This window comes from Gopherus flavomarginatus, chromosome 2, assembly GCF_025201925.1.
Source record: "Gopherus flavomarginatus isolate rGopFla2 chromosome 2, rGopFla2.mat.asm, whole genome shotgun sequence".
Taxonomy (NCBI): domain Eukaryota; kingdom Metazoa; phylum Chordata; order Testudines; family Testudinidae; genus Gopherus; species Gopherus flavomarginatus.
This window is the reverse complement of record NC_066618.1, coordinates 149,301,315-149,373,403: the sequence shown is the minus strand read 5'-3', so window position 1 is coordinate 149,373,403 and position 72,089 is coordinate 149,301,315.

Below are 72,089 nucleotides of genomic sequence, written 5' to 3'. Positions count from 1 at the left end.
AGCTTAGATCTGATAGGCTGCCACCAATCAGGATTCTGAGTACCTGATAAACTCTGGTCTCCCCAAACCTTCCCTGGGGACCCCAAGACCCAAATTCCTTGAGTCTCACAACAAAAGGAAATAAACCATTCCCTCCCCCCTCTTTACCTCCTCCCTGGGTACACTAGGAGATCACCGTGATTCAATTCCTTGAATCACCACACACAGAGAGGAATGATACCTTCCCCCAGAGGCAATCCAGATTCAAGCTCCATGAATCTAAAACAAAGGGATTCCACCCTTCCCCCCCTTCTCCTTCCCTGTTAAGTACAGACTCAACTCCCTTGAGCCTCAACAAGGGGGAAAAAAAAATCAGGCAGGTCTTAAAAGCAAAACTTTTAATAAAAAGAAAGAAAAAATAAAAGGTCTATCTCTGCAATTTAGATGGTAAAAAGTTACAGGATTTTTCAGCTTATAGACAATAGAATGAAATCTTTCTCCAGCAGAAATACAATTTAAAGTACTTTCACCCAAATGCACATTAAAACTCTACCAGCCAGGTACACAGTTGCAAATACAGAAAAACAATTAAAAAGACTAAACTGTCTTTCTACTTTTGTACTTACAAAATTGGAACAGAAAATTAGAGAGCCTGTAGGTATGTGTGGTCACTCTCAGAGCCTAGAGAGAACAAAGCAAAACCCCAAAACTACAAACAAAGGCTTCCCTCCACCAGGATTTGAAAGTATCTTGTCTCCTGATTGGTCATCTGGCCAGGTGTTGCAGGTCACTGTTGGTTAACCTTTTACAGGTGAAAGAGACATTAACCCTTAGCTATCTGTTTATGACAACTACAGTAATTGATTATGTGGCCCTTTGATGGCATTTCCTTTCATAGAACTAGCCTCATATTGCAATTCTTCAATAAACTGAACAAATTAAATGGCAGGAGGCAGGAACACTAGCAGAGAATATCTGCTTGAAATCTGACCAACTGTGGCATAACAATTTCATATCCTCCTTCTCAATTATAGCATCTGCTAAATTTTAACCAATTGAACTGTACAGTTTACTTTCTTTTCGTGCAGCTGCATTCTGTTATTTAATAATTAAACATGTCATTTTTAGACATGCTGTGAATGAGATTTTGAAAGATCTTTCTCACTATTCATGATTAATTTAACTGCCAAAACAATGGACCTGATTCTTCTCTCATTCACACTGGTATAATTCACAAGTAACTGTTGAAGTTAATGGCTTTACATCAATGCAATCAAGAAGACAGCCAGGTCCAGCTATTCCACCTGACAACATTGAAATTTCAGGACTAGCTGAAAAACAGATGTCAGAATAAAATGGAATGTTTGGGGTTACTGTATCTTTGGGATGATTCAAGTCTGAAGATCAATAAACTACTGTTCTTATACAGATATTGGATCACCACTTACATTGACTCAAAATTTAACTTATAGGGTCTTGTAGCAGAGAAAAGCTTGGCTACATATAAAAATCTTCAACTTCTTTATAATTTATCATCATGTTAATTTCATTGCTATAGGCTACTAGACTTGTTCAAATATTGGTTATCAAATTATGTATACAATAAACATATGGTTAATAAATTGGATTTTTCATTGTTTATCTAAATTGCTCTGCAAGTAAAACAGTGCATTAAGAGATTTTCAAAATAAAAGCTAGAAAATGAACTGCGCCCAGATCTTTGACTTGCAAGGCCACAGTAACCAGAAATAGGCAACATTAACATAGAAGTAAGATTTCATTCCCCTTATTAAAATTCTGTTAGTCTCTTCTGAAATCCTCATGGTATTTTCTGATTTAATTTCCCCAAAAGCAATATATTTATGGCACATTACAATCCATAGTTTTTATGATGTCACAGAATGATGCATTCTGGGCTACCGTCTGAAAAACCAGAAAGTATTATACCATTAGCATTTCATAGAGAAAAAAAGCAGAATTTAAATCTATTCTGTGCTGAATACCACTCCCAATTCTAAACAATATGGGGAATCTGCAGAGGAGTTTGAGTTTAACTCAATATTCATGTTTGCTTTCCAATTCACCTTTAAGACCTCTTCACTATTGGACACTTCTTCTCACAGAACCATAAGAAATGTATAAAAATTTTAAGAAGGATGAGCATAAAGTCTCATCACTATTCAAAACCTTTAAAAATGGGGGCTATATTTTAAATGGCTTGGTGCTTATTAAAGCCAAACTTAGGAGAACCCCCTCCTGCATAAAATACTATTTTAAACACATATCTGAGGTGCAGTACTGTAGGATCCTCTTAAATTATAATTAGACCAATTTATAATAGAATTTATTAGAATATTTCGTTCTTCATTGAAATATACATGAAGTTTAAAACAGATCAAAGTGATTATTCATTTTAAAATGTTCTAGGAATGTGTCAGCAATGCCTGATTGAAAGCCTCAATTAGCTTCTTAGGCTTTGGTATATGATAACCTATTGTTCTAGCAGCATAAATAAAGGAACTGCTGAACTTAACTATCTAGAGGAAAGACTCACTGCAATCTTGTGACTTGTACAGAAAGGATCAACATTTTCAGAAACAGCTTCCAACTGAAACCCCCATTGACTTAAATTGCAGCAGCATTGGCCCCACATCTACCTAAACAAATAAAAGAAAGTGTGTGTATGTGCTAAGTGTGAAGTTACAAGTACTGTATCTACCTGATTTGCATGTGCAAATAAAGGTTCTTGAGCTTGGAATCAGATCTGCATGGGCATCCTCTGGCATTCGTATGAAAACCTATTGAAGTCAATTAACATTGTGGGACCCATAGGTGGCCCTCTGAGAAGTCAGGCCACGGACATGGGTTTAGGTGCCCAATTTTGGTAGCCCTTCAAGCTATGAATGGAGCACAGGCAACTAAAGCAGGAAAATAAAACAAACAAAAGAAAATCCATTCTAGGAAGTTACCCTGGACGTGCTACTGAAGTTCCCATAATTCAAGATGAAAGCCTCCTAGACCTTCTGGGTTAAGAAAAACAAAGTCTCTGTTCCTTCCTTTTCTTCAGAAAGAAGAAACGGAATTCAAATCTTCTTTAAATAAACAAACAGACTGTACACAAAGAGAATCCCAATTCCTCCTCCTGGGAAAATTCCAATAGGCTTTCAACAAACTAACTCACAATCTTCCCTGTGTGAGCATCTTCAGCACAGCTACATGCCTGCACAGCAACTCCCAACAACTGATTTCTTCTTCTTTTTAAATGCTATGATCTAGTTTTGTAGGAGGCTAATGAGCCCCAGATGTTTTCAGATCTGGTGAGTTCACTCTTTACTACTCTTGTCTGGAAACTCATGGCTTCTCGACCATCCTGGGTCCCTAATGGGTATCAGACCTGGCCACAGCCCAAATTTTGAATTTTTTGAGATGTGTGGCCATTCTGCCTCTGAAAATATGAGTCTTTCGCGTCCCAGAGTTAAATATTTATCAATTGTGTATCTCTGTCAGAAGCCATTTTCAGTATGTCTACACTGAGATAAAAAATGCACAGCACTGAGTCTCAGACCCCAAGTTTGCTGACTCAGGCTCTTGAGGGTTGGGCAAGCAAAGGAACAGGATGTTGGACTCCAGAAGACAGTCCATCCTAGAAAGAATATGTCCAGGAGCTTTGCTGGCAGGTGGCAGCCATGCCTCTGGCTAGTTCACATTATTGTTGATAGACTTTCTGGACTTTTGCATTATGTTAGATATTTAAAAACTTGCCGATGACCTATATACATGTGATATTTCTATGCAGAAAATCAACAATATTAAAGGGTGTGTATGGCAAAAGATTAGGATGCTTGGAATCTCACCTTGAATGTCACCTTTCTATTAACTACTCTCATAAGAAAGTTGGGAAGGAAGTAACAAATGGAACTGCAGGAAAATAGTTTTTCCTTCACAAAACTGGCATACCCACTGCTGAGCCATGGACCAGTAGGGCTTGACCTATTCAAATGAAAAATATAGACACTATAAGGGAGCACATTTCCAACATCGACAAATCCAGTTTCAATCATTTTGAGCTGAGCTTACACAGTGCCTCTCTAAACGCTGATTCTTTGTCACTTTATTAATACAAAGCCCTAACCCTCTAGAAGAACTCTAGGATTTGTATCAATAAAAGGGGTTTTCCTTTTCATTCAAAAAGTATTTTGAATTGACACTTGTCAGGACAGCAGGGCTCCATACAAGATTACACTAAAAAAATCTCAACATTTGTTGCCCCCACTCACTGCTTTCTTTTTAAAATACAAATGTGTTCAGGTCATACACTATGAATTACCTTAATTTAAGTATAATGATGGGGAGCAGAGCAGAGAAGGAAACACAGAAACTGCCTCCTAAACATTGTTAAAACCCAGATGTAGTACAGACAGAAAATAAAGGAATTAATCAAAATAGACTGACCAATATACCCCCATTCACTTAGATTGTTCTTATTTTTTGCACTATGAAGGCTTTGGTGATGTCTATACACGAGATGGGTACCCAGAAGTCACCTACTACAGGACAGGCCAAACAAGGAAAATAACAGAACATCATTGGCCATCAAATACAGCTGCCAGCTAAAACCTTTCCAGCACATCATCAACAATCTACAACCTATCCTGGAAAATGATCCCTCACTCTCACAGACCTTGGGAGACAGGCCAGTTCTCGCTTACAGACAGCCCCCGCAACCTGCAGCATATACTCACCAGCAACTATACACCACACCACAGAAACACTAATCCAGGAACCAATCCCTATAACAAACCTTGTTGCCTACTCTGTTCCCATATCTACTCTAATGACACCATTAGAGGACCCATCCACATCAGCCACACCATCAGGGAGTCATTCGCCTGCACATCTACCAATGTTATATATCCCTTCATGTGCCAGCAATGCCCCTCTGCCATGTACATTGGGCAGACCAGACAGTCTCTATGTAAAAGAATAAATGGACACAAATCGGACATCAGGAATGGTAACATACAAAAGCCAGTAGGAGAACACTTCAATCTCCCTGGACATTCTAGAACAGATTTAAAAGTAGCCATACTTGAACAAAAAAAACTTCAAAAACAGACTTCAAAGAGAAACTGCAGAACTAAAATTCATTTGCAGATTTAACACCATTAATTTTGGCTTGAATAGGGACTGGGAGTAGTTGGCTCACTACAACAGCAACTTTCCCTCTCCTGGTATTGACACTTCCTCATTAATTATTGGGAGTGGACTACATCTACTCTGATTGAATTGGCCCTGTCAACACTGGCTCTCCACTTGTAAGGTAACTCCCTTCTCTTCATGTGTCAGTATAATAATGCCCACATCTGTAATTTTCACTCCATGTATCTGAAGAAGTGGGTTTTTTACCCACAAAAGCTTATGCCCAAATAAATCTGTTAGTCTTTATGTGCCACTCGACTCCTCATTGTTTTTATACACACCACTGCCATCTTCTGGATGGAATTAGAACTGATAAATTATGTCAGAAAAGCCCTAATACTATCACTGCTAAAGGGAATTCTTCTCTACACTGCTCAAGTGGTAGGGGGAATTGCGCCCATCTAGCTCTCCACGCTCATTTCCAATCCAATGTGGAAAGACTGAAAAGAGGAAGACAGTCTGAGAAAAGAGGATCAGATAGCAGAATTCCCTCCACCCCTCACCAAAAACACCACAAAACAAACACCCCCCCCATGAAAATACGGAGTATATAATTAGGCTTGTGTGCGCGCGCGCACACACACACATGTCTACTAATGTCAGTGTACCTTGGGCTGTTCTGGCCTTAAAGAAGGTTTGTCCATCAGATAAACTTTGGAAAAAAAGAACAGAACAAAATCATATTTGTGGGGGGAAAATTGCATAATTATCTTGACAAACCTCATAGTTTGTCTGGTTCTCAAAAAACTCAAATATACCAGGTTCAATGAATTCATTTATATATATTACACACACACACACACACACAAAGAAAAAACCCCAAACACTTTCTTAAGTAACACTTAAGATTGCTAAAAGAAATTCAAGAAGATGTTCTACTGAATATATGGGGGTGGGAGGGAGGGACAAAGAATGTAAGAACAAAAAATCCTGTTAAAATATGGAAGACACAAGCTAAGTTTACATAAATAATTCTGACACCAGACTAAACACTGAGTTCACACACACTATTAAATGCAAAATTCTCAGTGGCTAGCAACTTTGTTCATGTTACAAAACACGCAGCACAATAGCTGCAAAGTATAATTTAACCACATAATAATAGTTGCCAAAGTGGGGTTCCCTTCCATCAGATCTTACCAGATCCATCAGCTGCCAAAGGAACTAGGAGTGTTTTTTTCTCTCTAGCTACCACTAGGCAGTTTGATACATTGCCCCACCATGACTCCCATGACTCTGGGCATCTCATCTCCTGGTAGTTCTGTAACACATATGTAATTAGTACTGAAAGCTGGAATTGCCCAGACACAGGAGAAGACAGACAAAATACAGGGGATGTGGTTTATTTAGGCTGCAATTTTATTAACTTCCCTGGGAACTATGCAGTACTAACTCATACTGTACAGGTTATGCTTCCTCACTTAATCTTTTCCACCAGGAGGAGGGCTGCTGTTAGCCTACCGCCACTCAGCTGGTTCCAGCCCACTGCTAGGACTCCATCTCTCTCACACACACATATTTGTAGGTTAAAGGGTTTGGGAAAGGGGATTGTCTCCTCATTGTATCAGACAATAAGAATTTTAAACCCCCTCCTCAGCTTCTTTAGGAGCATGCCTTCTCCTAAATCCACTTCTAACTCTGGTTTATCAGGGAACTAGTGCCTCCCCGCCGCATGGAAGGAATACCTGCTGAATTGCGACAATCTGAACTGTACCTCCTGACCTACCCAACTGGGTCCCTGAGCTGCTGTGGAAAAGATGAAAAAAAAACCACTCCTGCCCCAGCTAATCTGAGGGGAAAACTCCTTTCCAATCCCCAAAGAGGTGACTAGCACCATGCCCACAGCAGACCAAAAAAAGTAAGAAAAGAAAAATATTTTTTCTGTGCTAATCCCAGAGGTGGGAGATGCTAATTCAAGAATGAGATGGGGCTCATGATGAAAGGAGAGTTCATATACTTGCATTCAGCTGTACAGGGGCCAACATACCCTGAAACCTACCAGTTCCAGAGATCCACCATTGCAAGAGCTGGGCAAAGTGAGTATCAATCACCACCAAATCTTAATTCTTCACTCACTCACAAGGGTGGCTACATTCTACTTTCACTTTGCACAGATATTAATGACTACAAAAGTTGGAAGGCAATGAAGGATCAGATCCATTGGGCCCAGCAACTGATTACTCTATGGCCCCTTTGCACCATCTGCAGATTTAAAAGAATGATGGCCGAGGTAGAAGTACCTTTGGGAAATACCATCAACACAAAGAGGTTGTCCCCAGCTGTACTAGAGCTACAGAAACAACTTTATGCTGGCCCCCATCCCAGCATTGCTGCACTCTGACTAGAAATGGGGAAGGGGCAACCATGGATGGAGCATTGCTTCACTCTGCCTTCTCTCTGCTATTGGATGGCGGATGCCGTCAGATTATAAATTAGAGCAATCCTAAACCTGTTCTGGTTTGCACTGGGGTTTAGATTAGCTCCCAGGAGGCCTTAGAATATTGAGAGCTGCATGGTGGCCGAAAGATATATAACTTACATGCAAGGACACTGGTTGAAATTAATGATCACTATCAAGACACAGTGACAATGAAAAGTCTGGCTGAAAGATATGCCAGCTATAGGAAAAGCAGTTAATGTGAATTACATAGGAGACACCAAAATCTGTCAGAAAACTGTTCCAAGTCATCCAGGTTACTGGGCCACTCAGCCCTGGGAAGGCAGTAACTTGATTTCACACAAGATAATAAAATGCATTGAATTTAGTTGTGGCTTATGCTTTTCCCAGGTGAGTACATATGATGAACACTAAGAATATTAAGGCATTGCAATAAATATTTGCTGTTTATGGGGAAGGTGACTTATGATGAGGTACGGGTGATTTTTTAAACTTAATAACTAAGCTTAAAACATTTTAATTATGACACCATTAGTATACTCCCATTGTTTTTTTTTAAAAGAGGTACAATTGACATGGACCTCAGTTCAAGTAGCTTATCTACTGGACAAAGCTTTGTAAGTCAGCTACCCAAGCCTGACACATCCCTGGTTTGAAATCAAAGTTTCCCTTCTTCTAGGCAAGCTGCCCACTGAAACTACCAAACCCCTTCTGTTCCAACAAGACTTATTTAAGGCAGACTTTATTCACCTTGACATCCTTGTCATAGGGTCTGTGTGGTATTTTATAGTGGTAGCTGCACCACCAGCTACCCCACCATGTCCTGCTCAGAGATGCTACCAGTTACTTATTGGATATTCACAGCATCCTGCATCTGCAGAATGTTCCCCTATCCTCCACCCCGGGACGTACCTGATGAAGTGAAGACCTGAGAGTTATATTGGTAGGATGGCTTTTACGATCATTGTGGACAGAAGATGACCAAGGGCGAGGTCAAAGTCTCTGTACATGGACCAGATGTCAATAGACCTTAGCGAGACCCATTTGCACAACAGATAGGTGTACAGTCGTGAGTTTTGGAAGAAAGCTATAAAAGTCATTGATTCTTTATAGGAAAGTGGCAAGAAAGAAGAAGATAATAAAAGAGGATTTATAGTTTTACCATTTTTCTTTCACACTTAATAAAATTAAAAATCACAATGAATATACTTATTGAAAAAAATCAGCCTTAAATCATTCCAATAAACCTAACATTCAAAATAATTCATAAATCACAACTGGAAGAACTGCTGCAACTATTTTCTTTGGGAGTTTGGAAAGGATGGTTTTCCACAGCCCACACCAGTGCCCCCTGTTGAGGAGAAGGACTGTCACAAGATGCTAAGCACAAAATAGGACACTAAGTGTCCCATTTTAGCCATCTAAATATCCAGGACAAACTGGGGTAAAAGAATACATTCCTGGGGGAGGGCGGGAAAAACAGGATATGTCGAATCATAGAATATCAAGGTTGGAAAGGACTTCAGGAGGTCATCTAGTCCAACTCCCCATTCTAAGCAGGACCAATTCCCAACTAAATCATCCCACCCAGGGCTTTGTGAAGCCTGACCTTAAAAACCTCAAAGGAAGGAGATTCCACCACCGTAACTCATTCTATATATGAATTACCTGACATGGCCATTTCAGATCATAAGGGTTCTCCATATGTTTCTAAAGAATTTTGACTATTCCTCAAGAGACATTCAGCAAGTAATTCTGGATTTGATGTTTGTGATCTAGGAACAGATAGGGCAGTAGAACATGTGCAAAAATTTAAAAGAGCAGTAGGAAAACAAAAGCAAAGGCACAATCCTGCAACACTGAGTTGCAACTTTTCTGCTATCATATAACATGTATAACAGAGACTAGAATTGAAAAATATCTAGCAGATCTTATTCTTAATTGTCATTTACAAATTAGATTTGATTAGACCAGACAAGATACAGAAGAGGAACTGGATGAAAAACACCACACTGTAATGGAACCACAAACTATATCTCTGATGGTTTTATGCCTACACTAGCGGGGAAGGGGGACTGGGGTTTGCTGTGGAATTACAGGGAAGAAAAAATAGTAATGAAATTCTGAAAGGAAGGTCCAAAGCACAGATCTCCCATAAGATGAAATTTATATTAAAAAATATGGAACAGGAGGTTGGTGTATGTTGGTATGTATAGTAAAAGGAGACATCCTTAAACATACAGATGTCTCCCTGCCTGATGCAGAGGCAGTTGTCATTTTGTGTATATGATTCTTACGTAACAACTGGCTACTTGCTAGCCATAAGCAAAACTGAAAAGGTTGAAAGGTGAAGCTCAGTTTGGATAAGCACAGACAAGTGTGAATTTTGACATGCAGTTTCCTAAACTTATCAAAACATTTTGAGATATTATTTCTTCCCAATTTTTCTCTATCTCCTCCAAACCTCACCTTGTGTTATTCTAATTTAATCCATTCCTCAACTGACCTTGATTTTCTCCTTAGCCCCTGTCCTGAGTATCATCAGACTCTTAGCTGCACCTCTATCTTGACTCAGTCTCCCATGATCTTCCAACTACAAATGCTTCTCTATTCTGATGCCTAATCTCTCCAACATTCCCATCCATGACCTCAAGTTGTTTCTCCACCTTAGCTGACATCTCACCAAATCCACTGCATTTGATAGAACTGGGCTTTCAAACAATGAGTTCCTAATAATCTCATTTGAAGTGGAATTAAAATTTTTCAGTTTTGCTCAGTTTAAATTAAGATTCATAATAAAGTCACAGATAATGTATGTGATTCATGTCTGTTCTCTAAACAGATGAGGCACATCAGAAAGAACTGTATATTTCTAAAAGGGAGTGGTATATTTCTGACAGGTAGTGGTTACTTAGTGATAATATTTTGCAGTGTTATTGTGATGGCCCAGGATATTAGAGACTGATGGTGGTGTGGTAAAAGATATTGCCTCACTCACCTTGTCTGTCTAGTGATAATAGCATAGGACTGGCAGAAGGACTCCTAGATCCTATACCAAATTCTGCCACTCTTCAGCCTGTGAATTGATGCAGACTAGGTCTCTCTATGACTCTGCTTACCCATCTATAAAATAAGTGTAATAAAGTAATACTTACCAATCTCACTGGGATCATGTGCTTAATTTCTCTTTGTAAAACTGTCATGGTATAATTCCCCACTCTGAACCTTAGCATCCAAAAGATGGGGGACCAGCATGAATTCCTCTAAGCTCAATTACCAGCTTAGTACTTATAGCGCTGCCACCAACCAGGAATTCCAGTGCCTGGTACACTCTGGGCCCTCCAAAACCTGGCCCGGGGACCCCCAAGACACAGTCCCTCTGGATCTTAACACAAGGAAAGTAAACCCTTTCCCTCACCATAGCCTCTCCCAGACTTCCCCTCCCTGGGTTACCCTGGAAGATCACTGTGATTCAAACTCCTTGAATCTTAAAACAGAGAGGAAAATCCACCTTCCCCCCTCCTTCTCTCTCCCCCTCCCAGACTCTCCCTGAGAGAGAAAGTAATCCTAACAAAGAGAGAAAATAACCTTTCTCTCCCCTTCCCTCCTTTCTCCCCACCAATTCCCTGGTGGATCCAGACCCAGTCCCCTGGGGTCTCACCAGAATAAAAAAACAATCAGGTTCTTAAACAAAGAAAAGCTTTTAATTAAAGAAGGAAAAACAGTAAAAATTATCTTTGTAAATTTAAGATGGAATATGTTACAGGGTCTTTCAGAATACCCTCCCAGCCTAAGTATACAAGTACAAATTAAAATCCTTTCAGCAAAATACAAATTTGAACTCCTTCCAGCCAAATACACATTTGCAAATAAAGAAAACAAACATAAGCCTAACTCACTTTATCTACCTAGTACTCACTATTCTGAACTTATAAGAGCCTGTATCAGAGAGATTGGAGAGAAACCTGGTTGCACGTCTGGTCACTCTCAGAACCCAGAGAGAACAACCACCAAAAACTAACAGCACACACACAAACTTCCCTCTCTCAAGATTTGAAAGTATCCTGTCCCCTGATTGGTCCTCTGGTCAGGAGACAGCCAGGCTTACTGATCTTGTTAAGCCTTTACAGGCAAAAGAGATATAAAGTACTTCTGTTCTATTAACTCCTACTATCTGTTTATGACAAAAACATTTTCATATCCTCAGAAGGGTGATACTATAAAATGAAAAGAAGTATTATTATTCTGTATCATTATTCCAGAGAAATACTGGAGGATGTGAGATTTAATGGATGTAAACAGCCTAATAAAGACTGCCAGACATGCACTGGCAGATATGACGTGATAACCTAATAGCTGTTTTCTAGTTCTAACTTCTGGGATTCCTTCACTGTACAGTAAGGCCACACAATGGATTTTGCATAATATCAACAAAAGTTAAGGTGACCTGTTGGGTGTTGGGTGAAGAAGGGAAGGGGCATTGCTGATATAAACTAATCTATATTTTAAAGATTTGGATTATATCTAATATTAGGGCTATGGTTTGAGTATTCTCCTCCCCCGCCCAAATAATTCATCTGTCCCTATAAGAACATACATATTAGGATATTTTGCTTTTCCAAGATACATTTATAATAATTATCTTGCAATTCACAGTTTTAATGTTTGCATAATTGTGTGACTTCAAATGTAAATGCTAATGAATCTACAGGAAAAACATATTTAATTACTATGTACTTGCAATGTAATTACAGAGTACTATGTAGTTCCATGGTTACATGTGCCATGTAAATTAAAAGAGATACTGCTAACTCCTCAATTCTTTCACCAAAATCAAATACTGGAATCCAATTCCATCCACACTTTAAAAAAAAAAATCTTTGTGATAATAATTTCAACTCATCTACAGTTGATTTCAATTGAAAAAGGTCAGAGGCTACACAGGGAAGACAGAAAAAAATATATACTTGCAGAGAGCCAAGTGCTCGCAGAGAAGATCGGACAGCCTCTGTGCTCTACCTAATAATTTTTTTTTAAACATCAAACTTATAATTTCAAAACCTTAGTCCTAGCTCTTCCTTTCTGGAGTGCATCCAGCTACTGCATACAGTTTTCTTCTTACATGTCTCAAGAACATAGTCACAGTTCAGTACTTCGGCAAAATCATTCACATTTAGTTTTTTGGGGAGTCTCAGGTTACCAGACAATAAGAAATGACATTTTCATCATTATTAAACATAATTAATCAAAAGTTAATATATAAATTTGCATTTAGGGTATTAGTAGACTAACTATTTGCAATTAATTAGATTATCTTTAGTGCCCTACCAAATTCATGGTCATGAAAAACGTGTCACAGATCATGAAACGTAGTGTCTCACCATGAAATTTGGTCTTTTGTGTGCTTTTACCATATACTATACAAATTGCATCTGACGAAGTGGGTATTCACCCACGAAAGCTCATGCTCCAAAACGACTGTTAGTCTAAAAGGTGCCACAGGACTCTTTGCTGCAAATTTCATGAGGGAGACCAGCATTTCTCAAATTGGGGGTTCTGACCCAAAAAAGAGTTGCAGGGGGGTTTCAATGTTATAGGGGTTGTGGTATTGTCAACCTTACTTCTGTGCTGCTTTCAGAGTTGGGTGGCCAGAGAGTGGCGGCTGTTGGCTGGGAGTCCAGCTCTTAAGCTGGCACCCCACGAGCAGCATCGCAGAAGTAAGGGTGGAAATACCATACCATGCCATCCTTACTTCTGCACTGCTGCTGGCGGCAGCTTTGCCTTCAGAGCTGGGCTCTTGGCCAGCAGCTGCAGCTCTCCAACTGCTCAGCTCTGAAGGCAGCACTGCGATCAGCAGCAGCACAGAAGTAAGGATAGCAGTACTGCAAACCCCCTACAATAAACTTGCAACCCCCCAACAACTCCTTTTTGAGTCAGGACCCCTACAATTACAACAACATGAAATTTCAGATTTAAATAGCTGAAATGATCGAATTAATGATTTTTAACACCCTATGACCATGAAATTGACTAAAATGAATTGTAAATTTGGTAAGACCCTAGTTATCTTCATCTGTTAAATATACTGTATTAAAGCAGAGTATGTTGAAAATACATATTAAACTATATATAATTCAGAGTTTGTTTTTAACCATACTTAGAGTCAAAATGTGACTAGATTCTCATGGAGGCCCATGTTAGAGAAAGACAACCCCTTCACAATTATACACCAAACTATATCTAAATACTAAGGAGTGGGGAGAAAAATTTATATGGCAAAATTCATACCTAGGGTAATTCCACAGAAGACAATAGAGAGATACTCCAAAGGTTAATCTGTTCCATTATTTCTGTGAGATTGTGTAGATTAAAAATGGGCCTGAGTTGCAATAATTTAATCTAGATTCAGATACAAACCACATTTCCCTGAAGCACGGAAGTCTCATGGTTTGTCCCACTACAGACTTAGGTACCAGTTGCCAGTCTTGGATCCAAATACAAATTTCACCAGAATTCAGGACAGTTATGAATAAATCTGGCATTGCCGTTCAGGCCCCTTTCTACAACAACTTTTAGAGTATATGTTATAGGAACACAGACAGATAACAGAGATGTTAAAGAAAATATTTCCCAGTCATAGAACTCAGATGAAAGGCTCTTTGGAATGAAGGTTTGAAACTTGAGAATTCTCAACTAGTATAATAGAAGAAACTACGAAGACAGTGCAGGATAAGACTTTCTTCGCTGTTATTTATATCGAAACCGAATCAGAGTCCTTAGTGATTAGAAGGAACCAGATGGAAATTGGTATCGGAAATTAGAAACTTTTATAGTTGCCAGAGAGCATAAACCTACATCTTGAAAGAGAAGCTAAGTGACACAAGCCATCTTTTGTTCATTACATTATCAGAGGATAGACAATGAATGACAATCCTTGCAATCCTGAACTTTCATTGTTACAGGGGGAGATGGGAATGAAGAATGACTCGCAAAGTTCTAAACTTAATAATGGTTATCCCAGCAGATGACGGTGAAAGCAAAGCAGCTGTAAAATGTTCCATTCAGATGAAAAAGGATTGTGATTAAAAGGGAAACATGTCAGGGCATTTATAAAGTAGATATTGGGATTACTAGAAATATAAGGAATAATACAGAGTCAAGCTGTCATATTTTTGCTCCTATGTGACTTGTTTACTGTGACTTGTTTGTTTTGTTTGACTTCAGGGGCATGCAAAATTAAATTCCAGTGTACTTCCTTTTAAAATATGTCAGCTGATTTTCTAAGTGGAGTTTTTATTGTTTTTCATTGTTGAAATTTCCTAAGAGACAGCTCAGTAAAAACAATGCATGCAAAACAAATCGAAATGATTAACTCCTCATAATATAATGGGAGAAAACTTCAAGAAAATACCCTAGACTAAAGAGATATAATTAACAAGTAATATGGTGGAGGCTTCATAACTGAATGTAAAGTCAACACCTTGAAGTGCCAGTTACAATGGCTTGGAGGTGAGTACATTATTTCCCTATTACAGCTAAAGATGCACAGTTCTGTGTATATTTATGGCTTATTAATACTACCATATATAGGGCTCAGTGGTACCTTTAGGAAATAGCCCATGTTTTGAGTGATGCCAATCTATCCTGCCCAGTATGATCTCAAAGATGTATTCTGCCTCTGATAGAGAGACAACGCCTCCAAGAGTTCCTAAGTGTGCAGAGCATGAATGCCAGTTGCTGCTTCCTGTGATGCAGTGCTGAGTGCAGATCCCACTGCAGCTTGCCAGCTGCAATGGCCAATAGCCAAGGGGGTCATGATTCCTTCTCAACAGCTACCATGTCAGTCAGCATGCTCAGGGGATTACAAGGAACTGGACTGTATCTTAGGATCTCCATATGACCAAGGATTCAGGATGTCTGTGAACATAAGAAGGGCCATACTGGGTCAGACCAACGGTCCATCTAGCCTAGTATCCTGTCTTCCGACAGTGGCCAATTCCAGGTGCCTCAGAGGGAATGAACAGACCAGATAATCATGAAGTGATCCTTTTCGTGTCTCTCATTCCCAGCGTCTAGTAAACAGAGACTAGGGACATCATCCCTGCCCATCCTGGCTAAAAAAAGGACCCACTGATGGACCTATCCTCCATGAATTTATCTAGTTCTTTTTTGAACCCTGTTAGTATCTTGGCTTCACAACATCCTCTGGCAAAGAGCTCCACAGATTGACTGTGCATTGTTTGAAGAAATACTTCCTTTTGTTTGTTTTAAATCTGCTGACTATTAATTTCACTTGGTGACCCCCTAGTTCTCCTATTATGAGAAGGAGTAAATAACACTTCCTTATTTACTTTCTCCACACCAGTCATGATTTTATAGACCTCAGTCATATCTCACCTTAGTGTCTCTTTTTCAACCTGAAAAGTCCCAGTCTTATTAATCTCTCCTCATACGACAGCTGTTCCATACCCATAATAATTTTTGTTGCCCTTTTCTGAATCTTTTCTAATTCCAGCATATCTTTTTTGAGATGGGGCGACCACATCTGTACACAGTATTCAAGATGCGGGGGTACCCTGGATTTATATAGAGGCAATAGGCTATTTTCTATATAATCTATCCCTTTCTTAGAATGTGTCTGTGCCTCAGTTTCTCATCTTTAATGGGGCTAATGCTTCTTTATTTATTTCACAAGGGTGCTGGGAAGTTAAATTTATTGAAGATTATGAGGTGTTCATATACTACAGTGATGAACAGCATAGAATAAATAAATAATCCAAGACATGCTCATTCTTCAGAAAATGGTGTTCTGGGGAATAGTTGTTTGCTTCCTTCTTCCTCGCTGCAATATAGAACATGCTGGAGTATACTTCCTAGTCTCAATCTGCTGCTTTCAAACTAAAAAAAAAAGGCTTTTAAAAATAAAGTATTTTTCTTAACTATTACAATTTGCAAGACTACAATAGGTTTGATGAAAACAGCATAATTAAAGCATATTTTCAGACATACATGCTGAATTCAAGAGAATTTTTCATTAAGTGAAATTCAGCAACAATTTCTTTTGTGCTTTTTCACTTTGCAAAGTTCAAAACATTTCTAAAATTAAAAAAAACAGTTAAACTATAAGACTTTCAGTAGATCAAAAACAAAAGGCTGATTGCTTGCCTTTTTTTAAAAAAAAATTATTACAGGACTTTTAAAAAATTCTACTTCTCCACTTCATGATTTTAATCTAAAAAGTACATTTAATGAGTTTTGAGAAAAGAGGGAGAGTGCGAGCAAGAGAAATTACTTTAATCAGTAGCAATCTATTTATACACGGTGGGATTCTGCTGTGGCTTTACCAGTCAGAGCTGTGCTGTGCTAAGAGTGTCGCTGTATCACTGGCGGTAGGCAAAATACCTGAAGGGCTTGGCACCTCACTCTCTGTCCTCCACTAAGCAGGTGAAAAACCTAGGTAAGGAAATGGCTTCAGAAATATGTGGAGCCTGTCTATATTCTTAAATAAGCAATTCAAATATGCATCCTACAACTACCTCAATAATCGGAGAATATTTATATACAAGCCCCTCTGTGAAAGTGCAAAAGCTTGTCTCTCTCACCAGCAGAAGTTGGTCCAATAAAAGATAGCACCTCACCCACCTCATCTCTTTAAAATGTTTGAGCACAGCTCAAGAAAAAGAATCACATTAAAAAGAAGTTTCCATGTGTATAAACATATTACTGTACTGAGGAGTATACACTTTCTTCTGCAATAAAAGACACCACCACCATAAGGTGCACTGAAGACTAGGGGACAAGACTTGGCAGGATTTACTCAGAATGACACACCTAAAAAAACTAAAGAGGAGAAATAAAGGCCACGAGAATGAGTTATTACAACAAATACCAACATTTTCAAATAAAGGTTTTATGGCAATGAAGTTCAACAATTATACATTTGATATCAATAGGGGCACCAATGACGAAGTATGACCAAAAACCAACTAACAGAACCATATCCAGGCTATATAATTTTATAGCACCTATACATAAAAGCAAAACTCAGAAAAACAACAGAACGGAAGTAACTGTCTATAGGAAGATATTGAAGTTAAGCAGTGGGCAGAAGCATTAAAAGATATCACCTTCTCTCTTAGTAATCAAACAGGGGAACCACAGTCTATATATGCTCACTCTATAGATTGTGTGTGTTCCTCGTCCTTCTGAAATTATATCCACAGAATTGCCTCAGATGAGTTTCTGAATTATAGAAGTGAGAAAGCTCCTCTCCTTCAAACACTTGAGAAATATCAAAGTGTAGATATTTTGAAAGGAGATTGTACATTAGGGAGGTAATATATGAAATAATGAAATGAAATCCCTCTAGATCTTTGATTCACATATTCTGAGTACCAGAGACCAAAAAAAAAAAATAAAAAGTCCACCTGTTAAGAAACTGAAAAAAATCCTGTTCCTGAAGGCAAGGGAAACTATTTTAAAATTATGGACCCAAAGTGGCCTTAAACATAAGAAGGAGACAGCAAAGTCAATAGAAAATGTGGTCACAGATGGTTTGACATTAGCACCTACCACAGAATGTTTCCAGACAAAATAACTGAGAAATGATGAAGGTCATTGAACATTGGCTAAACATAAGGCTACAAAAATAAACTGTTGTTTCACTATGATTTCTTCAGGTAAAACTTTTAGAGCAGTGCTATACCTATATACAATTGATATAAAGTTACCTACAAAAAACATGCCAAAATCTTCCTGCAATCAGCTTTCTGTATCTGTATGTATAAATGAACAGAATTCAGCCCAATGCAAAATCGTAGATTTGAGCTCCGCCCTGCTCCCAGTCCATCCCCTTCCCCAGTAACACTATTAGATAGGCATACAGGTCTTAATCATGAACCAATCATCATCTTACCTGTCTTCTATCCAAAGTCCCAACCAACCTTGAATTAACCATTTTCATGCATTTTTCACGTTTGTGCTAAAAACATTTTGTTCAATCTGCAGTCAATCGTTTCTATATTATATGGAACATGCAATACCGATGGAAAGACAAACAAAAGACTCTTTCTTGTTGCCCAATAAAGACTGATGTTTCTTTACCAGATTGACATAGTCTGCCTCTTGCCGAAGTACCAGATTGTGATAATGAAGCTACTGTAATGAGGCTTGTGTTAGGCATCCAGCATCCACACAAGACCTTAACATGCCTTTCTCCCTCCACTGCTACCTCTCTGTTAAATAGTTTTGGGTGAATGACAATGCTTGATTAATGTAACGGAGGGACAGACTTGTTGAAATGTTCCCCAGATGCCTGACCAGAGTCCTTGAATTGAATGCACCTTTTTCCATCTAGGACTGTGCTTTTACATGAACTTGGCAATTACTTTGTGTTAAGGACTGTGATGAATAGTGATATGTGACAGAAAACTGGAAACTACTGAATCAGAAAGATAGCATTGGGGCATTATATATGAAAGAGAGCTCATTTCTTAAGAAGACAGCCTCCCAGGGACTATTGCCCTCCAGACACCTGGCTGTAGCTGACATTAAGGCTATACCTGGTATCTGATCACAGACTTCATAACTAGGACTTTGTATGCACACCCGTATCACAGCTGGCAATTTGTGTGCGACAGTCACTGTGATGAATAGTGATAGGTAACAAAATTCAAGGGTAGAAACTAATAAATACATTTGGTAGACATAGAAATATTGCTGTACAATGCTTAACGCAACCACAGTACATCTGGCCATAAACTGCATTCTCATGACTCCCAGACATAAACGCAGCTAAATGAGATGGACAGTTGTGTCCCCCTTTGGATACCCCCTTGTCCAAAAGGTAACTAAAATAAGATATAGATATGGTCACACCCTTTGCAGTCAAGACTGCGCCTGCACACATAATAGACTATTATTGCATCATGTAGCGGGGTGGTCACCCTCTTCAGCCCTGGTGGGGTTTAAAGACAGCCCTGGGAGAGCGGGGAGCAGCTACTAGGCTGATTGGGGAAGCAGCTGCAGCTGGGTCATGCCCCAATCAGGCCTTAATTGTCCCTATGTAAGAGTCTGGGAACCAAGAGCTCAGCAGACTCCCTCTAGCTTCTAACAGGGTGGGACCTGGCTGCAGGGATCTGAGCAGTGTACCTGAGTGGAGCAGGGCTGGGGAAAGGCAGAGATGCTGGGGAGCTCCTGCCTGGAAAGCCCCAGGCTGTGGCCTAGCAGAAGGCCAATGGGTACTGGGGGTTGCAGAGGGCAGGCCAGGAGTAGGCCAAGGCAGCAGGTCCAAACCCGACCTTGCTGGTGATGAGTTGGCTGATACTGCAGTCTGCCCCAGGGCATGGGGGCTAGACGATGACTGGCAGTAGCCTTATACTGAGGCGAAGTGGGGATAGTGGGTGGGGGTTCCCTGGAGACCCTGAGACTGAGGGATGTATGGTCAGGGGCAGCACCCCAGATAATAGAGGACTGGGTCTGGGAGGGACATGGGGACCAATTGGCAGCGGGACACTGGCCTGCAGAGGGCTCTCTGGAGACTGGATGAGCTAATTCCCAGAGATGACCAGCAGGAGGTGCTGCCAGATGAGTCCCCACATCACTACACATCGGAACAAAGATAATTTAAGATCTGACTCCTCATTATATTCCTGTATAGGTTCTATCTATAGCATACACTTTACCAGCTGTGATGTCTCAGATTTTGTTTGATGCTCAACTAGGTGAGAAATTATAAAATTCAAAATAGCCCCCCAAAAATCTGTAATCCAGTTTAGCTCTTTCTGTCTTGACAAATTTCTCACATTCTCTCCCTGAATGATTCAAGCGCTCTGTGACTTGATTATGATCCCTGAAGTTACATTCATCCAATCAGTAAAAAAAAAAAAAAAAAGTCATGTCACTGACTAAGTGGAGTTATCAGACAATGGGGGTAAGAAACAGCAAACATAGGCAGTAAACAACCAATAAGCTGGTGTGTGCTCACAGTTAAGTATAAATATTTTGAATATTCAACTTTATAAAAATTAAAGCCTGTTTGCAAACAACTTGCATACCAGAAAGAGAACATTTGTTGAATAAATTGTTTACTATAAATAGTTTTGCTAGATCTAATTCTAACTCTATTACTGTAAACCAATTACAATTAAACCAGGTATTTTATTTATATATTTTAAAGATTTCTATGGATAAGAGCAATTTTCATATAGAAACTGGGAAAATTTTGATGCATTAAGCTAGGAAGATTATAGCTTTCACAATGTACACGTGAAGACAGACAAGATCATTTATTCTGCAATGAAAGAGCTGACAACACAATGCATCCTTTGCTAAGCAATCCTAAATGATCTTTTGTGGGATGATTGTATGCTATGATTTCAAATGAAGGACAAGCAGAAACTTTGAGTGTCTCTTAAAAGAAACCACACATTAAGATATATTCAGTGAATAAAAGAATACTGCATACAACTGATTTTAATGAATTAAACATTTTAGGTATGTCAAAGGTTCTGAACTACTGATTTCCTCTTCTTCCAATATTTGTGTGAATGGTTGCAGATGGAGGTGCCTTATTTTCACAGCAACTTGTGCATTTTATTTGAATATACACATGCACAATTTGATATATTTTCCAGCTCAATTAGTATTTAAGATCTTTTAAATTCTGTTCTAAATTCTACGTTTCTTTGCTATGCTTCAGAAGATAGACCTAAAATACGATGGCAATCACTGAAAACAAACTTTTGCACTTCACCTCTGTGTGTGGAGAAAGAAAAGGCTATTTTGCTAACCACTATACTCCATCATGCTGCTATTTATTATTTTAATGTGCACTACATATAATAGGCAGTAGCTCTAAATTAAAATTGTAGCTTCAACTACATGTGCCTCCTATATGTATATCTAGATTGTGGATATTAAAACTCTTTCACCTACTGCTAACTGGAGATGTTAAAAGAAGAAACTTAAAAGGGACAGATAGTCTTAGTGTAGGCAGATACAACTTCAGTAAAGTCAACAGCAACACTATTTGTCCATATCAAAGCTGAGATTGGCCCAAATTTGGTTTTCAGAAGGTAGGTGCTCAGCACTTTCTGAAAACCAGGCCCTTTTACAGAGTCTCCAATTGGGCACCCAAAAACTGGGCCACCCAAAAATCACTAGCAACTTTTGAAAAATTGGCTCTTGGTCAGAATGTCTCATGTGTGGTTCCCAAATATTAAGACTCCAAGATCAGTGGCAGCTTTTAAAAGTTTGCCTGTAAGCAGTTCACGAAAGGCCACCCAGAGAGTGGCTGGCAGAATCTGAAGTAAGGAGTTCCTGACTTCTGTGCTCAGTCCATCAGACTACACTGCCTCTCATGGGGAAAGGAAAAATGTACCAGAATGGAAAGGTGAGCAGACCTGAACATGCAAAGTAACACTGATTCCCTCTACCCCCTTGTTTGGCACTGGGAAAAAAGGCTATTTCTATTCTATCAGTGTACCATCTAACCTGCGGACTTGTCATCATGTTGCCATTCTTGTACTGCCATGGTCTCAAGCTGACAGATGCCTTGAGCAATTTATGTTCTTCACTGTGTTCACAACAAATTCCACTGGTATTACTGCTAATTTTCTAGAAACCTGTCATTCTTTGGATAGCATCATGCAGAGGCGGTTTGTCAGCCCTAGCAACTTAGGCATAGCCTAACTAAGAATACCCAAAAGCTATGTAATACTTTTTGAATATTCTTTTTTTTATGTCATTGATAAATATATACAGATTTAAGGACAAATTGTGATTTGATCTAAATATCAGAACTCTTTCTCCAGTAGTGAAACGCAATGCCAAAAAGTTCTGTACGACTGCCTGAGGCCTTGCCAATAGTGCCTCCAGAAGCTGCCTTGTCACCATGGCAATTTACCACATCCAGGAGTCACTTTATAAGGGTCTTGCTGTAGTAACCACTACTTAGTGTGGCACAGCACAACTGTAGCAGTCAGAGCTGTCCCTTGGCTAGGACGAATAGGGGCAACTGTTCCGGGCTCCTCGCTTTGGAGGGCCCAGCAGACTGGTGTGATTGTCTGGCGTGGTTGGATCTGGAAGACATAGGTGCTGGAACTAGAGGTGTAGGGAGTGCTGCAGCAGCCCCAGGCTCCTGGCTGCAGGCCTCACACACCTGAACTTCTGGCTGCTGGCCCCATGTGCCACCGAGGGAGGCTGATTTGTCCCGAGCCCCGCACGTCCCTAGGGATGGCCTTGGTAACAGTTAAACCCAGGTTGCAGGAACTGGGCCTGTGACCTGTGCATCCTGGACTCCCTCCTCCACTGGGCAGGTCCCACATGTGTGCACGAGGAGCCACCATAGATCTCCGGGCCCATCTTGTGCTCCACCCACTGTGCCAGTCCAGCTAGAAACAGTTGGTTTGCCTGCTTCTTCGTAAATAAAGTATGGTTTTAATAGCTATTTAGATACACATTGGGCAGGAGTGGAAATAACTACTTTGTGATCTGTGCCTCATTTGTCAAAAAAGTCACCAGCTACCAGTTCCATCATGGCTAAGGAAACATAAAAAAGAATGTACATTTTGCTGTTAGTGAACAATACACATAATCACATTAAGCTGAAGGATGGTGGGACCACCACTAGTAACCTGTTGACCCAGTAGTCTAACAAGCATTATTATTAAAAATATTGGTTGGTATTCCCATATTCCCCTAGCAGCCAAATCACTAATAAGCAACCCATTAGGTGTCAGAACAGTAACAACGCTGATGGGAAAGTATGTGGTGGCAAAAACAAACATGATACATTTGAGGATTGCTTTTATTCCTTCTTGCAGCAATTCAACACAGAAAAAGAGGAAACTCCAACAAGGAAACTGTAATAAAGGGGCTGACTGGGTTACTCAGAATATTATGGGTTGGAGCAGAGGTGGGCAAACTATGGCCCGCTGGTTACATTTGGCCCACAGGACCATCCTGCCTGCCCTTGAGCTCCTAGCCAGGGAAGCTCGCCTCAGCCCCCCACTGTCCCCATCCCTCGAAGCCACACCACTGCGCTGTCAGCGCTTTGGGTGGTGGGTTGCGTGCTTCTGCCGAGCAGCATGGCAGCATATCTGGCTCTGGCCGAGTGGTGCAGCTGCCAGACATGCTGTTCTGAGCGGCATGGTAAGGGGGAGGAGGGTCCTGGGGCGCAGTCAGGGGACAGGGAGCAGGGGGTGGTTGGATGGGGCAGAGGTTCTGGGGGTGGTGGTCACGGGACGGGGGAGTTGGATAGGCGTAGGAGTCCTTGGGGGCCTGTCAGGGGCAGAGATGTGGATAGGGATCAGGAGATGGGGAGCTTGGCTAGGGGTGAGGTCCCAGGGGGCCTGTCAAAGGTGGGGGTGTGGATGGAGTCAGAACAATCAGGGGACTGGGAGCAGGGGAGTTGGATAGGAGGTGGGGTCCTGTGGTGGTTAGGGGCAAGGGGTCCTGGGAGGGGTGCTTAGGGGACAAGAAGCAGGGGAGGTTGGGTGGGTGGGGGTTTCTGAGGAGAGCAGTCAGGGGTGGAAAGTGAGAGAAGTTGGCTAGGGGATGGGGGCCTGGCTGCTTAGGAAGGCACAGCCTTCCCTACCCAGCCCTCCATACAGTTTGGCAACCCCAGTGTGGCCCCAAAAAGTTTGCCCACCCCGGGTTGGAGCCATGCTTCACTTCGCTACGCTTCCTGTTTAGTCAGTGTGTGCTATGTGTAGCCTTGACAGAACTCATTTTTTTAAATAATTTTGACAGATATTGATGTTCATTTAAGCATTTTTTGTTATTTTTTTAAAATGTCAGAGTTGCGCAGAATTATAGATTCCATGCTTTTTCAATTTTTATTGATTTAAGTTTTCACAAAATTATAGTTGAATAAAGCAGCATGTTCTCAGGCAGTGGTACTACTGTATAAGTAAAGTGTTTCTTTTATGTACTGAGTAGTGCCTTTACAAAAGAAATATGACTTGTTTAAGGTTGCTTTTCAATAATATGTTGTGATGCTGCAGCATTCGGAGGACCTCTCAGTTATTCAGCAATTGGCCGAAGTACCCAGAAATTCCATTCCATTTGTCCTGTGTTAGTGTATTTTTACTATAATTTATTAATTTAATCCTTGTGAAAGGTGATGTTTTTACTATTTTAATGACTGAAGTCATATTTACCCGCAGAATAGATACAGCATGACAAGCTTGCTCTGCTGTTGTCTAAAGAGATGAGGAAATATTTTCATTTCAATGCCATTCAACATACCTCATTTCTGCCAAGATACTCAACAAGAGTGGTAATCGACAATAGTACCATGATACAGGTAGCTGTCTACTAAGAACTGGACTGAAACAACCAATACATTTCATATGAGATACTGAAGAGGAACAGATGGTAAGAAATTTCAGGCACTACCAACAGAGGGCTGATTCTGATCAACTATCTTGGTATAAATCCAGAGCAGTAACAATGAAATCAGAGGCATTACTCTGGCTTTACACCAACATAACTGTGTCAAGAATCTGCAAACTCAGTCCCTGGACTAGATTTACATCAGTGACTTACATGTGTACCAGGCTAATATTACTCCAACATAGTAGTTTTCTGAACTTGGAGTTGTCTAAAAGATGTTTCCATGTTCTGAAATGGAAATTTCTCTCTCTATATTCCTGATCCAGACTTTCCAACAACCAAAGAGGAGAATTCATTCTAGATTTACACTGATTCACAAGTTTTTTTCACAAAGAGTGAAGCCGAATGCAATGTAAACTGAACAAACAAAATGTTATTAAAGTATGTGGACTGCTCTGTCGATGTGGCAGAGTTGCTTCCAGCCTAACTCCCACATTCCCTGCCATGCTAGTGTCCCATCAATATCAGTCCTGCCAGGGAACATTGGACCTCTACCTCCAGTTCCAGTGATGATGATATATCTTCCTTATTTTACAAGTATTTTAAATATAAACATGAAAAAACAAGTAATTGACAACCAGACCCCTACCCCTTTCAGCCAGATGTTGCTACCACATAGCCACATAAAGTCTCATCTTCACCACAGACTCAGCTGGTTGCATAGTCTTTGAGATAGTTTGGTCTCCTCAGCAGGTGACTGCATAAAGAGGGACCTCTCTGTGTCTCCAAGTCTAGCAAACTACCTCTCTGTGGAATCTCCTCCCTCCCCGTGGAGTTGTCTTCCAAATGATTCTCTCTTCTGTGATGATCTCTGTATCTTGGTAGGCACTCTCTTGATGGTGTGTCTGCTCACCTCCTGTTCCTTCAGATCACTTGTCCCTCTTTCATAGCTACCTCATGACCTGTGCACAACAGTACCCCTCATGACTCCTTTAATCCACTCCTTATAATCTCTCTTTAATGGCTGGATCCTCACAGGTGTGTCTGTCTCCAGAGATAGTAGGTCCTTGGCTGACCTGTTGTACTCTAGTATCTGCTTTCTCTGATTGTTGGCCATCGCCTCTCAACACTATCTCCATCCTTCTGACTGCCTTAGGTCTTCCCTCACTGGTAGCAAGGTTTTGGTTCTTCATCCTATGAGTGCACACAGTGGAATTTTTTGTATCCCTGTGAAGGGGTATTCCTGTGTGCCAAAACACTAACCAGTGGTCTGAAACAAACAAACAAAAAGCTTGTTTAATAGTCTCTTAGCTGCTTTCACAGCTGAGTTCACCTTATCATTTCTGTGTGGGTATGCTGGGGAGGAGTTCTGGTCATCAAACTCTCATTTTTTGTGTACATTCCTTGAATTCTTCTGAGGCAAACTGGGGTCCGTTTCTGGTATGCCATATCTCACACAGCAGACCTTCAGTTTACCAATCACTGACTTGCTGCTTGTATCAGGCAGGGTACCGACCTCCCAAACATTTGAATAGTAACCTATTGTAATCAAGTAATTGCTTTTCATTAAAGGTAAATAAGTCCATTCCCACTTTTTCCCATGGTCAGGCAGGCAGTTCATGTGGTAATCATCTCTCTCTGCTGGCACTTATCACACGACCAGCAGGTGTTACATCCTTCTATAAAGAAGCAGTGTTAAGTATTTGTTCTTGGCCAGGAGACAAACAGCATTCTGTCCTCTAAACATGATTCCAGCCTGCACACTCAGTTCATCATTAATTTGAAAATATAGTTCTTCTCAGACCAGTACATGGCTTTTGTTTTCTTCGCCAGCTAGGCTCACTCTCCTGACTATCTAGTTGGATGTTCTTTTCAGTAGCCTCTTTGGTTTCCTTTAGCTTTGATGCTGAAACTGAGAGACAGTGCAGCATGTTAACAGATTCAGTCCCCAACTCAATGATGCAAGGTATTTGTATCCTGCTCAGGATGTCAGCTAACAATAGTAGTTGTCCTGGACGCAGGGCCGGCGCTACCATTTAGGTGACCTAGGCAATGGCCTAGGGTGCCAGAATTTTTTGGGGGCGCTATTTTGCTGGGGGGTGGCATGTGAGTCCGGTGGACCTACTGCAGTCATGCCGGCAGACGGTCCGCTGCTGGAAAGGCTCTGATGGAGCTGCCGCAGTTATTTCGGCGGACGGTGCACTGGTCTAAAGGCTCCGGCGGACCTACCGCAGTCATGCCTGCAGCAGGTCCACCGGAGCCTTTAGACCAGCGGACCGCCCGCCAGCATCACTGCGGCAGCTCCACTGGAGCCTTTCCAGCAGCGGACCATCTGCCGGCATGACTGCGGTAGGTCCACCGGACCCATGGGGGGCGGCGAAATGGCCGTCCGCCTAGGGCGTCAGAAACCCTGGCACCGCTCCTGCCTGGACAATATCTGATCTCTACATGGTGGCCCTGGCATCACATCAATATGCTCTTTGAAGCACTGAGAAGGGACTTTGCCATGATTATCTCTAGGAGGTTGTTGTTTAATTAAACTATTACTGGCTCCTCATAGATGTACTGATAGAACCAGTCCACTCCAAATATCATAGCCAGAAGGTCTTTTCTATCTGGATGTATCCCTATTCAATCTCTGACAAGGATCTGCTGGCATAAGTGACCGGCTGCTTCTGCAAAATAGCTACATCTAATCATAGAAATGTAGGGATGGAAGGGACTTCAACAGGTCATCCAGTCCAGTCCCCTGTGCTAAGGCAAGCCCAAGTAAACCTAGACCATCCTGAGAGATGTTTGTCCAACCGGTTCTTTAAAAAACCTCCGATGACAGGGATCCCACTACCTGCATTGGTAACCTATTCCAGAGCTTAAATATACTTATAGTTAGAAAGTTTTTCCAAATATCCAAACTAAATTTCCCTTGCTGTACATTAAGCCCAATACTTCTTGTTCTACCTTCAGTGGACATGGGGAATAATTGATCACTAACATCTTTATAACAGCCATTAATATATGTTAAGACTTATCAGGGCCCACCTCATCCATCCTTTCTGAAGACTAATCCATTTTCTCTCTCTCTCTTTTTTTTAAATTTCTTCATAGGTCAGGGCATCTAAACCTTTTATCATTTTTGTGGCTCTCATCTGGATTCTTTCCAATATGTGCATATCCTTCTAAAAGTGTGGAATCAAAAACTGGACACAGTACTCCAGCTGAGCCCTGACTAGTGCTGAGTACTGTGGGACAATTACCTCCCGGGTATTACATATGACACTTCTGTTAATACACTCGAGAATGATATTAGCCTTCTCCGCAACTTTATCACATTTTTGACTCATGTTCGATTTTTGCTCCACTATGACCTCTATACCCTTTTCAGCAGTACTACCAGCTAGCCAGTTATTCCCTATTTTGTAGTCATGCATTTCATTTTTTCTTTCTAAGTGAAATACTTTGCATTTGTCTTGATTTTCACCTTCTTTATTTTAGACCAATTCTGCAATTTTTCAATCCTTTCTCCGATCCAGCACATTGGAGTATCCATAGCTTTCCTGGCTAGTAGTACTTCACAACACAGGCATCCACTATAATTTATTTCAGCATGTCAAATGCTTAGTGTTGGGGACCTGCCCACTTGCACTCAACATCTTGCCTTGTGAGCTGACATATGGGGTTCCATTACCGCAGCCAAGAATGATAGAAACTTAATCATTCCTCTGAAGTGCTGTAACCCTTACACATCCACTGGAGGTGGCATGCCTCTGACTACCTTGATCTTGTTGGGATCTGTTTTCAGTTTCTCTGCTGTGAGCAGATGTCCATTGTATGTCACCTCACACTGAGTCACATTTTTTCCAGGTTAAGTTTATGTTTTTGTCCATGCCTCACAATAGAAAAGTTTGTAGTTTTCTGTCTCATTCAGATTCTGTATCCTTGTAGATGAAGAGAGCAATCATGATATCATCTCCAGTTATTTAGACTCCAGGCAGTCCTTCTACTGTCTGGGTGAGTCTTCTCTGGAATACCTGTGGTGCGGGCCTTATGCCCTTTGATATGTGCAGTCATCTGTAGCTACCAAATGGTGTTGCAAAAGTCAGCAGCCTACTGGACTCATTAACCAGTCTTCTGTGCCAAAATCCATTCATCACATCACACACACCATAAAAAGTCCGGCTTTGGAAAATACTGGCAAGATGTCATAAATTATAATCAGTAGATAGTGGCATCTTTTCAAGGCTCAATTCAATGAATTTGGGTCTATGCAGATACATGATTTGTCTGATAACTTCTTTATTACCATGACCAGCACAACCACCACATTGCTTATCCAAGCTGTACGTATCTCTACAGGTGCTACCCAAGCTCTTCAGACTTTCAAGAGCATTGGATACTGGATTATGTAGTGCCACTGGAATTTTCCATTGTGGTAAGCACAGGTTCTACTGTGGGGTCTATTTCCAGTCATAGCTTTCCTTCAAGGCACCCTTTGCCTTTGAAAACATCCCTAAACACTTTTAAAATTGTCTCCATTGTCAATGAGATTCCCACTTTTGCTTCTTGCACTGCAGCTATAAAATTCTGATGCTGCACCCTCATCAGAATCATGGCTTGTGTGGCTGTATTTCCCCAAAGGGGCTTGTGATCCTTACCACCCACCACCACCACACTCTTCGGTTGGTGCCACCTGTTATTTTTTGGATTAACTACTAAGGAGGTCACATTTTCCTATGGGCTGCTTTAATAGATTGTGCCTACTCTTTGTAATGGGTATATCTCAGTTCAATTCACCATAAGGAATCACATTGCAGGAGGCCCCACTATCCCACCAAAATTGCACATGGTATTTCTTTATTAACATTGGTGCACATGTGGAACCTGGTATTGTCCCTTGTTGCTTTCCTGTCCCAGCAGCCTGAACCTGATATGCTCGTGGACTCAAGGAGAAAGTCAAGATGTCATCACTGCTGTCTCATTTGCCATTCCTTTTTTTTGTACATGACAGACTAATCTTTCTGGGACCTTCCTCTGCTCTTGCACACACTGCTAAAGTGGTTCCATTTGTCACATTCCTTGCAATGCAGAGCACTTCTCCTTTACCTGCTCTGCTGTCTCCCACAGTAAATGCATCTCACTTGGGATATGGAGCTCTGGCCACCTGCTCTTCTTTGCTGTTGTCTCACTGCAGTCACTTCTGGGGGTGATGCACCTCTTAGGGCTTTCATCCTTTCTCGTGAATCTTCTGCTGCACACCCCATGTCTAAGCATCTGCCTAATATGAGATTCCCTTTTGGGGAAGCTGTTCCCGCATGTGGTGATCCTCAGTGCAGCAGACTATCCTGTCCCAAATCGGGGAGTTAGTCAAGTTCCCAAAATTGCATGTAGCAGCCAGTGTATATAAGCTAGTAACATAGGGGTCAATCCCCTCCTGTTCAGATTGGTCTGTCTAATGAAAAACTTGCATAGCCGCACACTTGTATTGTGCTTTGGGGAGCAATCAGTCCCCAGAGCTCTTAGGATTGCTGTTAGGATTGAGGCAGTGGTGAGCTTCAGAGTGGTGCAGATCTCTCTGCCTTCTTCCCCAATACCAGTTTTATTTTCCTGCTGCTGTCATCCTCTCACATGACTGGGCCTGTGCACAGTTTGAACTTCTCCTTCCACTGGGGCCATTGTATGGCTAGGTTTGTGTCTGCAAAATCCAAGGATCCTGGGGGTTGCAGACCAAGTTCCATGGCTGATACTGCCAGTTGCTGCACTGCGAGAACTTGGAGCACAGACACTGCCATCATGTTGTTTTTTTTTTCACAAAGAGAAGTTAAATGCAATTTAAGTAAAATTTTATTAAATCCTGTGGACTGCTTTCTCCGCATGGCTGAGATGCTTCCAGCCTAACTCCCCACATTCCCTGTTGCGATGGTGTTCCATCAGTAACAGTTCCTCCAACGAACACTGGCCCCTTGACTCCAGTTCCACTGATTATGACATATCCAGTGCCTTCTGGGATTAGATTTTGAGAGTACTGCCAGTGCTGTGTCAATACTTATGCAGGGCAGATATAGGGTAAAAGTTTCTAAAGCACTGAAGTAACTTAGAAAGGGCTTGTCTACACATGGCAGATGGGGATGTGATTTCTCAAGTTAGGTTTCCTAGCAGTGTGCTTTAACATAATACTGTTGAAACAGCACTATGTCAAAGTATACTACAGAACCATTAGTGCACACCTGCACAGTCTACACAGACCAATTAATGCCCAAAACATTAGTGCACTTTAGAAATCACATCCATGTAGGGTACATTACCCCACTGTTTCTAATTCATGTAGGCCCTTTTGAAAATTTTATCTATGGTCAACTAAAAATTCAGCTATTTATATCCTTAGCATGTCTCAGTGCTTTGATGTAAACAACTCTCAGTCAGCCCCTACGTTACTCAAATTTTTACCCAGAAACCATATTTGTAAGTACAGTTCTTCTTGACCCTATCAATGTAAATTTATTCCTCCTAAGAAAGATCCTGTGACAGAGAGGGATAAGCATTGTGATATGATGGCCCAGAATTCTAATCTTCACACACTGGTATAATTCTAAAAGAAACCTATCAACATCAACAGAGGGTCTCTGGATTTACACCAGAGCATAATAGAGCAGCGTACGGCCCAATAACAATATTACAGCCTTGATTATATACCTATGCTTGTATCACATGTAGTTAGTTATTTACACCTGTACAACATGAGTGTAAATTGCTATCATCCTGCTTTACTAGAATTTTAGGTCTTTGTATTCACTCAGCACAGACTTGACTACACAAGGTGCAAGGCAGTAGAGAATTAGGCCTTAAATAATTCTGAATCTCCCGCAAAACATATTATTTACTTGTGCACTTTGATAAAGGGTCCTCAAAGTGAGAGAGTGAACATTATATTAAAAACCAGGACCACTGGCTCACACATCTGTCACAATGTGAACTTGACCTTTTACCTCCATTTACATTTCACAATACTCATTTTCATCATTTTCTGAAGCCTTTGTAAAATAAAGTCCACGATGGAATATCATGCTAAAAGTCAAAAGCCACTATTAATTTCCACAATGGTCTGCACACCACCATTAAAGAGAGTAACACACACATCATCTAAGCAATTTTCTCATTCCAAGCCCAGACAAGGGGTATGAACTCGATCATATTTGGGTTTTGCTGACATCATTTCATCTAGTGTTTGTGATGAACTGACTCTTTGGGGACCTTTTTGGGTTATCAGAAACCTAAGATGTCATTCGCTCCAAAATTTCTCAATTATATTATAAAAACTGTAGCAACAGCAAATATTGTTCTTTATGTACACCATTCCTGGCTGGTTGATATCCCTCAACATGTTATGTTTATTATCCATCACTAAAATAAGCCCACAGCCCTAAAGAAGTTTATAGGTCACTTAAAAATTGATTCACCGTAGCCTTGGCTTTCTATACAAACACAGGGAGGTTTTAGTAAACACATATCTCACTGCTTTCACCATACAGTGTATTTTCTCCTACCTGATGGAGCAGGTGATACCTTTAGGACATGGAAGGATTACAAATATTCCTTGATGGATTTGCAAATAATCTGGCACAAGACTCATATTAAGCATTACAATGACTAAAAAGATAACTGGAAAAAAGGTTCATTCTGCCTAAAAATCTGTTTCATGATACTATAATCAAGAAGGTTATTAAGGTTATCAATGAATCACATCCATTAACATTAAATGTGTCATTAGGCTTGCGACATGTGAACAAAGCATTTTTTTAGTCAGGCTAATGGGAAGCAAAAGCTTTTATTACTTTTCCGCTGCTTTGGAATAGTGTTCATTCTAATGTACTGTATGCACTGTACAATGGAAAAGGAATTAATAAGAAAAGTAGCCTCTTAGATATATTAGTGGACAGAAGATGTAATGACCAGATAGGAAGGAAATGAATCATAATGACTCTTCTGCAGGTAATATCTTCTATTGGAGTCTAATTGCCCATTTAATGTTAAGAGAGGGTTCTTATAGAATACGGTGAATCACATACTAATGAATAGTGATGAGGCTCACCTTATTAATGACCTTCGCCAGTAAAACTGATTTTTAAGCAGAATTGTTATCTTGAGAGATGGATTAAATTGATTCAAATTGCATCTACAATGCCATTTGGTTACATGCTAATTTGCTATACATTTTCTTACAAGTAGTGTGAATCAGTTCAGTTTTACAAACTATAAAGACAACAGTTAAGGCAGCCTCACTTTCACTTAGTTTGAATTACTTATATTTAAACCTAATGCTATCTTAAAGGTGAACTGCAAAGGAAAATAAAATTGAGTTTTTGCCCTTTTTGCTTCTGTATGATGTACTATCTAAAGGAAACCTGAAACCTGCCTTTTTTTTTTTAACTTTACAAACATAATTTATAAGGAATGTTAAGATTTATCTTCCTGTTCCCTTTCCCCCTGGAATTTCTCTTGGAAAACTCTGGTACAGAGAGGAGGGCTTTCTCAGCCTTTACTTGAAGAGATCATATAACAGGGCCACCGGGCAGCCAACTCTCTTCTGGATAGAAGCCCAGCATGCAGGTACTGGGAATCAGCTGACCCAACTGGACAGCAGTATTGAGTCTGATTCCCAGCTGAAGGAATATAAACATGGGTGCTGGAACTAGGGGTTGGCAGCATCCCTGGCTTGAAGTAACAACAGCAACTGAATGCATGTGGTTTACAGTTTTATTCAATGGCTGTCAGCACCCCCCATTACAAAGACATTTCCAGTGTACTTGGATATAAATGATGACTTCAGCTCCATGATGGAGCCTGGGACCAGGAGAGGGCTGAGAGTACCCTCTCCTGGGGCCCCTGCAGATAAGGTTGCCAACTTTCTGACTGCAGAACATTGAACACCCTGGCTTTGCCTCCAGCTCTACCCCTTCCCCAGGGCCCCACCTGTTCTCCAAAGCCCCACCCCCACTTATTCCATCCCCACTCCCTCCACTGCTCACTCACTCACTCATTTTCACTGGGCTGGGTCAGGGGGTTGGGGTGTGGGCGGGAGTGAGGGCTCCAGTTGAGAGTGTGAGCCCTGGGGTGGGGCTGAGGCATGGGAGGGGGCTGAGGCATGGGAGGGGGCTCTGGGAGGGGCTGTGGGGCCAAAGGGATTGGAATGTGGGAGGGGGCTCTAGGCTGGGGCAGGGGGTGAGGGCTCTGGTTGGGGGTGCGGGCTCTGGGGTGGGGCCAGCGATGAGGCCTTTGGAGTGCAGGAGGGGGCTCAGGGCTGGGGGTTGAGGTGAAAAAGGGAGTGTGGGGTGCAGGCTCTGGAAGGGAGTTTAGGTGTGGGAGGGAGGGTAAGGGCTGGGGCAGGGGTGCAGTAGGGGTGTGGGTTCCAGACAGTGCTCACCTCAGGCAGCTCCCAGAAGTGCATCAGCATGTCTGGCTCCTAGACTGAGGGACCAGGGAACTCCATGCACTGCTCACGCCTGCAGTTTCCATCCAATGGGAGCTGCAGAGCTGGTGCTTGGAATGGGGGCAGCACAAGGAGTCTCCCTGGCCGCCCCAAAGCCTAGGGGCCTCAGGGATATGCCAGCCACTTCCAAGAGCTGCAGGGAACTTGCTTTAACCCCACTACGCTGCTGACCGGAACCACCGGGATCCCTTTTTGACCAGGCATTGTGGTTAAAAAATGGACGCCTGGAAACCCTACCTGCAGAAGGCTGTGAGCAGGCAAGCAGACTCCATGGATCCTCATAGGCTAGTAAATATCTCAAACCTTTTACTACCAAGGTCAGAGGGCCTACAGTTTCAGCTGAAAACAGGGCTATTGCTTTTTTGTTATTACTTCACATTTCCTTTTAATTGAGTGTTGAAGAATAAACAGAGCCCTGAAAAATGGGTTACAAACTACACCAGGCTTAGCAGTTTCTTTGTCCCAGGCTGGTGAACTAGTTCATCATCCTACAGATGGCATAGTGAATGTTAAACACTGAAGTTTTTTTCTCATGTAGTTCTGGGGTATTTAAGTCAAATAGATGTTATTGAAAATAAACAAAGTTTTAAGCATTTTGAATAAAAAACTATCACTTTTCATCTAAATTAATCAGTTATCATTTCGTTTGCTTTTATTCTGATGTTATAAACCAATTAGCTCTCCAGTCATACATAGAGTCTTTACAGGGGAAAAAAAAAAAACAAAAAACAAAAAAACAGGTTGAACAAGACTTAAATAAACAAAGAAGAAACACTTGATATAAAAAATACATTTCAAGCCTACTTTATACACAATAAAGAATCAAAAGAAAAGAAATAGCATTTTTCCTTGAAGGCACTTACAAAATAGTTTTGATTAAAAACTGGTAGTTAGTAGTTTATGTGGACTGAAAACAGATAGTATCCTCTTTGCTATACTGTTTTGTCTTTTGCGATTTTGCAGTTTGTCAGTTTCCCATTGGAAGAGAAGTTAGTGACACACATTTCGTGAGTTTTCCTGTGTAATTTATTTATAAAATGTAAATGAGTTGTGTTTACCATGAACATAGGAGGCTAAAATTGCACACAGAAAATTCTACATGCAGAAACCCCAGCAAAGGTACCACTGATTTCAACCCTGTTGCCAAAAATAGTGCTCTTCTCTCTCCCCCTCCATCCTAATCCCTGCTTTTAGAACATTGTTCCCTTCTCTCATTAGTTTTGCAATATGTTTCTCTTTTTTTATAAAAGTGAAGTTAGAAACTAGTAAGACTGGAAGCCCTGAAAATGTATATTCCTACAGTGATCCATTTTTTGTTTACCTGTCTGGTCACATCCAGGTAAAATTCAAATGTACCCAAGTCTCAGAGTTTGTTTTCTTTTACATGGCTAAAACATTTTTTAAAATAGCCAACTGTGACATGTTAAAATTCTAATATTACAATAAAAGCTGACCCAATTCCATCATAGTATTGTTACTCCATTTAAAACAAAATAAACTGTGTTCCTGACAAAATGAATTCATTCCTACTATCCAGAACCACATTCAAAAAGTTGGAAGATATGAATCTTTAGTAAAATAAAATTCAGGCCAAGTATTTCAGAAGTTACTAGAGATTTTTGAGTGTCCAAGCTGAGATTCCATGAAGTGGTGAGATTTTTTAGAAAATGCTGAGGCCCTGCTCTCTGAAATTCAGATCCCTGAGGATGTCTCAGTATTTTGATGTTCAAGTAAAGGCACCCAAAATCACTAATCACTTTTGAAAATCTTAATCTCTGTACCTAATGTAAGGCCTACTCTGTCTGACGCAGGCAATTCCAGCTCACATGGAGGATGAGAACCCCTGGCCTCCTGACTCCCTGATTAGCCTGTACACCCTGTCAATCAGGCTGACCTGGAGCATTGGCCTCTCCCCATTGTTCCTGAGGACTGTCAGTCTCAGGGTCCTGATTTCCCATTGACCCTTCCCCTTTCAATACTGGGAGCTAGCCAATCAAAACACTCCCACTGATTGTTAGTAAGGGGGCAACAGTCCCCTTACACTAAGTTATGGTCATAAGTGGCAATATCATCTTCAAATAATTATGGCACAGAACAAGTTGATGGCAAAAAAAATGCTACATCATTTTGAACAATTTTTTTTTCCGTAACATGTATTCCTCAGTGTGGCTGGAAAAATAAAGACATCTGAAAACTTGCTTTTGTAAACTCTCAAGACCAGAGACAATTTACAAGCTTGGCTTTCCCAAGCTAAAGCAGAGATCATCAATACATTCTGTCCCATTCACTCAATTTTCTTCTGAACATGTTTGACTAAGCAAAGCTTTAGATGTCTTTGTATACTCTTTCCCCAAATATACCCTTTTCCATATGGGAGAGAGGCAAAGAAAGTCTTCTCAAATACTTATCAGAGGGCCCTATTTTTCAGAAAATAAAATCTCATAACTTAGATAATGATACAGTGTGGTATATAACCCCACATAAAACTCTGTTTCAGGTAGGAGGCCCTGGGTCTTGTCCTAAATTAATACTATTAAGAAATGTAATCAATGGACTTTTGCATCTGTTAAAAATCAGTTCCCATTTGATCGTGTTCTTCAAAAGCCAGGAGAAGAAAGTAATAGATATTTTTAACATATTGTTATGTGACACAATCTTCCAAATTCTTTTTCTTATTGTATGATCAAGTATTCATTCTTAGGAAGACATGCTGTATGTTTGTTTTGTTATGCTAGGTTCTGGAGGGAGGAAGCAGTACAAACATCAGGAGAGTGTGTTCTCTACACTGGTTTTTGGCTGGAATTACTTTTGAGGCAGACTTGTTCCCTGGGAACTGGTGTTAGGCTGAGATTCCTGAAAGGGGATTCCCTGAATGCTCTTTGATCATCTCTGTTCCAGGACTGGTGTGTGTGTGTAAACAAAACAAATTATTCATAGAATATATCCTGCATCACTGATTTCTCCTCCAGTAGGAAGCTGACCTGCAAGGCCATGAATACCTGCTACCTCTCAGCAGATGGGCAATAATTTTAACAGAACAGTAATAATATTATCAAATTTTATCTATCTCCCCTTCTGCGTCAGTAATAATTAGCTCTTACACTTAGCTCTTATATAGTGCTTTTTATCAGTAAATGTCAAAGTGCTTTACAAAGGAGATAAGTATCAACAATACTGGGACCAATTACCACAAAGAAATTGGATTTGTGCAGAGGGAGCAGAAAACCTTTGAAATAATATTTTCTGAGCAATCCCCCAAACAAATGTATCTCACTGTTTTGCTGCACTGCTTTTTTAGCTGACCTAATATTTGTTAGTCTCTCTCTCAAAAAGAAATTGAAGTGAACCAACACATTTCTCAGATACATATATTACTAAACTAACAATTGAAAACCCTAGACTGATTTGAAAAAATGACAACAGGTTTAAATTCTGTCTCAATAAATTTGTAACATATAGGGGCAAGAACAATGCAAGCAGAAAGACAGCAGAAAAAAAAATCAGCAACACTAGAGTGAGAGCAGTCTCTATTTCCCTCCAATTTCTACATTATGGTTACAACAGATATAGCGCCACCAGTCAAAAAGCACTAGGAATTCAGTTGCAGAGGAAATCATGCATGAGCCATGGCAGTGGTTTTCCAGTAGCAGTCCTTCTCCATCTGAGCCCATGCCTGACCACACCTATTGTGTCAGGGCTTTTTCTAAGTGCTGGTTGTGGAATCTCCAGGTATAAAGCCTATTGGCTGGATTCCCTGTCTTTGTCCCCTGAAGTTATTTAGTTCATTATAACACGAGGTTGAGGGAGGGGATGCTCTTTATGTTTTAATCTAAGCTATGTAATGTACTACTCAAGCGGAGTGCCGCAAGGGTCGGTACTGGGGCCGGTTTTGTTCAACATCTTTATTAATGATCTGGATGATGGGACGAATTGAACCCTCAGCAACTTTTCAGATGACACTAAGCTGAGGGGAGAGGTACATACACTGGAGGGTAGGGATAGGGTCCAGAATGACCTAGACAAATTAGAGGATGGGGCCAAAAGAAATCTGATGAGGGTCAACAAGGACAAGTGCAGAGTCCTGGACGTAGGAAGGAAGAATCCCATGCACAGCTACAGGCTGGGAACCGACTGGCTAAGCAGCAGTTCTGGAGAAAAGGACCTGGGGATTACAGTGGATGAGAAGCTGGATATGAGTCAGCAGTGTGCCCTCGTTGCAAAGAAGGCCAAGGGCATATTGGGCTGTATTAGTAGGAACATTGCAAACAGATCGAGGGAAGTGATTATTCCCCTCTATTCAGCACTGGTGAGGCCACACCTGGAGTATTGTGTCCAGTTTTGGTCCCCCCACTACTGAAGGGATGTGGACAAATTGGAGATAGTCCAGCATAGGGCAACAAAAATGGTTAGGAGGCTGGGGCACATGACTTACGAGGAGAGGCTGAGGGAACTGGGGTTATTTAGTCTGCAGAAGAGAAGAGTGAGGGGGGATTTGATAGCAGCCTTCAACTACCTGAAGGGGGGTTCCAAAGAGGATGGAGCTCGGCTGTTCTCAGTGGTAGCAGATGACAGAACAAGGAGCAATGGTCTCAAGTTGCAGTGGGGGAGGTCTAGGTTGGATATTAGGAAACACTATTTCACTAGGAGGGTGGTGAAGCACTGGAATGGGTTACCTAGGGAGATGGTGGAATCTCCATCCTTAGAGGTTTTTAAGGCTCGGCTTGACAAAGCTCTGGCTGAGATGATTTAGTTGGTTTTGGTTCTGCTTTGAGCAGGGGATTGGACTAGATGACCTCCTGAAAGCCCTTCCAACCCTGATATTCTATGATTCAAGATACCAAGGAGAAGGGCACTTAAACTGCATACAAGAGTAAAAATAATATAAATGTGTTAAAGAGATCATTTCTGTTTAACAAGTCATACCATCTTTTTGGTCTGTGTTCATACAGCACCTAACATAATAGGTTCCCTGACTAGGGCTTCTATATGCTATGCTAATATAAATAATAATAATTACAATATCTTTGTATTATATTTGATTTGGTTTAATTACATGCTGCCATCTTTAATTTTGACATCATTTTTGGTGTAGCAACTTAAATCATAGAATATCAGGGCTGGAAGGGATCTCAGGAGGTCATCTAGTCCAACCCCCTGCTCAAAGCAGGACCAATCCCCAGACAGATTTTTGGCTCAGATCCCTAAATGGCCTCCTCAAGGATTAAACTCATAACCCTGGGTTTAGCAGGCCACTGAGCTATCCCTCCCCCACCCCAATCTCTTGATCAGAAATTTTTATAATGTATTTTACCAGCCATAAATTACATAATCAATATGCAATTTGTGCATATATAATCCATGTTGCATCCCTTCTTTACTTTTATACAAAAGTAAAGTCTCTAATATAATCAGTATAAAATTGTTCCCAAAGTATAAATAAAATGAAAACCAATCACTCTGTTGCTAAAACCCCCAATTTTATTGTGAATCTCACAATGTTTGCTGCGTTTCATAAAGTCCCTGCTCCTTGACTCAGGTTAAGGAATGAGAATCTCAAGTTTCATTTACAAATAAATATTTTGGAAAAAGTTTCTAGCCTGAATTATGGAGAAGCTTGAAAATGTGAACCTTGGTGGTTCAAAAACCAGAAGACAAATAGAAAGAATTAAAAAAATATATTTTCAATATCTGGTGATATTTGAACTCTTGGGGTTGGCAATAATGCAAGCTATGTATTAATTACAAGTTTTTCATCCCAGATTTTATTCTATTATTTGTTTCCAAAGTTTATATAAAACAACCCAAAGTCTTAGTCCAGTCTCGACTTTTTTTTTTTTTTATCATTGATCCAAACTTCTCTCACTGCCATTCAGGAGTGAGCTGCAGGTCTTCTGGCACGTCTCTCAGTATTTGTGGAAGGTGAGGAGCAGACCACATCAGTGGTCTCGGGCAGTCATATTTATGATGAAATTATTGGCAATTTTATAATTAGAGGGGGCAATAAAGGTTTATTTTGCTTATTCCCATCTAGATCTTCATAGATCCTAAAATCATGAGGCAGATTCCAAAAACAAAGTCATCATAGTGGCTTGAAAAAAATCGCAAGACTTAAAAAAAGTAATAAGTGTTAGGTTTGTTTCTTTTTCTTTCTTTCTTTTTTCTCTGCTTTTTTTTTTTTGAGTCTTTAGGGTGCCCTCGAGTCACACTTTCAAACTTCTATGTACCCATGAGGGATAGAAAGTAGAGATTCTCACATAATTCCTGATCTTCAGGAGCAGAGGCTTTAAGTAAAACATTTGGCATCACAAGACTGTGATAAAATCCTGAGTGTTTGTGACACTGGGACAGTCACATAGGGGAAAAGCATGGTAAACAATTAATAATAGTCATTTTAAAAAGTTAATGAGATATTGAGACAAAACTGAAAAATCTGAGAGTTCATTTCATCAACTGACAGGTTCATGCACAGAAGACAAATACTTTGCTCTAGCTAGCAGTTCTATCTATTGGCTTATACACACACACCATTAGCTACCTGCCAGATCTCACTCTTGCATCATGGCTTCAAAAAATCCTGAGCTATTAATTATTCATATGCCTATCTGGTATTTCTTTTGATCACCAAAATAAAGTGGTTCATCACATTATTACTGCAAAAGAAATCTCAGCAGCAACAAAATGGTGATCAGTGTTTTCCTTGTGATATATACTTGCCGGATCCTAACAGGATATGGCATCTCCATCAAGCAGCTCTAACTCCTTTGAATATGAAGTGATGGGGACTGCTCAAATGAGTAAAAGCTGTAGGGTTCAGGCCCCAGGCTCTGAGATATCAGGATCAGCACCTGAAGGTGGGGAAGGCAGAGAACCAAATTGAACTGCTTAACTTGGGTTTTTCTACTTTCTCTCTGCTTAGGAACGCTGCACAGCCTAGCTTGACATAAGTATGCAGCCCAGGCTATAATATTTTTTTAACTGAATAAATTGTCTGGCACCACTGCTTTTTACATAAAGAGTGCTGAATAAGGGCCCCACTGAGCTCAAAGACAAATTAAAATGTGTATCACATTATATTAGAATCTTTTCTACATTTTGCCTGAGAGGGACAGCTATATCTCTACAAAAAATACATAATTGAAAGGGATGCATCTCAACAGGCCTGCCATGATAAAATTCGAAGGTTATTTATAGTGAAGAATAAGTGACTATGTAGCAAAATATTACTGAGAATTAGTTAGAGAAAGAAAGCATAAAGTTCTGAGGATGAAAGATAAAAGTGGAAAAAGAAAATTTACAGCAAATGAAATCTGAAAGGCCAGAAAAATGCAATTTAGTGATTATATCACGAATAAACTTGGTAAATGTAAGAGAAATGCAAAGCTGATAACTAGACACAGAAATGCTGAGGATATCAGCAACAGATTGCCAGCTCCTGCATATTTGCGGGATTTGGAGAAGAAGGGGAGAAAATTTAATTTAAAAGAGGACATGCAAATGGTCAAAAGTTTGCAAGGTAATTTAGTCTTTCTCCCCACTCTACCTTCACCTTCCACCCCCACAATATTATCTGAGTAATGTGATATTATTATCTTTAATGTGGAATCTGGCCAAGACAATGAAGGAGATTCATTTGTCATTTGTCTGAATTTCAAAATATTGGGATTTATTTTCTAATAATTTACAGAGGTCTACAAATCCATCATCCATAGTAAGGCTGATTGAAATCTTTCCAATGTGAAGATCATTTTGGACAACAAATGGTTTTTTGACTATAAACAAAAATCGTGAAAAATTACTGTCTGAAATTCTGATTTCTCAGGAAATGGTTTGAAACAATTAGATTTGTTGCAAACTGCGTCAAAATACTAAATATTTTTACTCTGATTAAAACAGAATCCAAACAAAAAAAATTGGTCTGAATTTCTTTAAAGCTTTTGGAGGAAAAAAAATGCAAAATATATATTTTTTAATGTTTGCCTCTAAAAAATTAGAAAAATTTGCAAAACATTTCAAAGAACATGAAACCTTTTCATTTCAGTCAAAATTTTTCTATGGAAATGAAGTCCCCTCCCTCTCCTTTTTTTTTTTTTACCACCCCCCAGTTATGGAAAAAACTCAGACTATGTTTTCAGGAGCCGCAGCACAAGAGCCAGTAAACAGAACTGAAAACAGAGGAGTTTCAGTGGGAGTTCAGTTGGAGGAGAGGGAGGAGACAAGACCTTGTTCCTTAGGGGCAGTGAGTGAGTTCTTATGTTTTAGTGTGTGTCTTTGTGGGTCTTTTTTCTTTCTTCTTCAGTTTGTACAAGCTAGTAGGGGCAGTGTGCTCTGAGAGAAGCAGAGACCTGGTTAGGGTGTGGGGCTGCCTTGATTTAGGGCCCTATAAAGGCAGAGAAGCAGCGAACAGTGGCACAACAGACAGCAAACAGAACTGAAAACAGGGGAGTTTCAGTGGGGTTGTAACAGCAGTTTGAGAGAGGTGTGTGGTTTTCTGGTTTTGTTTTTGTGTTGTTTTTTTTTTTTGCTCTTGGTTTTGCAGTCCCCTCCCTTGATGGGAGTTTAGGCGAGAAGGCTATGTTAGATACAGCGGCAGCAGTGGTAGTGACCCAAGCAATGGAAGAGACAATGAAGATGACTGGATATGGAAGCTGCAGGAGGTACATTATCCTGGAGCGGGTACCTGAAAAGAGTTTTGTTTGATTGAAGTATCAGAGGGGTAGCCGTGTTAGTCTGGATCTGTAAAAGCAGCAAAGAATCCTGTGGCACCTTATAGACTAACAGACGTTTTGGAGCATGAGTTTTCGTGGGTGAATACCCACTTCGTCAGATGCATGTAGTGGAAATTTCCAGGGGCAGGTATATATATGCAGGCAAGCTAGCGATAATGAGGTAGTTCAATCAGGGAGGATGAGGCCCTCTTCTAGCAGCTGAAGTGTGAAAACCAAGGGAGGAGAAACTGGTTCTGTAATTGGCAAGCCATTCACAGTCTTTGTTTAATCCTGAGCTGATGGTGTCAAATTTGCAGATGAACTGAAGCTCAGCAGTTTCTCTTTGAAGTCTGATCCTGAAGTTTTTTTGCTGCAGGATGGCCACCTTAAGGTCTGCTATAGTGTGGCCAGGGAGGTTGAAGTGTTCTCCTACAGGTTTTTGTATATTGCCATTCCTAAAATCTGATTTGTGTCCGTTTATCCTTTTCCGTAGCGACTGTCCAGTTTGGCCGATGTACATAGCAGAGGAGCATTGCTGGCATATGATGGCGTATACATTGGTGGACGTGCAGGTGAATGAACCGGTGATGGTGTGGCTGATCTGGTTAGGTCCTGTGATGGTGTCGCTGTAGCTCAGGAACCAATCCATGCAACAAACCTCGATGCCAACTCTGCCCACATATCTACACCAGCGACACCATCACAGGACCTAACCAGATCAGCCACACCATCACCAGTTCATTCACCTGCACGTCCACCAATGTATACGCCATCATATGCCAGCAATGCTCCTCTGCTATGTACATCGGCCAAACTGGACAGTCGCTACGGAAAAGGATAAATGGACACAAATCAGATATTAGGAACGACAATATACAAAAACCTGTGGGAGAACACTTCAATCTCCCTGGACACACAATAGCAGATTTAAAGGTAACCATCCTGCAGCAAAAAAACTTCAGGACCAGACTTCAAAGAGAAACTGCTGAGCTTCAGTTCATCTGCAAATTTCACATCATCAGCTCAGGATTAAACTAAGACTGTGAATGGCTAGCCAACTACAAAAGGAGTTTCTCCTCCCTTGGTTTTCACGCCTCAACTGCTAGAAGAGGGCCTCACCCTCCCTGATTGAACTAACCTCATCTCCAGCCTGATTCTTGCTTACATATATATACCTGCCCCTGGAAATTTCCACTATATGCATCCGACGAAGTGGATATTCACCCATGAAAACTCATGCTCCAATACGTCTGTTAGTCTATAAGGTGCCAAAGGACTCTTCGCTGCTTTTAAAAACTAACAGTTGAAAATAATAGCCAGTTGGGTGGTTTCAGAATTTTTTTCAATTTAAACTGATAGTTATGATTCTGGCACAATATATAAGCATTAGAAAAATTCAGCAAGATAAGAAAAAATAAAGATAAGTGTGGTTAAAAAGAAGCAGGTAGGGTGATCACGTGTCCCATTTTGGCTGGGACAGTTCCTTTTTTAAGCCCTGACCCATCCATCCTAACTTTTTTGACAAAAGTGGGCATTTGTCTGGTTTGCTGTTGCCAACTTGATCACTTGGCAAGAGCAAATGGGACAAATGCCCACTTTTGCCAAAAAACTGAGGTGTGGAGGAACATGCCGGGGGGCGAGTGGCAATGCCTGCCACACACGGCGGGGAGGCAGGACTCATGCAGTGGGAGGGCAGAACCTCTGACAGCCTCTTGCGGGGGGCAGGCACAGCTCCAGTGACCAGCAATCCCAGCCTCGTAGAGTGATCCAGGCCAGCCCTATGCTGGGGTGGGGTGGGGTGGGGGAGGGCCAATTCCATGCAGTGTCCCATTTTCCCTTTGGGAAATATGGTCACCCTAGACATAGGTGACATAAAAGCTGGCTATAATAGAAATCAAATATTAATTTAAAATGTGTTTATAGTGTTCTACATATTAATAAAATCTTCCAAATGATTCTACTTAATGACACAAGCCCTTGCAGATTTATAATTTGTAAAAATGGAGTGGTCCATATGTATCCAAGTATCATTCTAATGCTGCAGTATGAGAACCCAATCCTGCAAAGCTATTCACTGTGAAGTTCCACTGGACATGGAAAAGACTGCCCAAGCCAGTGGTGCCTGAAAGATTATTAATTCTTAGCATTTACATAGCATGTTTTATGCAAGGATCTCACAGAAGTTTTACAACACAAGTTTCTTCACTTTATAGACAGAAAAACTGAGACAGAGAGGTTAAGTAACTCGCTTGGGGCCACATGGGCAAATCAGTGACAACCTTGGGAACACAGGTCTCCTGACCACTAGTCCAATACCCTATCTATTGGGCTATGCTGCCTCTCAGGCTCTTTGTTGTTTTTTTTTTAAACACACGCAGAAGCTGAAATTAACATTAACAAAGGTCCTCCACCACCACCATATCTGAAAGATGTGATGTTTCGTAAAGCCCTTTGCTGTGGCATGACAAGGGTGTGATGGGCACTGTGGATAATCTTTTGATCCCCCTTCATAGCTTGTTTTTTAGTCACCTGAGCCCAATTCTGAAGGTAATTCGAATTTTGCCCTTGATTTTGGCCCCACTCCCTATATCTTCTCTGGGCTATATCATTTCTTTTACCTGTGGGAAGTGTTTTGCAAAATTATTTCAAACAACAAATGTTCTTTCATTTGTAAGAAAATGTTCACTTTCAAATAGTAAATGCAACATTGAATTCTTAAATTTCCAGAGCAAGAGAGATCAAAGAACCAGATGCTGCTGTAGCTTTGAATGTGATAAAGGTGTTGTGGTTCTGGATGTAACCATTTGATTTAAACATTATCTCCACTTATGCCATACTAGCATTAAGATGTGGCACCACAAGGCTGCAGCATCTGCTCTTTGCCTCCCATAGAGAACTGAATCCAAGAACAAACTGTGGCCCCTAGATCCAGACCTTTTGACCTTGGACAGAGTTTGCTACTGTGGACAGGTAAATTGTAGTCAGAAGGTGCATATGTTTTTTTTTTTCTGTCTATGAATTTCACAGCTAGAAAGCTGTGAGCACAGTGAAGAGTTTTCACCTAACATCTGTTTCCTAGATACTCATTGCCACAGATATTGCTGTAACTTGGCTGTTTTTTTCCGTAAAGCAGGGGATTTCAGGAGTGACAGAAGGAACCAGCTGGAGCCTAGGTAAGATAAAAAAACAAACAATTGTGCCTGTATTAGTCATATCTCTAGAATAAAAGGTCTGCTTTCTAGGTTAGCCTGAATAAAATGCAACTTGTTTGCACACAGAGCTCCAATAAGTGGAAAATACTTGTACTTTGGACTCAAAGGTCAAATTAAAAAAAAACATATGCAAATTAAGTCACCCAGACTTCCTTGGGCTCCTAATTACCTTTTCTTTGTGTCTAGTTCATTCCTTCTCACAGTAAAATCCAGATAGTTCTAACTACCAGAGAGAGGAAGGACAGTACAAGTTGTTAGAACACTAGGCTGGAACTTGAGAGACCTACGTTCAATTCCCTTTATTGCTACAGACTTCCTGCAAGTTGTTGGGTAAATCACTTCATTGCTCTGTGCCTCAGTTCCCCATCTGCAAAAGGGAAAGATAATACTTCCTTACCTCATGGAGATATTGCAAGGATGCACACAGTGAAGAATATGAGGCAATCACATACCATGGTGACGGAGGCCTTGCACCGATACCTAAGAAAGACAGAGCTCTGCTCTGCTTCTCACTCCAGCTGTGCCCTCAGCCTTCTCCTTCAGGCTGTCCATGTGCAGCTTTTAAAGCCCTAGAAGTGCTTTGTTAGCTCTTAGCCAGAAAATCAGAGTGCAGCTCACTTAAATCTGCTGCAGTGTCTTGCTTTTCTCGACCTCTCTTACCTCCTAGCAGCTGAGAAATTCCTCTCCATTCTCTTGCTGAGCATTCCTGAATAGGTAAGTTATGGGAAAGACTGGGAAGCCACAATTTTAGTCAGAGCCTTATTATTCCCTTCCCTGTGCAGTGATTATCACTTCAAACAGTGAAAAACCTATTACAATCCTTCACCCACCCATTTTAAACCTGATTTCTTTAGCTATGGCAGGGCACTATTCTATTAGGGAGTAAACCCACAGCAAACAAACTTTTAAAAATGCAGTGTATGTGCACTAGTTAATACTCCTGAGGGCATTCTGTGCCAAAAAAATAAAAAATTCTGCACACAATATTTTAAAATTCTGCAAGTTGTATTTGTCAATCAATAAATGCAGAGCCTCCAGCATGGCAATGGGGAATGCAGGCCACTGGCTGCATGAAGGTGGGAGATCACCCTGAAGCCTCCCCACCCTCAGGACATGGACTCAATGGTGAGGCTGAACTTGACCCTGACACAGCACAAGGCCTGGGCCTGCCCCAGAAATACCCTGGGGCCTTGCCTCTCTGTGCCAGGCATACCAGGTATGGAGCAGGGAGGCTCAACCAGGCAGGATCCAAGTGTGGAGGAGCTCAGTGTAGGGGGATCCAGGTGTTGGGTGGAGGATTCTATGTGAGACAATCAGGGTGCAGGCAGCTCAGTGCGGGGGTCTAGGTGTGGTGGGATCTGGATGCACAAAGGCTCATTGGGAGATGGGGGGGTTCCAGGTGCAAGGGCAATGGGACTCTGCAGGGGCTTCCAGATGAAAGTGGTTGGGGCTCAGCAGAGGGGTCTGGTAGGGGTCTCAGCACTTTGTTCCTCAAGTACCTATTTTATCTATTTTGTTTTAAAGATGAAACCCAGCCTAGTATTGTGCCATGGGGCCTTCCCAGCAATCTTCTCATTAAATTAGGTATCACAGGTCTCACACACCAACTGCATTGTTCAAGCTTGCTCAATGTGTCTGTGACACTGACAGATCAGCTAAGATCAGAGCCCTTGGCTAATTCATTGGTGGGTGAAAGTCAAAGAAATGTTAAAAGGCATTATTGTGTATCTAGACAATTCAACTGTTAGACTAGATTAAAAGGAAATGTTCAGTTAATATGTTGATTGTATTTGTCTTCATTTAGCTACATCCTGTTTGATGTATACTAGTGTAACTAAATTAACCTTTTGTTATAGCCTTTTCATGTCCTATAACTCCATAATTACTTTTACATTATGTGTGTGACTCTACTTAATTAACATTAAAAACATTAGTGCTTCAATGTGAGTTTACTTGATGTGGAAACCTAATGAAGGATACTTGTATTGTTCCCACTTAGCCATCCAGTTTGTAATGAATGTCCAGCAATTACATTACACTGTATATAACACTGTAACTGGATTACTTGTGTATGCATAGGAAGTAGAATATTAACTTCAAAGGGTGGGTTGTTATGTGTTCAACAATGGAAAGTCTACAGACCCCTTGTGCTAGGAATGTTTGCCAAACAATTTTCAGTTATAAAGATGCATCCTGGGAACAATCTTTATCTCTGGATTGCTTGTATTTTAAGGGGGAACTTTAAGTGATTGGACAAAGGACCCCAAAAGCCATTTTGGGAAGCCCTGAGGAACTTTGAAAAGAGACTGGCAGATTATAGATTTGCAAAATGGACACCCTTAAATTTAGGCTTGAATAAAACCTGGGAGTGGATGGGTCATTACATAAAGTAAAATTATTTCCCCATGTTAATTCCCGCCCCCCCCCACACACACACACTGTTCCTCACACCTTCTTGTCAACTGCTGCAAATGGACCATTCTGATTACCACTACAAAAAGTTTCTCCCTCCTGCTGGTAATAGCTCACCTTAACTGATCACTCTCGTTAGAGTGTGTATGGTAACACCCATTGTTTCATGTTCTCTATCTCTCTTCCTACTGTATTTTCCACTGCATGCATCCGATGAAGTGGGCTGTAGCCCACGAAAGCTTATGCTCAAATAAATTTGTTAGTCTCTAAGGTGCCACAAGTACTCTTGTTCTTTTTGCGGCTAAAGACTAACACAGCTGCTACTCCAAAACCTGGAAGATTACTTTATCTCTTCTATCATTTTGGACTTACAAACTAACTCATCTGTTATATATTTTATTTGCTTCAACCTTTTAATAACTCTTTTCTTTTATAACTAATACATCTTTAGTTTAATAAATAAATTGGCTACAGAATGTCTTTGGTGCGAGATCCAGAAGTATTCAGTGACCTGGGGTGAGTGACTGATCCTTTTGGGGTTGGAAGAACTTAGTGTATGCAATTTTAGATTCTAATAAACTTTCATCACAAAGTGATAGAGAGATTCTAGAGAACTTAAGGGGACTGTCTGTGACTCCATGATAAAACTAATATAGTGATCCAGGAGTACACTTTTGTTAATGGTTTGGTGAAATCTAATGAAAATGATAATACCACCAGAATGGGGTGTATGCCCTGATTTCCGACAGTCTGACCTGAGTTTGGAACTCTTAGCTGTGAGCCACTGCAGGCACTGTGACAGTGTCCTTCACTGTCAATAATTACTATGGTGATAGAGTGAAAATCCACAGGTACACAGGTAGATTGATGTTATAATTCTTGTTCACCAAGATACAGGAAATATATTGGCTGTGGTTTATTATTTGAATGGTTGATCTATGTGGCACAGAAACAAAACTAAAAGGAAAAAGGGATGATGAACTTGCTTACCACAAAGTTTCCCTTTCATAAAGTCGGTCCAATTAGAATGACAACCATATTAAACACAGAATCCACCCAAACTATAATGGGAATGCTTAGTTTGGTCTGCTTATGGTGCTTAAATATACAAGGCCAATTTCAGCTGTCAATTACACCTTTGCACCCAATAGCAGAATTGAGCCTGCAATGTGTGCACAAAATATGTCAGATAAACCTTAGCCTCCATGTTAGACATGAAAAGGCAGTGCGTGTATGCATCAAGAAACAGAAACCATGAGGAAAATGCAATGCTACATATTCTTGGAGACCTTTTTAATATAGCAATGTCTTTGTAATAATTTACAGATACAGTAAGTTAATGAATGAGAATGTCAGCCTAACAAGATGGATCTTGGTAGGAGTGCTTTTATAACCATTGTCAATAAAGGTTACTATAATAAGAGACCCAAGTAAAAAAAAAACACAGCAGTACTATACCAATATGATGATTATAAATACACTAAGAAAACACAGCCCTCATAAGAAAGCAAGAATGGTATTTTGCTTTATTAGCTCTTAAATTCTAGTGATATATTACAACTGACAGTTATCAAGTTCTTCATTCTGTGGTGCACATGTTCAGCTTTAAACAACAAGCAAAACAACAGAAAGCTGGATGCACAGAGAATAGCTGCAATCCCACAGAAAGAAATAGAAAAATTATTTTTGTGCTTGGGAACATTTCAAATGTAAAAGTCTTCAGTTATGTTTTAAATCCATTTTCCTTTCTATTGCCATATTTGCATTTAAGCAGTGGGCGTGTTCCTCCACATTAATTTATTTGCAGCAAAGATTTACTGGTTAATTTGAGATATTCCAATAATTTTCATGGCAATTGACTATAATATCACAAACATGGGATTTAGGTCTTCACTGCTAGAAAACAGATGAAAAAGCTTGGCTATCAAGTGGAAAGTGCATATTTAAATAACAGTTTGAGAAATAGTAGCAAAAGAATTATAAGAAATTACTGGTTAAGTAAACTGTTTTTAGTATAAACAGCCTCTGCAACAACATTTGCTCCCCATCACTTCTCCAACATAGCTGATTTTAATGAGAGAGTGCATGGTTTTTGTCAGCATCTCAATGGGTACATTTAATCTTGGATGAATACCTTTAATTCCTAGTGACTTATTCTCTAATTTTCTAATTTGATACATTAGTCTTTGGTTCTGTGGCATCTTCCCGGGATACTACTACTCCCATACCTAGATGACCTAGTCTGTCTATAGCCGAGTATTATAGTATCATGCTGATTTTTGGTATGTCATCATACTTCAAGAATCCCTACTGTGTCAAGTTTCTCTTCTATTGCTATAATTCTAGCTCATCTATTTTTGCCTGAATTTCACCCCAGTATATGATATGAAGAGATTTGGGGTTTGGTCATATATCTAGTTTGGTACCACTTTTGCTTTTCCAGAACCTACCTTTGATCTCAACCAATCCCTTTTTCAGTGTAGCTGTATATTGCTCTATTCTTTACTGACTATAGCAATAATTTTGTATTATTGACATCTTTGTCCAACCAGAGTGTTCCTCAGCACCTGTCAGCTTTCCCTTCCAATCTTAAATAATCTCCCAAAAACTTGTCAGTTTTCTGTAGAAGGAATCTGGTTCAGCTCAGGTTAAAGTGGAATACATCCATTGGTCTTCCACAAAAAGTTGTGTTGTGCATAATAAACTGCTTCCATTCACACCACCTGTCATGAAATACCAGTCTCAGAAAGCAATTTAATACACCATGGTCAGAAAAGCTTTCCTATGATTTATAACAATGGGGGAAAAGGGAGAGAGGAGGAGGAAGTGTTTGTTTACGAGATCTCACACCATGAAGTCCTATCCTTTTGATTACCATTTTGATTCTGTCCCCTCTGCACCCAAGCTTACTTATGTGTGACAGCAACAGCAACCTGGACATGGGTCAGAACTTGATGGGAGAGGAAACAAGCTGAAGGGCAAATATTAACTTTATCTTTACTGAACAGGTTTTATGTAATAAACATTCAATAACATAAAAACAATTTGGTGACAGACACAGTTTAAGGTCATGCATTCTGTTACTTATCAGGGCAATAAAACTCTCTGGCTGAACAATATAAATGGATTAAATAAGTCCCAAGACCAGAAAGAAAAAATTCAATTTCTGAATTCCACCAGTTTTCACACAGTTGTACCTAACACAACCCACAGCGATAAGGTGCAGTATTTAAAGTGTGTTTCTGCCATTAAAAGGGATTTTGTATATGAGGCATTGTGAGGTTTCATGTGTGTTCTCTTGCAGTGATTTCCACACCAAACACAATTGGTTTACAACTGAAAAAAAAGAGATATTTCTAGCCTGGTCAAAATTTTGTCCATCAAAACTTGTTTTCAAGGGAAACCAAATTTTTTTACTACTGCAATTTTTTTGTCAAATCTGTCTGTGGTTGGGGGGGGGGGGCGAGACGTTGTGAAAAAATTCAACTTTCATTAAAAAATTAGTAAACAATTTTATTGATGCATAAAAAGGAATAAAAACCAGCTTCTTCACTCTAAAATGGCTCTTAGTTGGCTCTGAAGGGCTAATGGGATTAATAGCAGTAAAAGCTGATGTTAGTCACTAAAGGCAGTAGATATTATTCTGAATTCACAAGGCTGAGTAAGAAGGGGAAATTTTTACATAGATACTTTTCAAAGAAGAATAATACTTTAACGTATTTCTGTACTGTGGGTTGCGGGGCAGGAAATGGTTGCTTGCTCTAAGGAGGTGAAACTTGGACTGTGGCCTATTCTTATAGCACAAAATTCTGCCCACTGATCCTTCCCCATCCTTTCTGGGAATGATTTATTAAGAGTGATGCAATGCCTGTACTTCACATAACCTCAAAGTGGTTAAAAACAGTTTCCAACAACTATGAAACAATTTACTAACACTACAGTTATGTTTCATTAAAGAAAAAAAAGCTATATAATAAGATGGTTCATCTCGATGTTTTCTATTTTTAATTTCATAGTCTCAAAGCAAGGAGCTTTTTGCTACAGGTAGCTGTTAACACCACACAACAATATTTCTGGAATTGCTAAAAAAAAAAATCAGATTAGTAGGAGCTGGAATAGTTAAATAATAACAAATCAGCACTTTCAGAAATCAAACAGCTCTGTAATGTAAATAAGTTCAGCTATTTGAAAAGTCTTGCACAAAACTGAGAAGTTAAAATTCTCAATAATTAATTAGAATCAGAATATGTCTGTTTATTTTAGAAAAAAAACACACACATTTCCTACAATTATATCATGCCATTAAAAATAAAACCATACTGCTGTGCATTATTTGTTATAAAATAACCCAAACTTTATTCTCTGTTCCCATTGGTCAAAATTACACGCAAACCTTGAGGATGATGAACAAAAAGAAAGAAATTCTATTGAATTACTTCAGAACAATTTACTAATCAGAAGGTCATCACTATAGAAAGATTAAATATTTTTTGTGAATCAAAATCTGTGGAAGGTAGCTCTGTTATTTCTGTTTGTGAATTGTTTGCACAGAGAATTTGATTTTTGCAAATGTATTCATTGATAAATATTCAAATAATTTAAGCAAACCAATTTCCGCCTATGGGTTATTTGTGAATATTCCACTCTCAGTATTTGTTATTACAATGAAGGTGAGGAATAATAATTATCAGTGGCAAATACTAAAAGAAGGTGATTTGTTTGGGTATTTTTAAAAAATATGTTTGTAATTTCATTATAATGAAATAAATGGGAGCACTAATCAGCCAAAAATATCTTTTTGTTTGAAAGCAATTCTTCAAACTGGTTCGCAGCTATATTAAGTACAGTTTGGATTTGAAGTGGGTTTTTTTTTCAAAAAGCCATAAAATTTGAGTTTTTGATCCTCTCTGATTCACATATACTAGGCTTGATGGAACATGGAAAGTAACACTTAAAACAGAAGAGCCTACCACTTAAATCACTGTAATTTACATCCATCCAAAAAAAGAAAATATTAATTGCTACAAGTATCTGCTTTCTTACAGTTCCAGCTCATGGTCCCCTACAAGTTCCCAAATGTTTAACAGGAGATATGAATATATTCAGCATTGTTTTTATTAAGATATTATGATACACACGCAGTAGGCAAGGTTGGACCTAGCATTGCATGGGTGCCCAAAGAGCCGTTTCCATTTCAGTATTGCACCCCTGTGAAGAGCTGGATCAAATCTTGGCACCTCTGCTTCAAGGGTAGGGAGGTGCTGAGGTAATTTTGTACGCAACTATTTCATTCCCCTTCTTCCTGCAGCTCAGTTTACCAGTTGGCTAAAGTGCAAGCCAGAGATCTATTCTTCCAGGATTTTCCAGAAGAAAAATAAAAAGAAAGAAGAAGAAGGTATTGCACAGATTTAAGAGGTCAGAACTATGTTATGCAAAACCTTGAATATAAGTGGTAATAAAAGCTGCCAGTCAACCTCAGAGATAAAGTACCATACAGTTTATTTGTGTATAATACATTTAATACAAATGTAACATTTGCAATTAGGAATACTTTTGATTAACTTTCTTAAACTATTAGGCAATACACTTATTTATATTTTTTATACAGGTTTCCCAGCTTTGCTGCTTCCCTGTGATTCAGTGTGAGGGCTTGACAAAACAAACTTTTATCCTTTGGTACACACATACCAACACATTCCCCTCTCATCTCACAGGGATGGTTTCTCAGTCTCCATAGTGGATGTGCATGTGTATGTGAGAGAGAGTGCATGACCTGGACTTATTGGACCCTGAGGAGATTGACAGCTCCTCAGGCCCCTCCAAAGTCTTCTCAGCAAGCAGCTACCTAGAAGCCTCACAACCAGCAGCAGTTTCAGATCATTGATCCAATACCTCTGTCTCCTCAGTTTTCAAATGAGATTTGGGAATCTGTAGCCTGTATTCCAAAGTGATACAATATTGGGTCTCAACCTTCACAGCAGGCATACCATTTGGTCCTATGCTGAATAGATGCTCAATACACAGGGCTGTCTCCAACTCTTATATGTACAACCTTTCCCTCCTTCAGCTGTGATTGGCTCAGCTTTCAGAAAGGGAATATATGGAATCTGCAAAACTGATTTCTCTTCAATGGGAATCAGGTGTACAGCTTCAGAAACAGCTACTGACCATGTGTAGTAACTATCACACTCTATTTCTGGATGTTTCTGGGCCCTTCTAACTCAATTGTCCTGCTCTCTGCATGTGTGCACCAACAGAGGATTCAGTTAAAATCCATGTCTCCTCCTCATTGCTTCTCTCCCCTACTTGGGACTTAAATGATAACCAAAAGCACTGAAAATGGCACTAGAATTGATCAAAGGGATGGCGAGAACTTAGGAAACTGAAAAAGACAGCATCAGCGTCTCCCTACACACAAGTCAGCAGAGTTAGACATGGTTCTAGGATCCCAGAACACACAAGTAGTCATAATTACAGGAAAGAAGTCAAAGTAGCAGAGGAACAAAATCAATTATTACACTATCTGGGAAAGGTTCAGATCAGAGTCTAATCTGCCCCTCTGTCTTTTGTTTTCACTGTAAAATGAAAAATATTTTCCTTCTCCTGATGTCAGCATTCTGTTCTGACACCACTGCAGATCTTCTACCAAATGGTAGCAGATATCCAGGACCTTGTAGGTCAGCTTCTCAGTAGATGAGAAATCAGTGACACAAAGTAGGTGTATATTCTCAATGTAACTTGTTTATCAATGCACATACACAAGTCTTGGAACAGAGGTGGTCATAAACAGCATATAGGGTAATCCCTTCTTTCAGAAATCTCAGGACGCACACAAATGTCCAGTTCGCAGTGGGCAAGTCTATCTCAAGAGATCATTTTAACAAGAGATTAAGGCAGAAAAACTCTCTTGTTGCTTGCACATCTCCCTCTACACAGAATCTTGCATAACAAACCACCACCACAGAAAAAGTCTTCCTAAGACTGAATATTTGCTCATCCATGCCATGAAAAAGAACTTAAAAGACTATGTGTAATAGTGCCACCTGCCATAACAATACAAATCGTGGTTGTTGGTGCTGCTGTAGTAGCCACAAAACACAATTCTCTAAACAGCACTAGTAACTAGAAACAATGTATCCAGGATTTAACTTGAAATGGTACCAGTTAAGAATGTATGAATAATGCATTTTTTGATAATTATACTTATTATATAAGTGTATAGTCAGAATGCCTCTTGAGCATTCTTGGAGTTCAGGTTGATCCTTTTCAAATAGGATTTGACATTCACATGATGACAGTTTCAGGACTTGATCCTACCATTGATTTCACTAGAACCTCATCTAGGTGCTTAACTTTGATTTTTTTTTTATCCCAGATAAAACTTTTATAACAAAACCTGAAACTCATTACAGGTGTGAGGAATGTCTTGAGCCAAGATTCATGTGAGCTCCTCTCTTCCCCACATCTGACAGATAGTAAGGGGATGTTTTGTGTTTAACTCAAAACTATTTGAGACTTTGTACTTTCAACAGATGTACTCTGAAGTGGTTGGTGTGCTTGATCCTGAAATTCAGGGGTACTCAATGAAACTAAGAGAAAGCTCAATAAGTCAGATGTGAAATGGAGAGCCGTAGTCAATTTATGTACAGCACTAGTCAAACTTGACACTTAGGCCTGAGTGGTCAGGGAAATGGAATAGTGATCAAATGGATTTTCTACATCATTGTCTCCTTTGACACAATAATCACAATAACCAATAAACAATACATTTATTATTCCTATTCTTTTTTTTTTGGGGGGGGGTGGACATCTTCTCCCTAAACTGTAAAATGTTCAGACAATTCAAAAATTGGGGTTTTGGAAAGGATGTAGTGGAATTCAACAAAATTAACAAAAATGTTATTTCTGATTTTCATTTGCCTGCCAATCTAATGAACACTGTTATTAAACAAAAAGAAACTCATCTATAATGCCATCCTATAATGAAGCAATTAGCTTATTTTTCAGTCTTCTGCCACAATCCCTGGCTTTCTTTCTGGGACCTTGTTCACATTGGGAACAATAAGAGATATGAGATGCTGAACACATTTGAAAACCTGTCCTCTCATGATGATAATAATGGTTCCTTCTGGCCTTGGAATTTATAGTTAGGATTCTCACAGGCATCTTAAACCTTTCTAAATTAAGCCCCTGAATTAATTTTAGTGTTTACCATTTATAGTAGGTTTAACCCTAAAAATATATGGTGATTCCATAGCCAGTATTTCACTGACTTCTGTATCAAATTTTGTCTCTTTATAAGTAACAGATAAGTTTTCTTACTGCCAGTCCCCAAAAAACTTACCCTGGGTTCTTTCCATTGCAGGTAGTGATCATCAGTAGGTTCCTGAGGTCAAATCACAATTGAACCTATACTGGTACAGCCCCTTCTCTTTCGATTATACCCACAGTGACACCTATGCAACTCATTAGTCTAAAATGGATTAATACAAGTGCCACTGAGGGAATAACCTGAAGAAAACAAGGTTGCACAGGTGTCACTAAGGGACTAATTTGACCTGCAGAACCTCTATTACTGATGATTCCCAAAAATGGAAAAAATGAATCAGATTATCAGATTGAGAAGCAGTGAGTCTGGTGGAGAGGGCACTGAACTAGGTGTTAAGAAAACAGGGTTCAATTCTTGGCCTTACCAATTTATGTGATTTTAGGTACCTCACTTCACCTGTGTGCATGTGTGTTTCCCATCCTACCTTTTTTCACTGTTGTCAGAATGTCTATTATTGTTTATGTACAGGAACTAGCACAATGGGTCCCTGATTTTGTTTCAGGATTTTAGACTCTTCCATAATAAAAAAATGAGATCAGAACCTATGTTGAATTTGCAGGGATTATATTTAAAAAAAGCTTGCCAGTTGTGCAGATTTGATGTGAAGATACGAGTACAGTTATGGAATTGATAATTTCCACTTTACTAGTAATTAATATTAAGATTTTCCCATTTAAAGTTGGGCCCAATCTATAGAGCAAACAGGGCCATTGTTTTTGTCCTGCACATGTAGGTAGCTTTGCAGAGACTGTTCACTGCAACGGACACAAGTCTACCCACAAGATTCCAGACGAGAATTGCTGCATCACAATGCAGGACAGGGAGGTGAGACACATGGAGCAAACTGAAAAAGGAAGTAAGGGAGGAAATCTCCAACCCTTAATTCTTTGGGTAACCCAGTTAACTCTGTCATGACAACTGAACTACAGGTTGCAATTTGCATTCCAAACTGATTGATCCTGAGGCCATTGTAGAAGAAGAGGGAAGAGGGCAGCTCCTCAGCTATTCCATAGTCAGAATTTACAGAGGCCCAGGGAGAAGAAAGCACTAACAAAAACAATTTCCCATTTCTTTTCAGATCTAGATTCCTCTCTTTTCACTCTACAGGTCTTTCAGTAGCTACTGCTGCCCTGTGGATATAATTAGTCTCCCCTGAAATAAGCCTGGGCTGGAAGAAGCTAAGGGGTGGGATAATTGTGAATCTCCCTCAATAGTAAGCTGATCATGATACAGGAATTGAAAAGATTGTGAGTGGCTCTGATGTCCCACTGCTCCCAGTGCCCACAGGAAGGAGAGTTCCTCAGCACCTGTTCCTGACTGGCAGCCCAGTTTTGGATCTGCAGTTAGATCTGGTTCCTCAAGTGACTGCAGCCAGGAAGATGCTATCCCCCAGTATGTAATGTTTCAGAAGGTACTCTTCTTCCCCATTTCCACTTCCTTCAATGCCATAGATAGCACTGAAAAGGAGGAAAGTTTGGAAGTCACAAAAAGATTCTCCGGGGGAAGACCCAGAATGGTGTTTTCTCATGGGGACTTGGGTATGACGTGACCCTTTAAGCTTTTTGAAAAAAGACTAATATTTATTTTGACATATGTTGTCTTAATATAATTATTTCTTACCTCATGGATTAAAATACTGCCTCTTTTTCTCTTGTCATATTGCACCATTTAAAGAATAAATGTAGTTAAAATGGACTTGAAGACACTAGATTTTGGAAACAAATGTATATTTAAGACTTATGTAATTCACCTGAGACACATCAATAGTTCTCTCAGCTATTCACTGTTAAATGGATTATTTTTAGTAGAAAACCCCAAATACAAGCTGTGTTCTCAGTGGGACTACTTCATGCAAGCTTTAATGGGCTTTATGACTTTGTAAACTCTTCAGATGCATATTCTTTTGTGAATTAAATTCTCATGTGACTTAATGTCTGCATAATGTTTGATTATATCCAGAGGATATCACTGCTGGGAAGTAGGGAGAACAGGTTCAGGTTAAGTGTGTATGGATCACAAGATCATTTACATCTTCAACAGCAATGGGAGCTATTTCCTCTATGTTACCATACTAAATGGCACATCTGAAGTTGGAACAAATTATTTTGAATGAACAAGTGATACTTATGCTTAACAGCTGGATTCCCAGATTGCGATCAAGCTATAGGAAAAGGTAGCATGTTGTTGAGCTCTCTTGATGTTGCTCCAGAAGGGAGTAAATTGTGACCTGTTGCAGCAAACACTTCCCAACATGGCACTGGAGGGCAGTCACAGTTCTGATCACTTTGTAGCCCTCTTCATCCATCTGCATGAGACCTGGGGTGTGGAGGAAGCAGCAGCTCTGTGGAGCATCCTCATTTATGCAGGAAACAGTGGTATGTCACAGTGTCACAAGGGATAAAGAGCATCAGGAACTCTTTATCTACTCCCTTGCACCCAGGAACAGAATGGGTCACAATCTGGCACAAAACTATCTCATCAAAGGTGAACACTTGTTACTTACTATACTACAATTTTTAAAAATTAGTTGATTTTAATTTGGCTTGAAATTATATACAATTTGGTTAATCCTAGAATGTAAAAGCTAGGATATTTTTAATACATGAGGAGGTTATTCTCAATTATTTATAATTGCTTAATATTTTATTAACATTGTTTTTTGTAAATCTTTGTTCATATTCAGAATGCAAATTTCAGTAGGCTACATCCTGAAAGGCAACGAAACTCTCTCCATTTAACCCACCTGATTCTTCAGATCAGAGTCCATTGTGAACAATAAACTAGGCTTGCCATGTTTCATTTTCTCTGATGATTTATGGATCATAGTGTCACTTGTTTGGACTTTATTTTGAAGATTGTGTTGCTTTAAAGGACTTTCACTGGGGTTGCTTTGTGAAACCGGAAACCCCCAAAGGTGTCTGATATTTACTAATGTCCGAGATGAAGTTCTGCTTGAGTTGTAATTGGATAGATGGACCTCTCCTCAGCATGTTTTCACCCCTGAAGTGTTTACACACACAAAAATCCCATTGATTTTAGTGGGAGTAAAACATATGTTTGGTAAAAGAGGACTCAATCTCTTTATACACATATGAGCCTTTCCCCCGTTTCTATCCAATGCACCCATGAATATGCTTTTACAATGCTATTTATGGATTTAGAAGCAATCTTTGCAAAATTGTTCTCTTGTTTATATCTGCTGCTGGGACAGTCGCTCTGCTATCAAGGTATGCATGAAAAAAATTAGCAAAACAGTTAACTATGCCTTAAGATTTCATCAGACAAAAGGTAACATTGTCAAAGTTACTAAACATAATCTGCAATCACCCTTTTAGAGTTTGACAGGAGATTACTGAACAAAAGTCATTTGGCCCTGTTTTTCCTCTTTTAGTTATTATGCTCCAAACAAGTGCATCACTAGAGATGACAATGTATCATAGGCACCTCTTTATCAAAAGGTGAAATGCATCAAATGAATTATTCATTATGAATTATTTGCTCAGCTCTAGTACATGTAATGGAAATCCATTCCTTAAGTCCTGCACCTTAGAACTCAGGAGTCCCTTTCCTGAATACAAAGAGGAGGCTGAAATATAGAAGAACAAAGTAAAATGAAAGGAAATTAAGGTCATCATGACAACCATTTATCATCAAGACAAAGAGAAATATAGTTATATATTCATAAATCTAAAGGGAATTTGTTTCCCTTCTTGTATTAGACTCATGAATCATCACTAAAATAAAGGACCAGTTAGTGCCTGCTCCTTGTGCTTGTACAAACTGGGGGTGGGGGGAACAATGAACTTCTCTTCTTCTTATGAAAGCCGAATAAGCACCAGGCACAAATACACTACCTGAGCTCTACTGGGCACACAGACCTCTTTTTTCATAGTACTCCCTAGGATTCAATCCATGCAAAATGGAGGGGAAGGATTATGTGCTCCCTGCTCTAGTGTGACAGTTGTCGGGGCACCCAGTACTGTTGATCACTTTGTCCCCCCTCCACACACCTTCTTTTGGTAGCTGGATGTCACCTCCCTGACACCAACAGCCTTTCAGCCACTCAACACAAGTTAACAATAGATGCACCCCAGTCCCCAAGTCCCTTTGAATATCTCCTTTGTGATAGCCAGCCCCTGACACTAGCTACTCTCAGAAATCCTAGATCTTCTTCCCCTAAAGAAGCAGTGTATCCAGTTTTACCTTAAACCACTGGCCCTGTAAACCACACAGCACTCATGAGCACTTATAATAAAACAAAATTAGGTTTATTAAGAAAGAATAAATATTTAACTAAGAGTGTAAGAGTGTTGGGAACAACTGGTTACAACACAAAACAAAAACTAAAAATATTAATTGTTATCCCTCCTATATTATAAAGTGGCTCCGCCCCAAAGTTCAGTCCATTACAGAACTGACTGGGTTCACAAGAACCAGAATCAAAACATTCATGAAAGCCCCTTGCTTCTTAAGGAGTTTCCTCAGTGCATGGATTGAGAGTTCCTTTCTCTACACTCTGTTATACTGAAACAGTCTTTTGTCTTTATTCAGAGCCAGAGTGATCTGCTTGCTAAAAATGTTCTTTTTCACCTTCAAAAGTTTTTTGCTATTTGCAATTATCTTTGATTGTTTCCCATTGGCTGTTCTGGGATGGGACAAGAGTACATAACAGAACTTTGCTTTACCTTGTTGGATGACTAGAGAGGGTGACAATTCCCTCTTGCTTGAATGGATCATCCCTGAGACTCCTTACCCTTAATGACTATTTTTAATCCAAGTCTACAAGTCATACTTTCAGTATAAATATATTATTCCTTAAATATTTCCTATACCTACATCTCACAATGATTATGAATCTTGCATGTTACAAGCTGTCTGTAGATACTGTACATCAGGGATCGGCAACCTTTGGCACGCGACCCATCAAGGAAATCTGCTGGAGGCCCGGGACAGTTTGTTTACCTGCAGCATCAGCAGGTTCAGCCGATCGCAGCTCCCACTGGCTGCTGTTCGCCATTCCAGGCCACTGGGGGCTGCGGGAAGTGGCGTGGGCCAAAGGACGTGCTGGCTGCTCCTTCCCACAACACCTGTTGGCCTGGAACGGCAAACTGCAGCCAGTGGGAGCTGCGATCGGCCGAACCTGTGGACACTGCAGGTAAACAAACCGTCCTGGGTTTCCATCGGATTTCCCTGACGGGCCGCTGGCCAAAGGTTGCCGTTCCCTGCTATGCATCTTACTCTTCATAGGTAAATATCCTGTAAGATGTGTTTGGTATAGTGTATTTGTTAGATCTGAGGTAAGGATTCTTTGAAAAAACAGGGGACTGTTTGCCACAGAGTTTCACTTGCCAGAACAGGCTGACTGAAGAGTAAGGAGTTTAATGCACTGTGTTAAAGCATGGAACAACAGAAGCTCCAGGACCAGCTGTACTACTTTGAGGCACACTCAGAACTTTCTCTGGTGTAATTTGGCACCCGGGCAGAATAGTGGTTGAAAGATAGAGTCTGAACCAAACATGACAACTCTCTAAAAAACTTAGTCTTCCCTATATGTTCCAATAAGAAATGTGTGCATGCATAACTCTAATGTTATTCACGCTGAAGGCATGAGACTGTTCCTAACTCTGCCACATAGTTCCTGTGTGAACTTAGATAAGCCATTTATTTTTTTCATCTCATCTATAAAGTGGGAGTGTTAATATTCCCCTACCTCAAAAGGGTGTTGCGGAAAAAAAAAAATCACTGATGTTTGTGAAGCACTTTCGGGATATGGCAACGAGTGCCACAGAAACATCCTGTAAAATATGTTTTTGGGTAGAATCTAATTTCCATATGAACTCTTCACCTGGCCTGCTAATTATATAAAACAGCACACATGCAGCACAAGCTTCCTGGAGCTGTTTGCCAGTGGGCTACCATGACAGACAGTGACAGTAGGTAAAGCTCTGTGTCACGGAAGGAACTAATTTTAGTAACCAAGAGGTATGCTCTTTGATTTCTCACAGACAGGATAACAATATTAAGGCCAAAGCCTGTGATGTTACTGTAGAGGAATTCATTCCCTTTGATATTGTATGTGCCAGAAAGTCAATATCTTTGATTTTAGTATTCTTAGAAGAATGTATAATTTTGCAAAACCCATGGGTTAAATTCCTCTGAGACATGCTTTTCTCACAGAAAAATTGTATAATAAAAACTTCAGAAATTTCAGCTGATGGAAAGGTTCCAAATGTGAATGTGAGAGTAAATGTTGGCAGAAGCATTTCGGATAGTTTCATGCTCAGTATCAAGCAGATTGGGTCCTATATCTAGAATATGTTTTTACTATATAATCTCACACCATTTTGAGATCTCTGTTGCTATAAATTTTGAAACTGGAAGACTGATAAGGATCGGGAGAGATAAAGTATTATCTTCTATTATTGCAACTACAGGTTTTGGTTTATTCAGAGTAGAGAGTAAAAATATCACCTAATCAAATTCTCTGAGCAATGTATTCATGCTATCACCCTGAAAACCTCAATGGAAATGGTTAACAAAAATAAGAACAGTCCTGAAGCTCAACCTTATCTATGACACCTTTTTTATGTCCAAATGTATTTGAATAATGGGCTCCTTCCTTCTCCACAACCACTTTTAGCTCCATTTTTCCACCCTAAACAAGCCATCCTCCCTTTCTGCAGCCACCAACACCCTCTTGACTTTGTTTTACCAAAAAGTACTCCCTTTTTGAAACACCCCCTTGTAGGTTCTCTCACTTCAGCAACAAATTACTCCAGTTTCATTCCCTTTGCACTGACACCATATGTAGATATGGTAAAAAATATTTTTTTTAAAAAAAATGATAAATGTCAAGAATGCTTTTGTTAGAACCCCTCCTGAGTTCCCCCTTGTGGCCACTCACCAGGCTGCTAAAATAGAGCCAAAGCTTAGACCCCATGTGTCTCTTAGGCTGGCTGGGTCTGGCCAGAGTCCAGTCACTGTCTCAAGCCCTGGGTTCTTAGGCACTATCTCAAGGTGCAGTTCTCTGTCTAGCACGCTTTCCTGGGATATGGGACTCTGCAGTCCAGCTGCGTAAGTCCTAAATCTGGTGTTGGTCCTTCTAAGCCTCCCATTAGAAATTATGTGTTCCTCAGAGTTCCTTCAAAGCTGTGGAGCCTCTGGATTATTGTTTCAGCTAAAGCAAATATCACAGAGACATTGCAAAGAGGTTTCTAGAGTACAGCATAAACAATGAACAGCAGAACACAAAAGATACACAGATCTATTGAAAATAACAGAGTCCTTTGGGTTTTGAACAGTCCTACAGGGACTTTTAGGGACCCTCCTCTCCTCCTCCAAGCTTTTGCATTTTTGTCTTGGTCATGAGAGAGTAAGAGTGAGCTTTGTCCTTTTATGGAGGCCCATCCCCCTGTCAGGTAAATCCCTCCCTCCCCGCAGTGACTTCAAGTCCATTATAGAGCGTTTATTGCATAATTACAGATGGGGGGTGGGTGGGTGGGGAATGGATCTCCTGGGCTGCAACTAGCTTATTGTTTTAGGGTGCTTCCATTTGAATGGAAGACCTTCCAAGAAAATGACTCTTGCTCTGCATGAACCTTCGACTAGTGGGCACACTGAGGGCTAGTCTATACTAGAAGCACTACAGTGGCATAGGTTACGTACACACATATATCACCTGTAGCTAGCTGTAGCACATCAGGTGAAGACGCTCTATGCAGCATAGGCTATGTACACACTACAGCTTATGTCGGTATAAGTTATGTCACTCAGAGGCATGAATAAGCCACCCCTGTGAGCGATGTAAGTTACACCAACCTAAGCACCGGTGTGGACAGCTTAGTCATACCCCAAGCGACAAAAGTTATATCAACAGAAGTGGGAGTGTGGACATTGCTGTGTTGGTGGGAGGACTTCTGCCCAGTGCAGCTGTGCCGCTGTAGCACTCCTAGTGTAGATTAGCCCTCTGTGTGCCCACTAGCAGAGGGTTAATGCAGAGCAAGTGTCATTTTCTTGAATATCCCAGTCCAATATGGAGGTTAAAGACAAAGATGAAGGGCAAAGTGCAATTTGCAGTCAAAATGGTGTTCAGAAAACACAATGGAGTTTGTAAACTGATATAAACATATGCAGACATACATTAATCCATCATAGTTTTGAAATACATTTCCATGACATTTTTTTAAATAGGTCTGCATAACAGGTTGTTACAACTGACAAGTTCCCTCAGCTCTTAACATCCCCTCCTCCTTCGTATTTCATCTCAGGTTCAGCTAACTTTGAAGATCCTAGTGGGAGCAAATTCAAATGATTCAGCAATGTTTCTTCTGGGAACTTAGTCTGCTCTTGCTGATTTAATATCTGGCTTGCTCTGAAGCATCTATGGTCAGACACTTTTCACTGATAAGGTCCTAGAAAAAGCCTACATGCAACATTAGTCTGGACCTCAACAAATGCTGAATCCTGCAAACATATGGGAGCTGAGGGTGAAGAGAGGAAAGAATGGGTCTGGATTACTTCAGCAGAAGCCTGAGTGAACTCATCAAGTGTTTGGGGGTCTGGGGAAGATTAGTAGGGGCTCCTATCAAAGATATAACGGGTTGATAATACCTAGGAGAAGGCTTGGGGGGTGGGGAATAGCAGGAATGAAAGTATATCACTGCAAAATTTTCAGATACTATTCTGATTACCTACAGCTTTTCAAAACCAAAACTTCTGAACTTTTAAAAGATATTCTGTTATTTTTTGTGTAAATGAATTTAGTGTTAAGTAGGATTTTTTTTTAAAAAAAAGCCACTAGAGCAGGGGTGGGCAAATTTTTTGGCCTGAGGGTCACATTAGGGTTGCGAAACTGTATGGAGGGCAGGTTAGGGAAGACTGTGCCTCCCAAAACAGACTGGCCTGTGTCCCCTATCCGCCCCTTCCCACTTCCTGCTCTCTAACTTCCCTCCTCAGAACCTCTGACCCATCCAGCCCCACCCCGCTCCTTGTCCCCTGACGGCCCCTCCTGGGACCCCTGCCCCTAACTGTCCCCCAGGACCCCACCTCCTATCCGACTCCCTATGCTCCCTGTCCCCTAACTGCCCCGACCCATATCCAGACCCCCTCCCCCTGACAGCCCCCCCCGGGACTCCCATGCCTATCCAACCGCCCCCTGCTCCCTGTCATCTGACTTCCTCCTGAGACCCTCTGACCCTTATCCAACCCCACTCTCTTCCCCCTTACCATACTGCTCAGAGCAGCAGGAGCTCACAGACACGCTGCCCAGCTGCAGCCAGCCATGCCACCGTACTTCCCGGCAGGAGTGGTGGGCCAGAGTGCTGGTGGCATGGCGAGCTGAGGCTGTGGGGCAGGGGGGACAGCAGAGGAGGGGCAAAGAGCTAGCCACCCTGGCTGGGAGCTCAAGAGCTGGGCAAGATGGTTCTGCAGATGTGGCCCACGGGCCGTAGTTTACCCATCTCTGCTCTACACTGTTCTGCACTATTATTTGCACTGTAAACTCTATCTGATGTTATAAACCAAATCCCCCAAATCTGAAAAAGGAGCTTATACAGAACTCAGAGATATGACAAAATTCATATAGAGCCCCCAAATACAAAGTGAAAGGTGAATGCCTTCTACACAGTTTTGAAATGACCTTTTCCCAAACTCTGTCTCTTTTGCCCCTCATCCAAAAATATCCATCCTTATCCACGTCACCTTATCTTCAGTCACACTCTTGTCTGAGCTGGCTCTACCTTTCTCCTCATCATAGAGCTTGACTTCTCCCTCTTTCACCACAGTAACTCCTGCAGGGTCCTCTAGATTAATAGACACTGCTGAGGTAGGATTTGTGCCCAAATTGCAGCATCTCCTTATTGGCCATGGTTAAATAAATACTTTTAACTTGGGTCTGGCTGGAGACACTCATTGTCAAAGACTGTGTTCTGACTGAAGGACTGGACCCCTGTGATTATATCACAACTATATACATCTCTACCCCAGTATAACAGAACTCGATATAACACAAATTTGGATATAACGCGGTAAAGCAGAGCTCCGAGGGGGCAGGGCTGTGCACTCCGGCGGATCAAAGCAAGTTCGATACAACATGATTTCACCTATAATGCGGTAAGATTTTCTGGCTCCCAAGGACAGCGTTATATTGGAGAAGAAGTGTACCTACTATCCACAAATCACATTTGAGACCTCATGCAACCAAAGAAAAGATAAATTCCTCTACCTGTTGTGTTGCTTTGGAAGCATACTACAAGAGGCCTGTAGATCATACATTAGATCAGCTTAAGTTTAAGGCTTCCATATCAGGTTGTTTTTTTTTTTAGCATTTAGGAGAAGGAGAGGCTGGAGAGTGAAGGTGGAGAAGAAGGTCAGGGGAATAGAGGGGCATGGAAAATGGAAGATAGCAGAAGATAAAAGCAAGGAGAAGGAGACTTTAATAAACAAAGAAAACTTTAAGCTACCCCTGGAAGACAATTCTCCTGTTCACCATGCACTTGACTGACCTTGCTGCAGCAGGTTGTGGTCCTTCCCTCCCAAACTGCTCCTGAAAGGCATTTGGTAGTGCTGTCTACAGGAGAAAAGAGAATGAGTATTTAAGCCAATGGATTTTCTTTAAAAAGTGGGGATACATTTTTAAGTTCCTGTAACAATTATATTTAAAATAATAAAGAGATGTTTATAGCTCCTTATATATTATTTTTAATTCTTCTATCAGGAATGAGTGTCTCTAATGAAAGGTACTTTGCATAACCACCCCCTTCTATTAATTTGATTTTATTTAAAAAAAACAAAAAGCAAAAAAACTGGATTATTTTTATCTTTGAACCTCAGAATGCAAAGGGTGCACAGATGATTTATGGTCATTTTGCTTATACCTCAAAAAACCATTTAACAGAAATCTCAATTTAATCTTACTCCTTGAGTCAGCGTGTCCCTAGAGCTGTTCTCCACAGCCTCATCTGTCCTACTTCCTACTTTTTAGAGGGCCATTCTCACCTCATATAATCCAGAGTGGACTTAATGATTTGCAAAAGCAGCAAAGAGTCCTGTGGCACCTTATAGACTAACAGACGTATTGGAGCATGAGCTTTCGTGGGTGAATATCCACTTCGTCTGATGCATTTAGTGGAAATTTCCAGAGGCAGGTATAAATATGCAAGCAAGAATCAGGCTAGAGATAACAAGGTTAGTTCAGTCAGGGAGGATGAGGGCCTCTTCTAGTAGCTGAGGTATGAACACCGAGGGAGGAGAAACTGCTTTTGTAGTTGGCTAGCCATTCACACAGTCTTTGTTTAATCCTGAGCTGATGGTGTCAAATTTGCAGATGAACTGAAGCTCAGCAGTTTCTCTGAAGTCTGGTCCTGAAGATATTTGGCTGCAGGATGGCTACCTTTAAATCTGCTATTGTGTGTCCATGGAGACTGAAGTGTTCTCCTACAGGTTTTTGTATATTGCCGTTCCTAATATCTGATTTGTGTCCATTTATTCTTTTACATTGGGACTGTCCAGTTTGGCCCATGTACATAGCAGAGGGACATTGCTGGTGTAGATTACATTGGTGGATGTGCAGGTGTTGAAATAAGGAAACAGATCAACAGAGCCAGACGTGTACCCAGAAGCCTCCTACTGCAAGACAAGCCCAGGAAAGAAACCAACAGAGCTCCACAGGCCATCACATATAGTCCTCAGCTAAAACCCCTCCAACACATCATCAGGGATCTACAACCCATTCTGGACAATGATCCCTCACTTTCACAGACCTTAGGTGGTAGACCAGTCCTCACCCACAGACAACCCGCCAACCTGAAGCATATTCTCACCAGTAACTACACACCGCACCATAGAAACTCTACCTCAGGAACCAATCCATGCAACAACTAACACGGCTACCCCTCTGATACTTAATGAGCTGCACCTCCTTCAAGAGTCAGCAAAACTTCAGCAACTTAATGCAGTGTTCTAACACCTGATAACAATGTGGTTCAATAGAAGATCCTTCTCACTAAGTCATTAAAGTAGAACATTATGGGAAAGAAAAATTGCTATATGAAAAAAATACCACACGTTTAAAATTCTCAGTGAATCCTAACAGAAGGCATTAAGTTGGATGAAAAATATATGGAAAAATATGTTAAATTGTGGTAAATCATCATAAAGATAAAAAGCTACCTTACTGCAATCTTCTACCCTCTACTCTTTCCCTTTTGCTCACAAACATACCGTTTTTGTGAAGAAATTTAGTAAGACTCTTAAAAATTCATGATAAAGCCCAGAGAAGCGAAGAGGTACATAAGGCAGTTTCAACAATATGTGAGGAAGTCTCTGGAGACCAGACCAGCACTAATATGTTGTGTCCATAAATCAGGAACCTGATACCAAACTCTTCACATGGGAGACAACCAATCTTAACAGCATGTCCTTAAAGCAATATAAAATGCACAAATCATAGTTTTTCATTAATGAAATATTCTCTCCCAAGGCCATCATAAAAGAAAGTTGATTATACCACCTGCAAAAATGTTTAGGAGGCTTTACTGAAGTCTAATTTGTCCATAAAATTCTCATGTTAAACAGCAAATATTAAATCTTCAAGCCTTCCATTCTGAATAATTTTGTTTTCAACAAGGAGTTGAGGGTGGTGGCTGAATTCTCTAAGAGGCAATTGCTTTTTGAAGAATTTTGGAAGGCAAATAATGAGTTTAACCAACCTCCTGAGTAATCTAAATGATGAACAACCTCTAGGACACCTGAGGCAAGTGCACTTGCTCCTCTGTATTTCACAGCTCAACTACAATACCAACACTTCTATGAAGTGAAATCTGGCTGCTGTAGGGCCACCCACAGCATCTAATTACCTGAAGTTTTATACTAATGGCAGTTACTAAAGGCTGCAGAATTACCGTTACTATTAACTATCTATATTTGTTACTCACAGAATCCACAGGCATATTATGCTAAAGTAAAAGTTAAGTGTGTTTTCTCCTGGCATTCATGGTTTCAGTTGACAGTAGTTTTGATTAGCATTTGATGGGACTCATTCACTCACATATCAAGATGGCTCAAAGTGAGTAGCAGTGAACTTTGGTAAATTTCAGCTGTTATTCCTTTTAACACAAGGTTTGTTCAGAGAAAGTGAGCTAATTTGAATCCTCCAGTATGACATACAGAGCTAGTTGCTGTAACGTGATGAGAAACTCAGCAACATCTACTTGTTAACTCTGTTCAAAGGTTTTGTTTTTTTCCTCAGTTCTACAGCCTCATAGTAATGTTCATCTCTACACGGGTCTGTTTTAATGAACTGGATGGTCTAGAGGCCTTAATAGTGATATTCAAGAGCTCTTGCCTCTGCCCAATCACAATGGGTGCCTTGAGAAGGTTACACTAAGCCTCAGTTTCTCCAGCTGGGGTGTGTGGAAATACTACTGACCAGGCTCAGAGGGATGTCACAGGCACTGCTAATGCTTGCCACCACATTTTGAAGCCACATAGTTTAGTTATTACTGCCACCATTTCTTAAAGCTGAAACTATGAAACCTGCTGTAGAAATATTTTTCATTCTATTGCAGTTACTTCAGTTCACAACAAAAAGTATTATTAAAGAAAGTATAATTAGTAGCTCTGTGGGAAAGAATTACATATTTTCATATGGCTTTTGATCTATTCCTGGAAAAATGGGCGTCTTTGGCCTCTCCAGCACACCTCCCAGGCACAGACTTTGTTACCCCTTTAAGGAAGTGTGACCTCATGGTCCAGCAGCCTTAGGCCCTCAGGACAGGTACTGACCACTCCAAACTCCTCAGTTGCTTATCATGCCTTTTCCAAGAATTCCAGCCTTGTGGGAACTTTGATTTACAGCCTACCTCTCCAGAGGCACGTGGTACTTGATGCATATAACACAGACTTTTCAAAGGTTCCAAAGTCAATCACTCTGCCTTCAGATAGCAGAAGATTTATACAGATCTCGACAAAACAATGAAACACCTGCATGCTACTCTCTGCCTCAGTTTCCTCACCTCTCTTGAGCATTCTTTGGGATTTGGGAGAGTGTCCCTGCAGGATTCCAAGTTTCTGTTCCTGGACCCAGTATTGCCAATAATAAGTCAGACACCCAAAAATCATGAGATTTTTTTCAATCACATCATATTTTTCATTCTGTCTTTCATATGTTTTACTACCCTCAACCCCTCTGCCAATGTGTGTGTGTGTGATAATTTCAGATTGAAAAGTCAACCTCTAAAGCACACAAAAATACATGCCTCTCCTCACATCTGATATAGGGGAACTGCCATCCATTCCCTATTTCTGTCTTGATGTAGCAGTGACACTTCTCTATCTCCTGCTATCCCAGGGGACTCCTCTACCTGGGACCCCGCAGCACCACTTCCCAACTCCCCCATTTCTGCTTCCCACTGTCCCAGGATCCTCCTTCTGCTCTAGACCCATACATTGAGGCAGGGCAGGTCTGTGTCCTCAGCCCCAAGGTTCTTACAGAGTTCTCTCTGTGTGCCCAGCCCTGAAAATTGGAGGATTGGAGGAGCTTTAGGTGCCAAAATCCTGTGACTCACTATTAACTGATGATAGCTGGCAACTCTGTGTTTCCCTGGATGCTTGGAGGGGACTGCCCTAACCCACTGCTACCCCCAGGCTGGGAAATTTGCCATCTGATCCCTCCACCTCCATCACTGTCCTCTTCAGCCTCCCTCCAGCCCCCACATCCTCCTGTTCTCCTTCGCCTTCCCATTCACCTTTCAGAGTGTTTTGTTCCTACTGCTGCTCACAGTCCCTGTTTCCTCTCCAACCTCTGAACCACAGAGTGGCAGCCATAAGCCATTTTACTCATGGGCTGACTTCAATCTCCTTGCCAACACTGGGATGTGGCAGACAACTTTACAAAGGGCAGCCTCAATCCTGCATGCAGATAATCTATAGGGAAATGGCAGCCATCTTGCTGGCTTCATCCCCATTGACAGTCATAGGAAATGGTGAACATTATTAACAAGAGAAAAAAATTGTGAATTAGCACCTACCAGCATGTTTT